Here is a 72,089-nt window from a genome sequence, read left to right on the forward strand (position 1 = left end):
TTACCGGCAGGACCTGCGGTCATGTGACCATGAGGATCTGTGGTCACGTGACCATGGGCAGGAAATAGAACAGCGGCGGCCTGGCGCTGTAGCCAGGGCCTGAACATGGCCGCAAGAACCAGGGATCAGCGTTGGACGCAGCGGGGGAAAGTCATAGCCCCTCCATAGCCTCTATCATGCACTGGGTGCGTCATCTGCACACCTAGCCCCCTACATTTCCCTGCGTAGCCCTTACCATTTTGGGCATGATCCAACATCCCTCCTCTGTATTATACACAGGGTCCTTTGGCCCCATCATTGACCACCTTGCCTTCTACTCGCATGCAGATCTTTGCAGCCCCCGCTGCACCCCACCTACCTGCTAGCCACTCTCTGTACCTTAGACCTCCCCAGGGCCTGCCTAGCATGTTTGCCACCAGGGAGTGTGCTCCTCCTTTCCCCCTCAACCTCGGCAAGAGATGCTGTCACCGCATCAGGAACACCAGGACAGACAACACCACGCGACTGGGAAGGATGACTGGATGCGGGATTTCCGGCCGGTGTGGTGGGACAGCCAACGCGGCCGGGTGAGTATGACTCTTGGTCGTGTCCATCTCAACCTATATTAATGCCACAGGGCATGGGGCTAAGTCAGAGGTCAGGAGAGGTAGATTGGGTAGTAAGGGGAGTGGGGAACCCAGAAGGGGCGGGTATACACGATATGCTGACTGTCCTAAAAATTGCATAGCCTCACAGGAGGCTCACAACTAGTGTTGAGCCACCCCCGTAGTGTTCGAGTTCGGTTCGGTTCGTCGAACACCCGTGTGTTCGCCGAACTGTTCGTCGAACTGTTCGTCGAACACCTTCGAACACCGTTAAAACCAATGGCAGGCAAACAAAAACACATAGAAACACATAGAAAACACCTTCAAAGGTGTCCAAAAGCTGACAAACTGCTCAGAAGACACAACTAACACATGGAAAAGTGACAAGTACATATAGTCATGCGAAAAGAAAAGAGGTGGAGGAGTAAAAGGAGGGGGAGACACAGATATAGGCATGTCATGCCCTTCTAAAATCCAAAAAGTGAGAAGCCGAGACGGCCAGTCCGCTCCTGCCCGTGCCACCTCCGTGTCGCCGGGTTTGTGCCAGAGCCGCGGTGAACCCTGACGGCCAGCCCCCCTCTCCCAATACTGGTGCCTGTCCGCTGGTGGGTCGAGAGAGCCCCCCTGTGGTGGAGGCAGCTCTAAGCTTTTTAATTTAAATTGTCCCTCTAATTTGCATGAATACACTTTAAATCCATTTACAAGGATCTATTGGAGGGCAAGTCTCATGCCAGCAGCCGCGTAATTCCAGCTCCAGTAGCGTCCACTAAAGCTGCTGCAGTTAAAAAGCTTTTATAAGGATCGAGCTCGGCTGTCCACCGCAAGGCATCCTAGTGCCAGTCCCAGCCCCTATGCCTTGGGGTGCCTCCTGATGCTCTTCACTAAGTATCCTGTGGTCCCGAAGCATTTCCTTTGAAAAAATTAAGTGTCCAAACTACAGGTGGTGTAGCTTGCTTAACAGCCGGGATAATCCGCTGACTAGCAGACACTGCTACTAGGCACAAAGTATTTCCTGGGCTAGATGCAGTTAAAAATTTGTAAGTAGATACTCTCGTTGGATGCTGAGAAAGCATTCCATAGAGTCTCCTGGCACGCCATATATGATTCTCTTAAAAAGCTTGGGGTAGGGGTCTAGGGGACCCTTTTATAGCCAAAATCACGGCCCTGTATCACAATACGTCACCTAGGCTGAAGATAAATGGAACTGTAGCACCGAGGGCTCGGTTGCTACAGACGTATTGCACCTCACCCAGAGGTGTGATATCTCACTCTCAGATAAGGATGGAGTGTGGATCAGGACCCGACACCTGCATGCATTACACCACATTGCCGTGGGGCAGGGCGACCAATATGCCCCTGAGATGGGCACGACAGTCCCTGTCCCTGGCTGGAGTGGGGGGAGGGAACACTGAGGAAGGGGAACCCTGCAGTGCAGGAGCAGGGAGGAAGCAGTTCCTGGGTGCATTGAGAAGGGAGTATAAAAGGTGGGCACCATCTTAGTTCAGTGCAGAGAAGTCTGAGCAGAAGTGGCAGGGAGCAGGGGCTCTGCATGAGCTCTGCTCCGGAGGCGGGCCTAGTAACAGAGGCCCAGGCCTGCAAGAGGGAGAAGGAAGGAAGAGGAGCGGAGAAGGCTCCAGGAACGAGGAATGAAGGGATCCCAGGGGTGCGGACGGGCGAGTCGCCACCGCACGCCAGAATCCACCTGCGTGGAGGGGTCAGGCCAAAGGGGGAGACCGGTCCCCGAACTAGTGGAGGCAGGAAACGACCCTCAGCTAGAAACCGGAGGCTCTGACATTTTATGTGGCGCAGCCCCTTGCTCCACCCGCTAGGAAGGCACCACATAGGGTCAGGGAAACTGGCGCCAAGTTTACCAAGAGGAGGCCCGAGGCAGCCGGACAGAAGTGTTGGTAAGAAAGGCCAGACAAAGGACACACAAAGGGGGTCCTGTGAAGCGCTCCAAAGTTATCTGGGAGTTGTCTGAGCCCCTCACCTGGTGAGCACAGTACGACGTGGGCAGCCGTTACCTGCAGACGTGGTCTGGATAATAAGAACTGTGAGTAAAGGCCCTGAACTGCATCACTGACTCCGTGTCGTTACTGTTGCTGCCCTGCACCATCACCCCCATCCTCCGCATACACTGCCCTGAGGCTATACTCCTCCCGTGGGGAGTTATGCTACACTCTGCTGCACCCACAACACCAGCCTTAGCGGTCTGCCCTGTAGCGGCGGTTCACTCTGACCGCAATCCACGGGTGGCGTAGTCGGACATTTAAACATCAAAACCACATAAATAGTTCCGCCACTGGTTTGACCGCCCTGAGCCACGGAACCGGATCGCCGCCACGAAGACTACAACCACCAGCATCCACCAAAAAGGGTCCGGCTCCGGGTGTCCCAAGGCCCAGGGGGTGCGTCAGAACATTTTCATCACCTTTCACAATCACCAATGGGACAAGGCAGGGATGTCCTCTGTCCCCTCTCTTATACATCCTAGTGACGGAGCACCTGCTCTCATCAATTCGCCATAACCCCAATATTAGGTGGATTGAGGTGGGAGGCACCGAGTACAAGTGCTCTCTATTTGCTGATGATGTCCTAGTATATATCACTCAATCACATATATCCATCCCTGCTGTTATGGCTGAAATAGATCACTTTGTTACATGGTAAAATTTTAAAATCAATGCAGCGAAGTCTGAGGCCCTCGATGTCTCCCTCCCTAAATCCATATAGGATTCCATCCAGTCCAACTTTCCCTTTGCCTGGCCCTCACAGGGTATCAAATACTTAGGAATTCCTATTCATAGAGACCTCTCCCATCTATGTTATCTTAATTTTGGGCCCTTTATTGAACAATTCCATACAGACCACGGTTGGCAAGTTGGAACTGTGAGATTCACTACGTGCACCACTGGTATTTTGTGGAAAAGCACATGTAAGATTCTGCAACAGTCTCTGCTGATACTCCTGCATGCGTGCATCCCTTTCTATGGCAGGAATAATTTCTGCAAATTTACTTTTGTACCGGGGATCTAACAGTGTGGCAACCCAGTAGTCAGGATTATTTCTAATTCTCACAATTCGAGGGTCATGTTGCAGGTAGTGCAGCAAGAAGGCACTCATGTGTGTTGCGCATCCAGGAGCACCAAGTCCCTGTTGTGTTGGTGGCGAGGTAACAATCATGCTTCCTTCCTCTGTCCTCTCCCCCCAACCTCGCACAACAGAAATGTGATCAAGGTCTCCCTCATCTGATGAGTCTTCCATCAGTTCGTCCTCCACTTCTTCCTGGGCTCCTGCACCTTCCTCACTAGTTTGGCTGCTACCATGCACCCTGGTAAAATCATCTCCCCCACCCTCACATGCCTGCCGCCCTGGTGCTGCCGACCGTCTGGACCTTGCAGATGTTAGCCCTTCCGCATACAACTCCTCCTCCTCTACTTCCTCCACCTCCTCTTGTGCCACCACCTGACTCCGAATTCTGTTTAACATGTGCTCCAGCATGTAAATCACCGGAATAGTCATGCTGATAATGGCATCGTCAGCACTAAACATCTTCGTCGCCATTTCAAAACTGTGCGGAAGGGTGCATAGGTCCCTGATCTGAGACCACTCCTCCAGCGTGATTTGCCCCACCTCTGAATCTCGTTGGCCCAGGCTATACGTCAGAACGTATTGCACCAGGGCTTGTCGGTGCTGCCACAGTCGCTGCAACATGTGCAGAGTTGAATTCCACCGGGTAGGCACATCGCATTTTAGCCGGTGAAGTGGCAGGCCCAACGACTTCTGTAGAGATGTAAGTCGCTGAGCTGCGGGATGCGAACGGCGGAAGTGAGCACACAGCGACCGTGCCCTCTGCAGAAGGCCATCTAGTCTGGGATAGTGGGCTAAAAATTGCTGGACAACCAGGTTCAACACGTGAGCCATACAAGGCACGTGTGTGACATTGCCCCGGCGAAGGGCCGCACCCAGGTTTGCAGCATTGTCGCACACGGCCTTCCCTGGTTTCAGGTCCAGTGGAGACAACCATTCATGAAATTGGTTCTCCAGAGCTGACCACAACTCCTCAGCTGTGTGACTCACATTTCCCAGACATTTCAATGTAAAAACCGCCTGATGACGTTGAGCCCTACTGCCAGCATAGTAAGGAGGTGTGCAGGATCCCTTCTGCGCAGTTAGAAAGCTTGTGGCATGACCAGACAGGCTTTGGGTGCAGGTGGAAGACCGAGAGGAGGTTGAGGAGGCAGAAGCAGTGGAGGAAAAATGACATAAAGAGGATTGACGCACAACTCGTGGGGACGGCAAGACTTGGACAGCAGCCCCTTGTCCTGCTGTCACCATAGTTACCCAGTGCCCAGTCAGCGACATGTAACGCCCCTGTCCATGCCTACTCGTCCAAGTGTCTGTGGTGAAATGCACCCTGTCACACACAGAGTTTCTCAAAGAAGCGGTGATGTTGTGTGCGACATGCTGGTGGAGCGCAGGCACACCTTTCTTTGAGAAGTAGTGCCGACTGGGCATCTGGTACTGGGGCACTGCGACGGACATAAGGTCTCGAAAATCCTCTGTGTCCACCAGGCGGAAAGGCAGCATTTCTGTAGCCAAGAGCTTGCAGATGGTGAAATTCAACCTCTTAGCTTTCTCATGGCTAGGAGGAAATGGTCTTTTACTTGTCCACATCTGAGGGACCGAGGGCTGGCTATTGTGCTTAGACGGGGTTGATAAGGGTGTCCCCGGCAAACTGCCGGTCTGTGAGGAAGATGCAGGCGGACATGTTAGGTTGCCTTGATCCAAAGGTGGTGCTATCGATGTCGGACAGCGCTCAAGACCAGCTGGTGTTACCACCTCCAAAGAAAATGATGACCTGCCAATCACGCTGGCTGTTGCGGGTAAAGAGGTGGCAGGTCTGCGCCCCAAAACAGGTGTGACTGCTGTCCCCCCAGTCACAGAGGATGAAGAGGCCGCGGATGCACAAGATATGGCAGACGGTGGTTGGCCCGGCCGGCTAGACCGCATTGTAGCACACTGAGCTTCCCACTGCAACTTATGCTTCATGTCCATGTGCCGGTTCATGCATGAAGTACTCAAACTATGTATTTTTTGGCCTCTACTTAGCTTTTGCTGACAAATGTTACAGATAACACGAGTTGGGTCATCTTTATCGATCTGAAAAAATGCCCAGGCTATGCAAGGCTTAGCACCCATGCGACCTGAAGAGCCACCACGACTTGTGGTGAGAGGCAGAGTTGTGTTTGAGGATGCAGTTGTTGACGTGCTTCCAGTACTACGTCTCTGTCCAGGAAGGCGCAACCTGACCTCGTCGTCACTAGCATCTTCCTCCACCTCCTCTGCTGACCTCATCTCTTGGCTGACTGTGGGTTGACAGTAAGTGGGATCTCCGACCTCATCATCATCACCCTGTGCGTTATCACACCCGTCGTCCTCAGAGCCAACCTGTTCCTGCCCTGACAAAAAACTAAAGTTGTCGCTCTAATCAGGTATTTGAGTCTTATCATCGTCTTCCTCATTGTCTCCACCAACAGGAGTTACAGTTTGGGAATGAGGGTCTACATTATGGTCAGAACCTTCTGCGTCTGGTCCTGGATCCGACTCATAAAGATTCTGGGCATCAGTGCAGATCATTTCCTCGTCTGGATTCACAGAAGCGCTGGAGTCGACCTCTGATTCCCAGGCTATAGTATGAGTAAACAGCTCTGCAGACTCAACCATCTGTTCTACCTCATACTCAGACGGGCAGCTGGAGATTTGGGAGCTGTGAGGAAGCAAGTGCGATTTGGGTGACACCTTTGAGGACTGGAGTATTTGTGATGTTGAAGTTGATGTGGAGGAGAGCCCACTTAAAGGAGCACTTGATATCCGTTGAAGCACCTGCTGTTTTTGTGCCTCATCTGGAATTTGTAGCGATTGGCGTGGCCGTAAGAAAGGGATCTTATCACATTGTCCGCTAAAAGAAGTAGACATTTTAGTTTGGCTGGAAGATGGTCTTTCTTCTGCACCTACCCCACGGACACAACCTTTTTTCCCCTTCCCAACACGCCTATTCCCCTTTCCACCAGCAGCAGGCCTTTTTCCACTCATTTTGGTGGTTAACTAATTCACAACTCTGGAGTTGTTTGCACAAAAAAACAATGGATGGTAACCGAGCAGAGCTGAGTGGCCAAACTGTGGTATTAGGCCAAAACTATTGGCTGGGTTAGATGCAGAAAAAAATTATTTTTAATTTGCAACCTGATGGAGGTCAGTATAGATGGACTAATAGACCAAGTCCCACACACCGCTAGAAGCCCAAATATTTTTTCAGAGCTAGATGCAGAAAATTTTTTTATTCAATTTGCAACCTGATGGAGGTCAGTATAGATGGACTAATAGACCAAGTCCCACACACTGCTAGAAGCCCAAATATTTTTTCAGAGCTAGATGCAGAAAAAAAATATTTTTAATTTGCAACCTGATGGAGGTCAGTTTAGATGGACTAATAGAACAAGTCCCACACGCTGCTAGAAGCCCAAATATTTTTTCAGAGATAAATGAAGAAAAAAATTATTTTTAATTTGCAACCTGATGGAGGTCAGTATAGATGGACTAATAGACCAAGTCCCACACACTGCTAGAAGCCCAAATATTTTTTCAGAGCTAGATGCAGAAAAAAATTATTTTTAATTTGCAACCTGATGGAGGTCAGTATAGATGGACTAATAGACCAAGTCCCACACACCGCTAGAAGCCCAAATATTTTTTCAGAGCTAGATGCAGAAAAAAATTATATTCAATTTGCAACCTGCTGGAGGTCAGTATAGAAGGACTAATAGAACAAGTCCCACACACTGCTAGAAGCCCAAATATTTTTTCAGAGCTAAATGAAGAAAAAAATTATTTTTAATTTGCAACCTGATGGAGGTCAGTATAGATGGACTAATAGACCAAGTCCCACACACTGCTAGAAGCCCAAATATTTTTTCAGAGCTAGATGCAGAAAAAAATTATATTCAGTTTGCAACCTGATGGAGGTCAGTATAGATGGACTAATAGAATGATGCTATGCCCAAAAGATTTTACTTCACTAGGTGCAGTAAAAAAATTGGTATTCTATACACAGGTGGTATATCTTGCAACACAGATAGGCTACTCCACTGACTAACACACTCTGCAATAGGCCAAAAAGGATTAGCTTTGCTAGATTCAGCCAAATGCTGTGAAAAAAACTTGCACAGCACTGGCACAGACCTGCCTGGCAAAAACTGATAGGAACTCATGTAACCTAGTCCTGAAAAGGACTCCAATTACAATTAGTCTTTGCTCCCACAATCTATCTATTTAAGAGCACAGACCTGCCTGATAAAAGTCGTAGGAAATGCTGTAACCTAGTCCTTAAAAGGACTGCAATCACAACTATTCCCTACTCCCAAGCTATCTGTATATTTGTGCGAAAATTGGCTTGAAATTAACAAGGTATAGCGCACACAGCAACAGCGGTGCCGTCTAACACGCAGCTGCAGCAGTGAGAAAATGGTGGCGACGGGGAAAATGGCTTGGTCTTATAGGGCAAGGACATGTGACATACACTGCCAATCACACATGCCCTTGCTTGTGTGAAAAAAAGCACTTCGCTCCGTGTGTGCGCTGCTGATAGGCTGACAGATTGCACCTCCCCACTGCAAATGCGGGAAAGAGAAAAAAAAATGGAGATCTTCATTGTTCCTGCAGAGATCCATCCCCTGCCCCTCCCCCCGCCCCGCTGTACACTCAAACTGCGTATTAACATTAATTTTCATCATTACTGAGAAAAAATCCAGTTATGATTTTGGTGCACGAACAGTTATCGAACATAACCTCGAACAGCCGAATTTTTCTCAAATTGTTCGTGTTCGCCGACCGGCTCGAACACCGCCCAAAACAGCTCGAATTTGAGATTGGCGAACAGTTCGAGTAGAACAAAGCTCATCTCTACTCACAACCTACCACGGGCTCCAGTGTCAGCCTGGGTCCCATTAGGGGGCGAGGTAGGGAGGAACGAGGGGGTAGAGCAAGGGGAAAGGGATCCACAGCCATTAGCGGCGACAAGTCCGGCGCCTGCATCGGAGCAAACCCCAGAAGGAGAAAGGGGATAAGGTTCACCTGGACGATAAGACAAGGGGCGAGGTGTACGTCTGCTACGAGGGTCCCCTGGGGGCACATTTAAAGAAGGAGGTAAAAGAGCAAATTTGGAAGGATGAGTATGTCAAAATATTTTCCCTTCTGCTGTTAGAAAAGTTTAATTTAGACAAAAATAAGAATGACAATAATAAAAAGGAGGATGAAAAGAAACGGAGGTAGTGGTTAATCCCACAAACCTTCACAAAATGGTTGCAGGCTTTCTCTATCCTAGCAAATGTCATAGACGAGAGGGCACAGGAGAACTGCTCGGCCCTATTTTGCTATCTAGACGCCATTAGGGAGGCGTATAAACGAACAATTTTGTCAAAGAAAGGCAGTTCAACCATCAAAAAGATGAGACCAAAAAGATATAGGGCTGTGATTGAGGGTAATGGCCCCAGCGAGGTTTGGGCAACCCTTTCCAGGTGGGGCGGGGTCATCCAGCCACCACGGAAGCAGAGGAAGAGATAAGGGACAGGGAAATCAAGCGAGCGGGCAGAGGTCAGGACTAGTGTTGAGCCACCCCCGTAGTGTTCGGGTTCGGTTCGGTTCGTCGAACACCGGGATGTTCGAGGAACTGTTCGACGAACTGTTCGTCGAACACCTTAGAACACCGTCGAACACCGTTAAAACCAATGGCAGGCAAACAAAAACACATAGAAACACATAGAAAACACCTGCAAAGGTGTCCAAAAGCTGACAAACTGCTCAGAAGACACTCTCTTTATAAAAGCCGGCCGGCAAATTCAGCAGCGGCATACACCGGTACCCGACAATTTAGACAAGAAGGAATAGAGCATCACACATAGATTAGATAGATAGAAACATGTCAGTCACACATATAAGAAGCACAGTGACAGTGTTGGTTACTGTACTTGTCATTTAGTGTAAAGGATTTATTAAAAAAAATATTAGTGTTTTCATGCACCGTCTCTTTAAAAAAGCCGGCCGGCAATTCAGCATCTGTACCCGACAATTTAGAACAGAAAGAATAGAGCTTCACACATAGATTAGATAGATAGAAACATGTCAGTCACATATATAATAAGTACAGTGATAGTGTTGCTTACTATACTTGTCATTTAGTGTAAAGGATTTATTTAAAAAAATAATAGTGTTTTCATGCACTGTCTCTTTAAAAAAGCCGGCCGGCAATTCAGCAGCGGTACCCGACAATTTAGAACAGAAAGATAGAGCATCACACATAGATTAGATAGATAGAAACATGTCAGTCACATATATATGAAGTACAGTGATAGTGTTGGTTACTGTACTTGTCATTTAGTATTAAAATAAAGGATTTATTATTAAAAAAATTGGCGTGGGGTTCCCCTTAATTTTAGTCTCTAGCGGAGGTTAAGCAGACGGCTGGGGCAGATGTTTGAAGCCTGGGAAGGGGGTAATACCCACGGAGCTTCCCAGGCTACTAATATCAGCCCCCAGCTGAATACATAGCCTTTACTAGCTATTAAAATGGGGGACCCCCCAAAAAAAATGACGTGGGGTCCCCCCTAATTTAATAGCTAGCAAAGGCTAGGCAGACAGCTGGGGGCTGATATTAATAGCCCAGGAAGGGAGCCATGAATATTGGCCCCCTCCCAGGCTAGAAACACCAGCCGTCAGCCGCCCCAGAAATGGCGCATTCATAGGATGCGCCAATTCTGGCACTTAGCCTCGCTCTTCCACGCTGCCCTGGTGCGGTGGCAGGGGGTAATAGGGTTGGGGTTGATGTCAGCTTATAATGCCAGCTGACATCAAGCCCAGGTTAGTAATGGAGAGGCGTCTATAAGACACCCCCATTACTAACCCCATAGTCAAAGTTAAAAAAAACACAAACACCCAGAATAAAGTCCTTTAATTGAAATAAAGACACAATCCTTTATTGTTCTAAATTAAACTCTACTTACCATCACACCCATTCCAGCTGAAGCCAACGATCTCCTGCAATAAAAGAAAAATAATAAAGCAACCTCATCCTTACCTTTCCAAGGTTCCCACGACAGCTTCAGCTCTGCTACATCGAGATGACAGGCTGGACCGCAGCAGAACGCTGCCATCCAGCCTGTCATCCCGCAGACACTGAGAAGCGCAGGCTTGCTTGCGCTGCTCAGCGTCTCTCTGTGACGACATCCAGATGAGCCGAGTCCATGTCCAATGAACTCGGCTCACCTCATGCACGTCACTGACAGCGTGGGAAAATTCTCACGCTGAAGCGCTGATTCGAGGAGAATTTTCCCACGCTGTCAGTGACGTGCAGGAGGTGAGCTGAGTTCATTGGACATGAGCTCACCTCATGCACATCACTGACAGCGTGGGAGAATTCTCCTGCACTCAGCACTTCAGCGTGAGAATTTTCCCACGCTGTCAGTGACGTGCATGAGGTGAGCCGAGTTCATTGGACATGACCTCGGCTCATCTGGATGCCGTCACAGCGAGACAGTGAGGAGCGCAAGCATGCCTGCGCTTCTCAGTGTCTGCGGGATGACAGACTGGATGGCAGCGTTCTGCTGCGGTCCAGCCAGTCATCTCGATGTAGCAGAGCTGAAGCTGTCGTGGGAACCATGGAAAGGTAAGGATGAGGTTGGTTTATTATTTTTCTTTTATTGCAGGAGATCGTTGGCTTCAGCTGGAATGGGTGTGATGGTAAGTATGGTTTAATTTAGAACAATAAAGAATTGTGTCTTTATTTCAATTAAAGGACTTTATTCTGGGTGTTGTGTTTTTTTTAAATACTTTACTAGAAATTCATGGCGGTCATGTCTAATACTGGCGTGACCCCATGAATTTTGGGCTTGGGGCCAGCTGATAATACCAAGCTGGCCCTAACCCCTTTATTACCCAGTGAGCCACCGCACCAGGGCCCTGGATGAGTTGGGTACAGCGCCAGAAGATGGCGCTTCTATGAACGCGCCATTTTCCGGGGTGGCTGCGGACTGCAATTTGTAGCGGGGGGGGGCCCAGAAAGCTTGGGCCTCCCTGCGCTGCAGATTCCAGCCCCCAGCTGCCTAGTTGTACCTGGCTGGACACAAAAATAGGGCGAAGCCCCACGTACTTTTTTTTTAATTATTTCATGAAATTCATGAAATAATTAAGAAAAAAAGGCCTTCCCTATATTGTTGTGTCCGGCCAGGTACAAATAGGCAGCTGGTGGATGGGGGCAGCCCGTTCCTGCCTGCTGTACCTGGCTGGACACAAATATAGTGCGAAGCCCCACTTCAATTTTTTTAAATTATTTCAGGAAATTCATGAAATAATTTAAAAAAAATTGACGTGGGGCTTCGCACTATATTTGTGTCCAGCCAGGTACAGCAGGCAGGAACGGGCTGCCCCCAACCACCAGCTGCCTATTTGTACCTGGCCGGACACAACAATATAGGGAAGCCCTTTTTTTCTTAATTATTTCATGAAATAATTTAAAGAAAATTGACGTGGGGCTTCGCCCTGTTTTTGTGTCCAGCCAGGTACAACTAGGCAGCTGGGGGCTGGAATCCGCAGCGCAGGGAGGCCCAAGCTTTCTGGGCCACCCCCGCTGCAAATTGCAGTCCGCAGCCACCCCGGAAAATGGCGCGTTCATAGAAGCGCCATCTTCTGGCGCTGTACCCAACTCATCCAGGGCCCTGATGCGGTGGCTCACTGGGTAATAAAGGGGTTAGGGCCAGCTTGGCATTATCAGCTGGCCCTAAGCCCGAAATTCATGGGGTCACGCCAATATTAGACATGACCACCATGAATTTCTAGTAAAGTATTTAAAAAAAACACAACACCCAGAAAAAGTCCTTTAATTGAAATAAACACACAATTCTTTATTGTTCTAAATTAAACCATACTTACCATCACGCCCATTCCAGCTGAAGCCAACGATCTCCTGAAATAAAAGAAAAATAATAAAGCAACATCATCCTTACCTTTCCATGGTTCCCATGACAGCTTCAGCTCTGCTACATCGAGATGACAGGCTGGACCGCAGCAGAACGCTGCCATCCAGCCTGTCATCCCGCAGACACTGAGAAGCGCACGCTTGCTTGCGCTCCACAGTGTCTCTCTGTGAGGGCATCCAGATGAGCCGAGTTAATGTCCAATGAACTCGGCTCACCTCACGCACGTCACTGACAGCGTGGGAAAATTCTCCTGCACTCAGCGCTTCAGCGTGGGAGAATTCTCACACTGAAGCGCTGAGTGCAGGAGAATTCTCCCACGCTGTCAGTGACGTGCAGGAGGTGAGCTGAGCTCATTGGACATGAGCTCACCTTATGCACGTCACTGACAGCGTGGGAGAATTCTCCTGCACTCACCGCTTCAGCGTGAGAATTTTCCCACGCTGTCAGTAACGTGCATGAGGTGAGCCGAGTTCATTGGACATGAACTCGGCTCATCTGGATGCCGTCACAGCGAGACAGTGAGGAGCGCAAGCATGCCTGCGCTTCTCAGTGTCTGCGGGATGACAGACTGGATGGCAGCATTCTGCTGCGGTCCAGCCTGTCATCTCGATGTAGCAGAGCTGAAGCTGTCGTGGGAACCATGGAAAGGTAAGGATGAGTTTGCTTTCTTATTTTTCTTTTATTGCAGGAGATCGTTGGCTTCAGCTGGAATGGGCGTGATGGTAAGTATGGTTTAATTTAGAACAATAAAGGATTGTGTCTTTATTTCAATTAAAGGACTTTATTCTGGGTGTTTGTGTTTTTTTTAACTTTGACTATGGGGTTAGTAATGGGGGTGTCTTATAGACGCCTCTCCATTACTAACCTGGGCTTGATGTCAGCTGGCATTATAAGCTGACATCAACCCCAACCCTATTACCCCCTGCCACCGCACCAGGGCAGCGTGGAAGAGCGAGGCTAAGTGCCAGAATTGGCGCATCCTATGAATGCGCCATTTCTGGGGCGGCTGACGGCTGGTGTTTCTAGCCTGGGAGGGGGCCAATATTCATGGCTCCCTTCCTGGGCTATTAATATCAGCCCCCAGCTGTCTGCCTAGCCTTTGCTAGCTATTAAATTAGGGGGGACCCCACGTCATTTTTTGGGGGGGGTCCCCCATTTTAATAGCTAGTAAAGGCTATGTATTCAGCTGGGGGCTGATATTAGTAGCCTGGGAAGCTCCGTGGGTATTACCCCCTTCCCAGGCTTCAAACATCTGCCCCAGCCGTCTGCTTAACCTCCGCTAGAGACTAAAATTAAGGGGAACCCCACGCCAATTTTTTTAATAATAAATCCTTTATTTTAATACTAAATGACAAGTACAGTAACCAACACTATCACTGTACTTCATATATATGTGACTGACATGTTTCTATCTATCTAATCTATGTGTGAAGCTCTATTCTGTCTGTTATAAATTGTCGGGTACCGCTGCTGAATTGCCGGCCGGCTTTTTTAAAGAGACAGTGCATGAAAACACTATTATTTTTTTTGATAAATCCTTTACGCTAAATGACAAGTACAGTAAGCAGCACTGTCACTGTACTTCGTATATATGTGGCTGACATGTTTCTATCTATCTAATCTATGTGTGAAGCTCTATTCTGTCTGTTATAAATTGTCGGGTACCGCTGCTGAATTGCCGGCCGGCTTTTTTAAAGAGACGGTGCATGAAAACACTATTATTTTTTTTGATAAATCCTTTACGCTAAATGACAAGTACAGTAAGCAGCACTTTCACTGTACTTCGTATATATGTGGCTGACATGTTTATATCTATCTAATCTATGTGTGAAGCTCTATTCTTTCGGTTCTAAATTGTCGGGTACAGGTGTATGCCGCTGCTGAATTGCCGGCTTTTCATGTTTCACTGTTGGCACTGTTCCCATCGATTTGGGCAATCACTGTAATGCCACAACCACCATGGCTGTGGCATTACAGTGAGTGGCAGACAATCCCTGCATGATTGGTGCTCTAAATAGCGCCAGACATGTAGGACACGCTTTTGGTGCACGAACAGTTATCGAACATAACCTCGAACAGCCGAATTTTTTGCAAATCGTTCGGGTTCGTCGAACAACTCGAACACCGCCCAAAACAGCTCGAATTTGAGATTGGCGAACAGTTCTAGTCGAACACCGCTCATCTCTAGTCAGGACTAGTGCAATGAGGAACACGAGGAACCACTTCGGGGAGTAAATGCGAAAAAAGAGAAGTTCCAGCTCAGGAATAGGCCAAAAGTTCTTCTTTATTAAAGATAAAACCAGATGCCAAAACACATTTCCAAAAGAGAAACGCGCTCGCGAATGTTGCGTTCTTTATCCAAGCAGGAGATCAGGACTATGCTGGCAATTCAATGACAGCCAGTGCAAATTCCCCGCCGACTGAAAGCATGCCTGCTCCTTCTGTAACGGGTCATCACATGGAGCGGATAAATGTTTTAAGAAACAAGAAGGGGGGCAACTCCCGGCAATTCCCAAAGGAGTGACGCCAGAGAAACTAGCAAAAATGTTTCCCTTTCTAAATAGGTTCCTGGATAGGGAAATAGCTGAGCTGCTGGCGGCAGGCTTTGAGGTGGGTTTCATGATCCCCTCCGTCGCTGTTGAGGTCCCCATTACCAACAGAAACCTAAAATCTGCCTACCAGTAGTCACAGAAAAATTAAAAAAGGAAGTGTCGTTGGGCAGAATGGCATGACCATTCAAGGAGTTACCATTAGAAAACATAGCTGTGTCCCCACTCAGGGTCGTCCCCAAAAGAGAATCCAATAAATTTAGATTAATCCACCATTTATCGTATCCAAGGGGTAGTTCAGTTAACGACGGCATCGCCGCAGAATTAAGCTCGGTGGTCTATACCTCCTTTGACAAAGCAATCAGGTGGGTCACAAAATTAGGGAAGGGTACCCAGATGGCCAAGACAGATATTGAAGTGGCGTTCTGGTTACTACCGGTACACCCAGATAGTGTTCGACAACTAGGTTGCTTTTGGGAGAGAGCATATTATATAGATCGCTGTTTGCCCATGGGTTGTTCCATTTCCTGCTCCCTATTCGAGGTGTTCGGTTGCTTCCTTGAATGGGTTGTCAAGGACGTGTCTGGGGGGGCAGCAATTATCTATTACCTAGACGATTTTTTGTGCTTTGGCCCCAAAGGCTCACCGCGATGTGAATCCACATTGCACACCATGGAGTGGGTGGCGTAGTTATTAGGGGTCCCCTTAGCAACCGGGAAAACGGAAGGCCCAGCTGCGCATATTTGTTTCTTTGAGATAGTCATCGACTCTGAGAAGTGAGAACTTCGGTTACCAGAGGAAAAGGTGGTGGCATTGAGGGCCGAAGTGGCAAGGACTAGGTGACTAAAAAAGATGACGCTGAGGGAGACACAATCGTTATTAGGCAAGTTGAACTTTGCATGTAGGGTGATACCGATGGGACGCATCTTCTCCCGAAGGTTGGCAGGGGCGACGGCCGGAGTAAGGGCCCCACATCACTACATCAGATTGTCAAAAGAACATTGAGAGGTCTTGGCGGTGTGGGCTCCATTCCTCGAAGGGTATAATGGCCGTTCATTGATAATGGAGGAGGTGACGAACAATGTCGATTTAGAACTGTTCACGGATGCGGCAGGCAGCACAGGGTTCGGCGTTTATTTCAAGGGCCAATGGTGTGCTGGGAAGTGGCCCTACAATTGGAAGAAAGCAGGGTTGGTAAAAAAGATAGCATTGCTCGAAATTTTCCCAATTATGGTAGCGGTAATACTGTGGGGCCCGCAGCTGCGCAACAAACGGATTCGTTTCCACTGCGATAACAAGGGGATGTTAATGGCAATTAATAATTTGTCAGCATCGACCCCACCAGTAAAAAGGTTATTAAGGCAACTGGCATTTGAATGTTTATTAATAAACGCCTATACACTGTGTTCCAAATTATTATGCAAATAATATTTTCTCAGATTTTCCCAAATTACCTATATGAATTGCAGTCATTGTAATTTTCTAGTCAAATAACTATTAGAGTACAATTGAAAGGTTTTTGTACAAACTGCCTATGATAACAGGATATTTTTAAAAAAATAAAAAACTCAAACTGCACTCAAAATGCATGTTCCAAATTATTATGCACAGCAGAGTTTTCAACCTTTTCATTTTAATAAAGAACAAAAAAATTTCATTTTTGAAATTATAAGCATTAGCAGGTTATTACAAACTGAAATCAAACAGTTTTCAACTCAAAACTTTATTCTAGGTGATGTTACATTTGCACATAGGACCACTTGTTCGAAAGGAGCTTCTGAACTCTCTCGGCCATTGAATTTGTCAGGTTTTGGATGGTTTCTGCTTCAATTGTTTTTCATGAGGACAGAATACCCTCCCAGAGCTGTTGCTTAGATGTGAACTGCCTCCCGCCATCATAGACACTCCTTTTGATGATGCTCCAGAGGTTCTCAATGGGGTTGAGGTCAGGGGAGCATGGGTGCCACACCATAAGTTTGTCCCCTTTTATGCCCATAGCAGCCAGAGATGATGGCGGGAGGCAGTTCACATCTAAGCAACAGCTCTGGGAGGGTATTCTGTCCTCATGAAAAACAATTGAAGCAGAAACAGTATTTTTAGAACAGTCTGAGTCTGAGTAAGGTGGGGTTGGATCCACGCAGCTCTGCCCCTCACTCCTTCCAGATACGGGCCGTTATAGAGCCAGCGGTGTGCGATTTAAGGGCGAAAACCGTAAACGCATTGGGAGGTGGGAATCTAAACATTTTTTTATCATGCGTGAGACCAGATGCGGTAGTTAACTAGTAAAAATCTGTATGGGTGTGTTCTAACCATATATTGTCTTCTGCTTAGGTCCCCCTTTACTTGTCTGGATAATGGGCCACTCCTACGTCAACTGGGGTGCGTTGTGAGCAGACGTGAGGCGAGATGGAAGGCAACTCGGCATCCCAAGGTACGCAGCCACTATAGGTGGCTGGGGTTTAGGGGGATGGGGTGGAACAGGGTATTACAGGAGGTAAATAAACTCGTGCGTTTACATCACCCTCCCAACATACTGCTGTTAAACTTAGGACTTAGGAGTTCGGCCATGTAGAAAACTAGTTAGAGATGTCAGGCACGATTTTTCAACATCTTTTCCGGGGATGTTAACAGTCTGGTCACAGATTGTTCCCCGTAAGAGTTGGCGAAACACCAGATCGATAGAAAGTCTTAACAAGGTACGGAAGAAAGTGAATAGGGCAGTTTCAAAATTTGGCGAGGGGATTGGAAAATGGCTTGGATGATTTTTGGAGGAGTGACGGAGTTCATTTGAACAATGAAGAGATTGATGTCTGGTCATCAGCATTGCAGAGAGGCATCGAACAGGCGACTTTTATAAAAAAAAGGGAGGGTCTCGAGTACTTAAGGTATCGAGTACTCTCGTGGTGGCGTGCATAGGGTCCTTGAAGTTGGTTATAAATTGGTATGGGAGTGTCCATAGGACATGGATCCCTCGGTTATATGTATGGTATTGGGGTCTGGTGAGTTGTGGGACTTACAGCAAAGGATGGGGGACCCGGGTGTGGCGGTTTCAAACCATTTTGAACCCCCCGGTTCGAGGAGTTCGTTGTGCTCCTTAGCTGGTAGTGCGTGGCTGGGAGCAAGTGGAGTTGTGTAATTGGGATCACCAGACCCTTCTTAGCTTCAAGGACCTTAATGCGTCTTTATGTATATATATACAGAGAGGGTTAGAAGTAAGATTCGGGGTGGGGGGTGGCCAACCCACCTGGAATTGACAATACTAACGTCATGGTACTTGGACTGTTGGACTTGGAAAGTTGGGTGATCCTGATCAGTGTTACACTTCCCCACCAGTTGATGCCAAATTCATGGGCGTTTGCTGTATACATGGAGATGCCAAGGACTACCCTGTGGCCAGAGTAACTGTGGGAACAGACTGCGATGCCCAGTACCATGAAGTCGGGGTAGTCAAGAACTTGATATATCTGTTCATATTGGGGCGAGACTTTTCCTTGTTTTGGGATTTGTGGCAAAAGGGGGCCATACTGAGTGTCTCAAGCAAAAGCCAGATCCCTTGGGAAGAAACTCCATCGAAAACAAAAATGGAGGAGTTTCCCCTGTGTGTCCTAGTAAGTAAGGAGGACGAAACGGTGACCAAGGAGCCCAACTTCCTTGAGTTGAAAGTGTCTGGAGAGAACTGGGGTTGCTCAAGAGCTGAGGGCAGACACCAGATTCCCACACTTTGCAGTTAATGGGAAGTTATTGTATCAGGTAACCAAACTGAGAGGAGGTGAGATAGTGGAGCAGCTGTTGGTTCCAGGACCCTACCGGTTTTTAGAGTTTTAGACATGGCCCATTCTCATGTTTTGGGGGGACATCTGGGTGTAGACAAAACTCAAGAGAGGATAATGTAGAGGTTCTATTGGCCCGGATGTTACCGGGAGATCTTAAATTATTGTAGAACCTGCCCCACCTGCCAGATAACCGCTCCCTCTTCTCACTTCCACAGTCCCCTAGTCCCGTTACCTGTGATAGAGGTCCCATTTGAAAGAATTGCCATGAATCTAGTAGGTCCCTTCGTCAAATCGGCAAGGGGACATCAATACATCCTAGTGGTCGTGAACTATGCAACCCGGTACCCAAAAGCGATACTACTAAGGAACTCTTTGGTCAAAAGTATAGCCCGGGAACTTGTCCATATTTTTGCCAGGACGGGCCTGCCAAAGGAGATCTTGATGGACCAGGGAACTCTCTTCATGAGCAAGGTGATGAAGGAGCTGTATAAGGCCCTCCAGATTGCCCAGCTGCGAACTTCAGTCTACCATCTGCAAACAGAAGGCCTAGTAGAGCTTTTCAATAAGACCTTGAAGGCCATGCTCAAGAAGGTCATTGAGAAGGACAGTCGAGACTGGGACTACCTGCTTCCGTTTCTGCTCATCTTTGTTAGAGAAGTTCCTCAAGCCTCCACTGGCTTCTCTCCTTTCAAGCTCCTGTATGGTCGACACCTGCAAGGGCTCCTAGGCATCGCCAAGGAAACCTGGGAAGCTGAGGTCACGCCCAACCGGAGCATTATAGAGCATGTCGCTCAGCTGCAGGAAAGAATGGCGAAAGTGATGCCTATTGTGAAAGGCGCATCTTATCCAGGCACAGGAGGCATAAGCAAGGGTGTATAACCAATCAGTTAGGCTGAGGCAGTTTCAGCCTGGGGACAGCGTGCTGGTGCTTATCCCCATGGTTGAGAGCAAATCCATGTCAAGTGGCAAGACCCATACGAGGTGGTGGAAAAACTGGAAGGGGTTAATTATAAGATCTACCAGTCAGGACGAAGAAAGCCTCACCAAGTATTCCAGGTGAACTTGCTCAAGACATGGTGAGATTGGGAATTGCTGGAAGCTCCTTGCCTGGGAGCCCATCCCGAAGCCAAAGTGGAGGATGTCACGATTCCAGAGACTCTATTGCCGGCCCAGAAGCAACAGTGTTGAGAACTGCTGCAGAGGAACAGTGACCTGTTCTTGGAGTTGTTGGGGCATATGCAGGTAGTGGAGAATGACGTACTGACAGAGCAGCACATAAGGGTGAACCTTAAGCCATACAGGATTCCCGAAGCATGCCATAAGGTAATCTCAAACGAGGTAAAGAGAATGGTAGACCTTGGAATGATAGAGGAGTCAAAAAGTGGGTGGTCGAGTCCCATCGTCTTCGTGCCAAAGCCCGATGGGGAGTGACGGTTTTGCAATGACTACCGCAGGCTGAATGAAGTGTCCAAGTTTGACACGTACCCAATGCCCCACGTTGATGAACTCATTGAGAGGCTTGGACTTGCGAGGTATATTACCACCCTCGACCTGATGAAGGGCTACTGTCAGATCCCCATGTCGCAGAGTGCCAAGGAGAAAACTGCCTTCTTGACATCTGATGGGTGCTTTCAATACACCAGAATGCCTTTCGGACTGCAGGGGGCCCCAGCCACCTTCCAGAGGGCCATGGATCGGATCCTAGCTCCGCATAAGAAGTATGCCATAGCCTAACTCAATGACATTGTGGTCTTCAGTCCAGACTGGGGTAGCCATTTACCAAAGGTACAGGCAATTCTTAATGCTCTGAGAAAAGAGGGGTTTACTATCAATCCAAAAAAATTTGCTATAGGGAAGTAAGAGGCCAAGTACTAAGGCCATATCGTAGGGAGAGGCGAAATTAAGCCACAAGTAAACAAGGTCGAGGCAATACAGAAGTGATCGCAACTGCTTTCCAAGAAGCAGGTGAGGGCTTTTCTTGGAATTGTGGGATATTACCAGCGGTTTATCCCAAATTTCCCTATAATTGCCACACCACTGACAGATCTCCTTAAAGGCACCAGATCGATGATGGCCAAATGGACTGCTGAGACAGAGATGGCATTCCAAGAGCTGAAGCTGGCTATTTAAACAGCCGGTCCTGGTCGCACCAGACTTTAGTAAAGAATTCATGGTCCAGACAGATGCTTCAGAAGTCGGATTGGGAGCCGTGCTATCTCAAGAGATAAATGGTGAAGAGCATCCCATCCGGTATCTGAGCCGGAAGCTCTCTTCCTGCGAGAAAAACGATGCCATTGTTGAGAAAGAGTGCTTAGCCATTAAATTGGTTGTTGATACGCTGAAGTATTACCTACTAGGCCGTAGGTTTAAACAAGTGTCAGACAATGCACCTCTGAGATGGTTAAGGGAAAAGTAGGGTAACAATGCCCAGGTGACGAGATGGTTCTTAGGCCTCAAGAACTTTAGTTTCCACGTAGAGCATAGACCCGGGAAGTTTCACGGTAACGCAGATGCCCTCTCCAGTATTCCCTGTTTGGTGTCTGAAGGTGCCAAAACCCCTGGCTTTGGGCAGAGGGGTGGGATATGTGACAGGATCACTGGCGATGTATGTGAGTGGAGATATGTATCACGAAGATTGATATCTTCCGTGATGTGAAACCCAGAAGTTTCTCTCCAGCATGTTATGTGCTGAAAGGGGTTAATCAGCCATGACAGGGTTGGGTTTTTTGTGAGTGGCTGTAAGAGATGGGTAAGACATCATATATGGGTAAGACTCATCATATCTCCATCTCAAGGGTGTGGTTGGGAAAGTTAAATATCCAACTACTGACTTTTTTTTCTCTGTTGTGTGTTTGGAGACAAGGAAGTCTCTAGTCTGTGTGTTGAGGCCAGAGAGCTCCACAGAAGTGTTTAGGTGAACTTTGTTGTTGTACTCTGAACGGGCAGAACCCCGCTTGCCTAAGGACTGTGCTATTCATTATCTTTGGTTTCTCGTTATGCCAGAAAGCCCATGTTTATTTTGCTGAACCCTGCATTGGTTTAAACAAGCAGGAGATTAACCCAAGAAGCGATCCTGTGTCTACCTCTGTGAGAGCTGAGAAAGTCGTATTATCACTATATATATGTATATATATATATATATATATATATATATTGTGACTCGCCCCCAGGGCCGTGGGGTACTCGGCAGCTGGGCCTTATGGCTGCTTCTGGGGGAGATCACGGTGGCTGGCCCGGTCCGTGACCCGGGGCGGTCAGTGAAAAAAGGGGATATTTATAGGGTATTTGTCGTGACGCCACCTGTGGTGTCTGGTGAGGATCACCAGCGCTGCGACAGTCCTCTGAGGCAGGTGTTAGGGCAGCTTGAGATGGAATGGCTCCCCACAGGTGGAGCAGGCCTCAGGGCAGTGAAAACGATGCAGATTGCGCTGGGCGTTGTGGTGCATGGGGAGCGATGGCGCAGCAGAAGTAACGGACAGAGACAGGGGATTTGATTCTTTACCTTTACTGGTGCTGTTGTTAGGTACGGTCCAGGGTACTCCAGGTGAAGGGCGCACTTTTGGACTTCACCCCAGTGAGCGGGTATAGGGCCTCCTGATCCATGTCTGTCTCTGTGTATGTTCCTGGCCAGCCTGCAACTGAGCCTCAACTATGTGTCCTGCTTTGACTTCACCTGTTGCTCTGAAGTCGGACCTCTGGTTGGTAACCACTTTCCCTGGACGTCGGGGCCTTCGTGGTTCCTGGTCCTGTAGTTGTCTAGCTTCAGGTTTGCCAGGGACTTGTAGTCCTCCTGGGATTCCGGTTATCCCTACTGGGTGTAAAGGGTCCCTGTAGGCTCGGACCCGGTGTCCGGTTTGTATAACGGGGTGAGCTTACTTTGCTCCTCTGCCCCCTTAGCTCCACTCTCCTTTTCTCTTCGCCGTCGACCACACTCGGGGCCCTCACTACTCGGCAGCTGGCGTGCTGCGTCTTCACCGCTCTCTGAGTGTCGGCACGCTCTCTGCTCAACTCTGAGCTGTGTTCCTCTCTCTCTGAACACTGAACTGAAACTAATCTGAGCTGCCTGGCTCCACCCTCCCTATATATATCCCTATCAGGGCTCTCTCTGCTGGTCTGAGGTGGTAGGGTGGAGGTGTGCGAATGTGTGAGGGCCTCTTGTGGAGAAGTCCATCCATGCACCCTTCTGGGTTCTGTGGCACCAATGCACAGCAGGACGCCACATTCCTCCCTAGTAAAACTCAGTACTCCTGGACTGAAGCATTTTTTTTCAAAAACAGGTTAACAATAATAATAACAATTACAATAATAACAATATGGTTACAGCAAGTCCGGTAACCTGGTGTCCTTTTCACCGAAAGTGGATGAGTAGCATGAGGGACCCGTTCGAAAACCCTCAACGTAGGCCCTGGGCGTGGCTGCAGGGCATAGGTGATCCGGAGTTGGACCACGTCTTCCGCCACACCAAACAGGTTTTTGTTCAGTGGTTAGTACAATTATGTACATGAACAGTTTTTGGGCTGCTCACAGTCCTCAGCCACAGAGTCTTTTAATAGATATATACCCTTACGGGTAACTAAATGCAATGCTAATTGTCCATGTCACCTAAATTGCCCATTGTAAGGCAAAACACATCAATACATACATGAAAATTACACAAGAACAACATACCCCAGGGGCAACTATTTATAATATCAGAGTTTCACTTTTTACTCTCTGTATCTGACAGGGGTCTGACCTTGGGTGCTACGTGTTGACCTACGTAGTACTGGTATGCGTGTGGTACTGGTGTTTGTACTACCTCCCAATCTGTCAGTTCTAGGTGTGGAGGAACCGCAAGGCTGCCTTAACCTCTCTACGGGACTGGCAAGTGTACCATTGGCTGGGCCTTCTTGCTCTGCTCCAACCGGGGATCCTTCTTCCAGGGATTCTTCCTGAGCAGGCTCTTCTGGGGCACTTACAGGTTCTACTTGCAGTGGAGGGTCTTCTGGCTGTTGGTAAAAGTGGATCACAGGTATTATCACTGCTCCTCCTAGTTGGGGCCAATCTGCCAGGAAATCTCCTAATTCAGTATGTATCACTGCTTCTTTAGGCTCCTCCGGTACAATGAGAGGCACTTCTTCTTGGGGCTTTAGCAGACCTGGACACAACTTCAGATGGTCTCTAGATACCGTTGCAGTCGTTCTTCCTCCGTCCTTGGTAATTAAACAGGTCTTCCTGTTATCAAATAATGAATTTAACACAGTGTAGGGTTCCCTCTCCCACTGGTCATCAAGTTTGTGGTTTCTTCTTTTTCTCTTTAACACGACTTCTCCAGGTGAAAAGGGTTCTGCTGGTGCACTCTTGTTGCACTGTGCTTCCTGCTTGTCTCTTACCCTATTCAGACTGTCTTCGACACAGTCATATTCATTCATATTTGATCAATACTTTTATTAAGTCACAGCAGACAGAAAAGTGATAAAAAAATCTTCATTATGCCCATAAAAACATTTAAAACCCTTTCGGGCAATGTGGTATACATATATAGCCTAAGGCACATAGATTAGACCATTAACATCACATATTGACAATATTTAAACACAAAATCTTTCTAATGTTGTAGATTAGATTGTGTACACCATAATGTTCTGTGCACTATTAAGTCAATAAATATATATCATGGTAATCTTTACCATGATATATATTTATTGACTTAATAGTGCACAGAACATTATGGTGTACACAATCTAATCTACAACATTAGAAAGATTTTGTGTTTAAATATTGTCAATATGTGATGTTAATGGTCTAATCTATGTGCCTTAGGCTATATATGTATACCACATTGCCCGAAAGGGTTTTAAATGTTTTTATGGGCATAATGAAGATTTTTTTATCACTTTTCTGTCTGCTGTGACTTAATAAAAGTATTGATCAAATATGAATGAATATGACTATTTTATATAATATTTGAAACTAATGAAGGAGATACATTAATGGGTATTGATTCTTGTGGGTAACTCCTTATAATATATTCAATGGACCTATATATCCATATTTTTCTAATTGTCTTCGACACAGGCCTGTACTCTCCTGTACTGCTCCTGTCGAGTCGTATCCCAGTCCTCAGTGGACATATCTGCTTCGGGTTCTACTCCACCAAGCTCCAGGTCCACGGGCAACTTTCCGGGTCTTGCTCGCATGAGATATGCTGGAGTACAATTGGTGGAACTCACAGGTATGTGGTTGTACAGATCTACCAGGTCAGGTAGCTTGTCTGGCCACTGGTTCCTTTCTTCTAGCGGTAAGGTCATCAACAGGTCGATGACGATGTTATTCATCTTTTCGCATAACCCATTGGTTTGGGGGTGGTACGGTGTAGTCCGGATTTTCTTACACCCGTACAGATGGCAGAACTCCTTGAACAATTCGGCTTCAAAGGCAGGGCCTTGATTTGTCAGCACCTGCTCCGGGTTTCCATGGGGCCTGCAGAAGTACGCCTGAAACGTCTTCGCCACAGTTTCTGCTGTCAGATCCTTGACGGGGTCGACCACCAGGAACCGGGAGTAGTGATCCACCATGGCCAGGGCATAGGAATATCCTGACCTGCTGGGTGACAGCTTGACATGATCCAGGGCCACGATCTCCAAGGGTCGAGTTGTCTTGATGGGTTGCAGGGGTGCCTTCTGGCTGCTGTAGTCTTTTCTTCTGAGGCTACAGGGTCCACAATCCCGGCACCATCTCTCTATGGAACTGCACATTCCAACCCAATAAAACCGACCTTTCAGCAGGGTTTCTAGCTTCTTCCTGCCAAAGTGCCCCGCTTGATCGTAGTAGGCCTCCAACACCATCTGGATGTCCGTCCTGGGCACTACGATCTGCCATACCATCTCATGGGTCCTCGGGTTGACGTACCTTCGGCACAGCTTCTCTCTATAGACAAACAGCCGGCTTCTCTCATTCCACAGTTGCTTGGCTTGTGGAGACGCGTCCTTCTCCAGGGAGGAACCTTCCTGGGTTATCAGTTCTTTGAAACGGATGACAAGCGGATCGCTGTCCTGGGTCTCCTTCCAGCTGTGGTGAGGCAAAGGGTTTAACGTCTTACTGCGATGCCTCCTGGAGGCTCGTTGCTCGTGGACCATTCCATTATGGTGGAAGGCAGGTAGCTCAATCTCCTCCAGGTCATCCACTTCTTCAGTGTCCGACTGGTGAGGCATACTGGACAGGGCATCGGCATTGGCATTCTAGCGGCCTGCCCGGTACTTAATGGTGAACTGGTAGTTTGACAGCCGAGCCATCCATCATTGTTCCATGGCTCCTAACTTGGCTGTTTCCAGATGAGTCAAGGGGTTATTATCAGTGTAGGCAGTGAACTTACTGGAGGCTAGGTAGTGCTTGAACCGCTCGGTGATGGCCCAGACCAGGGCCAGGAACTCCAACTTGAAGCTGCTATAGTTCTCTGGGTTCCTCTCGGTCGGGCGGAGCTTCCTGCTTGCATGGGCGATCACCTTCTCTCGGCCATTCTGCTTCTGACTTAACACAGCTCCTAATCCCTCGTTGCTGGCATCAGTGTACAGCAGGAACGGTTGGCTGTAGTCAGGGTAGGCTAGGATCTCTTCGCCGGTCAGGATCCCCTTCATCACCTCAAAGGATTCAGCTTGCTCCTTACCCCACTGGAATGGGGGGTTTCTGCCTCTCCCGGACTGTCCTACCAGGAGATCTTGCAAAGGCGCCGCTTTCTTGGTATAGTCCTTCACAAACCTCCGTTAATATCCGACTAGTCCCAGGAACTGACGTACCTCCTTGAGGCTCTTCGGCTCCGGCCATTTCTGGATGGCAGTGACCTTCTCCGGGTCCGGTGCTACTCCTTCTGGACTGACGATGTGCCCCAGGTACTGTACCTTTCGCTTGAGCAGGTGGCACTTGGAGGGCTTCAGCTTCATCCCATACCGGGACAGCGACTCAAATACCTCTGCCAGGTGCTTAAAATGGTCATCGTACGTTTTGGAGTACACTATCACGTCATCCAGGTATAGCAGTACAGTCTCGAAGTTGCGGTGTCCCAGGCAGCACTCCATCAATCTCTGGAACGTTCTGGGGGCGTTGCAGAGTCCGAACGGCATACTGTTGAACTCGCAGCGTCCCATCGGGGTAGTAAAGGCCGTCTTCTCCCGATCCTCCTCAGCAACAGCTACTTGCCAGTACCCACTAGTGAGGTCAAGGATGGAGAAGTAATTTGCAGACTTTAATGCAGCCAGGGATTCCTCTATACGGGGCAAAGGGTATGCATCTTTGTGTGTTATGCGATTTACCTGTCTGTAATCTACACACATTCTCATGCTTCCATCCTTTTTCCTGACTAGGACCAGGGGAGCTGCCCAGGGACAACTGCTATCCCTTACTACCCCTGCCTTCTTCATGTCGCGCAACATCTCCTTCGCCTTCTGGTAGTGTGCTGGTGGTATGGGCCTGTAACGTTCTTTGATGGGTGGATGGTCACCTGTGGGTATATGGTGTTGTACCCCTTTATTCCTCCCAAAGTCAAGTGGGTGTTTACTCAATACCTGCTCGTTTTCCTGAACCATCCGGTGTACACCCTGCTTCTGATGGGCAGGAGTGGTGTCTGTCCCAAGATGGAGCTGTTGACACCAATCCTCCACCTGGGTTCTCGGGTCATTATCCTTCACTTCGTCTGGAGAGGTTAAGGACTCCGCCGTGTGTATGGAGTTGTCATCTACTGTGTACAGTTTGACAACAGTGGCGTAGCGTGGTAATCTAACCTTGTCCTCCCCATAGTTTAAGAGGCGTATGGGCACCCTCCCATTGCGTACATCCACTACCCCTCTGGCAGTCAAGAGTGTAGGTCTATGCTCCGAGCTAAGGGGCTCTACTACCGCCTGGTAGCTCCGTCCTTTGAGACCTATTGTTGCTCTACACCAAATCAGCATCTCACTCATCGGGGGGATCACAATGGGTATCGGGTCTGTCACCCGTACATTACCAATTTCACCACCTGTTAGCTTTACCTGTTGCTGGTACATAAGGGTTCAGATCTCTTTCTGGAGCACCCTCCTCTGCCCTGGTCTGGCGGTGTCAGCCATCTGTTGGAGCAAGAACAACACTTCTCCCAAACAGTTACTAACAATATTTGTGCCAAGTACCATATACAAGTCTGTATCATCAGGATTAGTCTCTGCTACAATTAGTGGTCCTTCAGTTCCACTCTTCCCACCTAGGTTAAGGGGGAGGCCATTAAAGGCATACACGGAAAGGTTTGGATCTGGCGGGTGAAGTTCGTCTATGGACCAGAACCTTTTGTAGAGGACATCAGGCATGATGGTTACCTGAGATCCTGTGTCCAGCAGGGCAGGTGTCGCGATACCGTCCAGCACAATGGACAGGAAAGGTCTTCCTCCCACGAACCGGCGGTACCAGTTTGATGTGCCTGGTTGGTCTACTCCTGGGTGTCGACCCTCGGCCCCAGGGTTTCCTCATTTAAAGGGCAGGTCCGCGTGGTGTGGCCTGCCTTCTGGCAGCGATAGCATATGAACTCTCCTGGAGGGCGACGTTGGTTGTGGGTCCTCCCACGGGGTGGCGTTGTCCTCCTACGGGGTGGCGTTGTCCTCCTTCTTCTTCTCATCTAGGGGACATCCTCAGGGCTGTCGGCTAGCAGGATCCTTCCTTCCGGCTCAGGCTCAGTCTGTAGCTGCAGGGTGCTCATGACAGTGGCCAGGGTTTTACTTAGCTGGCGCACTTCAGAGCGTAGGCTGTCCAGCTCGCTAGGGGGCACTGTTTGCATTCTTGTTTCGGCCATTAGTGAAGGAGCGGCGGGTGCTGCAGGCACTGGGGTGGCCCCAACCTGGTAACGCTGGATAGCAGTATCTGTGGTCTCCAGGTGCTGCAGGCCCTTTATAGCCATGTCCTTAAGGGTGTCAAAGGTGGCATCTGGATGGTCTAAGGCCCACCACCGTACAGTTCTGCTCTCCTCCCGGGACTTCAACCCCCGGATGAACTGTTCCGTCAGCATTTTATTTTCCTCATGGATGCTGGCTGGACTAACCTGTTTCAGGGCCTGCAGGGCCTCCTGCAAACGCCAGGCATAGTCCCGGATACTGTCCTCAGGTTTCTGGACACACTGGTAGAACCTCATCCGGAGATCTGTCTCAGTGCGGTTTTCAAACGCTATTTGCAATCTTTTAAAGATGAAGGATACTGATTCTTCGTCGGCGGCTGGCCAGGTTTCAACTTCTCGCTCAGCGGCACCAGTCAATTGTCCTAACACTACAGCGGCTCTCTGCTTGCCAGTCATAGAATACATATCCAGAATGCCGCATATTTTCCTCTTGAATCCGGACAGTGTGTCCGGTTTACCATTATACTGGGGGAACCACTTCACTCCAGGGATATACGAAAGGGCCATAGGTATCAACGGAGTTACGACCCCAGCTGGTGGAGCGGCCGCTCCGGCCTGTGCGGCGCCGGGCGCAGGTTGGGCCTCACGAGTGCTAACCAGCGCTCCGGCGGCTTGCTGGTCATCGGCCATGGTTGCGCTCCCCTAGCCCCTAGTGAACCGGAGCCTACCTTCTTCACTTTATTTTCAGGTATGCCGCAGCTCCGCGGGCGACGGTCTTCTTTCAGGACCTTGCGTCGCTCGCGTCTGACGTCAGAGCGTCCTCTGGCTCCTTCCAGGACCTGGCGCTTCCTGGTACGACGTCAGGGGCGGGGCGTGTCCTAGGCTTTGCGCGCTTCCAGCGGTTACGCCCCTCTTCTTCCCGTGCGGCAACAGTAAAAATGGCAGATATGGCGGGAAAACCTCAGGAATGGCGGGAAAATTTCACCACAGTAAGGGTTACAGTCTCTTAAGGCGCACAGTACCCGGTGGCAACGGGCACGCAATCCTGTTCGTGACGCCAAGATCTGACTCGCCCCCAGAGCCGTGGGGTACTCGGCAGCCGGGCCTTATGGCTGCTTCTGGGGGAGATCATCACGGTGGCTGGCCCGGTCCGTGACCCAGGGTGGTCAGTGCAAAAAGGGAATATTTATAGGGGATTTGTCGTGACGCCACCTGTGGTGTCTGGTGAGGATCACCAGCGCTGCGAAATTCCTCTGAGGCAGGTGTTAGGGCAGCTTGAGATGGAACAGCTCCCCACAGGTGGAGCAAGCCTCAGGGCAGTGAAAACGATGCAGGTTGCGCTGGGCGTTGTGGTGCAGGGGAAGCGATGGCGCAGCAGAAGTAACGGACAGAGACAGGGGATTTGCTTCATTACCTTTACTGGTGCTGTTGTTAGGTACGGTCCAGGGTACTCCAGGTGAAGGGCGCACTTTTAGACTTCACCCCAGTGAGCGGGTATAGGGCCTCCTGATCCGTGTCTGTCTCTGTGTATGCTCCTGGCCAGCCTGCAACTGAGCCTCGACTATGTGTCCTGCTTTTATTTCACCTGTTGCTCTGAAGTAGGACCTCTGGTTGGTAACCACTTTCCCTGGACGTCGGGGCCTTCATGGTTCCTGGTCCTGTAGTTGTCTAGCTTCAGGTTTGCCAGGGACTTGTAGTCCTCCTGGGATTCCAGTTATCCCTACTGGGTGTAAAGGGTCCCTGTAGGCTCGGACCCGGTGTCCGGTTTGTATAATGGGGTGAGCTTACTATGCTCCTCTGCCCCCTTAGCTCCACTCTCCTTTTCTCTTCACCTTCGACCACACTCAGGGCCCTCACTACTCGGCAGCTGGCGTGCTGCGTCTTCACCGCTCTCTGAGCATCGGCACGCTCTCTGCTCAACTCTGAGCTGTGTTCCTCTCTCTCTGAACACTGAACTGAAACTAATCTGAGCTGCCTGGCTCCACCCTCCCTATATATATCCCTATCAGGGCTCCCTCTGCTGGTCTGAGGTGGTAGGGTGGAGGTGTGTGAATGTGTGAGGGCCTCTTGTGGAGAAGTCCATCCATGCACCCTTTTGGGTTCTGTGGCACCAATGCGCAGCAGGGCGCCACATTTGTATGGTGCCTGTTAGACATATAGTGGATGGGAGATAGACCTGAAGTAATGCTTTAGTGCATATAGGACTATAAGGGGTTAATTGGCCATGACAGGTTGATTATGAACAGCTTAACGGCTGCTCACCATATCTCTACCCTTGGGTGTAATTCACTGGGTAAAATGAGACCAGTTTTGTCTCATAGATGGTGTGTGTATGGAGGTGTGCAGATCACCTGGATTGAATGCTCTGCTAAACGACATGATTACTGGGTGTAACTATCAGTTTCTGTATTATTTTGTATATATACACTGCACAGCACCAACTCTACTGTATATATACACTGCACAGCACCACTCTTCCTGTCCTGTATATATACACTGCACAGTACCACTTCTCCTGTCCTGTATATATATACTGCACAGTACCACTCCTCCTGTCCTGTATATATACACTGTACAGTAACACTTCTCCTGTCCTGTATATATACACTGCACAGTACCACTCCTCCTGTCCTGTATATATACACTGCACAGTACCACTCCTCCTGTCCTGTATATATACACTGCACAGCACCACTGCTCCTACCCTGTATATATACTGCACAGCACCACTGCTCCTACCCTGTATATACACTGCACAGTACCACTCCTCCTGTTCTGTATATACACTGCACAGTACCACTCCTCCTGTCCTGTATATATACACTGCATAGTACCACTCCTCCTGTCCTGTATATATACACTGCACAGTACCACTTCTCCTGTCCTGTATATATACACTGCACGGTACTACTCCTCCTCTCCTGTATATATACACTGCACAGTACCACTCCTCCTGTCCTGTATATATACCATGCACAGTACCAATCCTCCTGTATATATACACTGCACAGTACCACTCCTCCTGTATATATACACTGCACAGTACCACTTCTCCTGTCCTGTATATATACACTGCACAGTACCACTCCTCCTGTCCTGTCCTGACGGAGCGGAGTCGCCACCTGTATTCTTCACTCTGGCTTAGCCAGAGGGATTCCTGCTGCAAGAGGGGTGACCGGCCCCCGATATCTGACTGTGTACTTCACGTCACTGTTGGAAAATCCCGGCGGCTTAGTGGATCCCAGGGAGGAACACAAGCGGGAGGAGAGAAAAAGGAGAGGAACACACCAGCGGGGTCTTGGCAGATGTTCTTGATCTGCCTGGGAAGTGCTGAACCCCCTACCCGGTGGCCCCAGTACGTCGTGTGTAGCAGAGAGAAGCTTTGTGGCTGAAAGTTCATCTAAAGTGAGTAAAGACCCGGATGACTTCATGCACCGCCTCCGCTTGTTTATTCCTGCGCGGCACTGCACCCACCAAACCTCCACACCATTCGTCAATCACTGCCCTGAGGCCTACTCCGCCTCTGGGGAGTAGCACCAACCAAGCTGCCAGGACATCAGCCTCAGAGGACTGTTGCAGCTGTGGTGGCCTTCACCAGAAACCACAGGTGGCGTAGTCGAACAACCACTCATCCCAAAAAGCCCATTTTTCAGGTGACAGCCCTGGGCACGGAACGGGCCAAGGCCACAACTGCATCCCCACGACATCTGCAAGGCCCAGCTCTGAGTACCCCACCGCTCAGGGTGGGCGAGTCACTTAACTGGCGTAGTCGGCAGGATAGCGTGCCCGCAGCAATGGAAGAAGTTATCCCCATTGCCGCCGGGTACTGTGCGCCTTTCACAAAAGACTGTCGTTACACACTTAATTTGGCGCCCGTCCAAGAAGAACGGACGCCATTATGTGCAAAAACAACAGCAACCCAAGACCTCCCATTGTGGGCATGGCTCCCCAATGGCGCCAAAAGTGCAGACCACCCACTCCAGCAGAGACTGTCCGCATAGTAGTGTCCGTCAAGACGGATGGGACGTCCCAAGGAGTGCCCGTCAGCCAGCTGCCCTGGAGCCGCCCCAAAAGAAGGAGGAGAAACAGACCGCACCCAGCAGCAGAGATGAACGCAGCCAAGGAGAAGCTCTCCATCACTGGCCCACCAGCTGCTACCTCCCTCACTATGGAGGGAATCCACTTGACCGCGGAGGAGGCCGACTTCCTCCGCGGTGAAACGCAGGATCTGACCCGGAGGGTCGAAGAGGCCCAATTACTGGCCGCTGCAGAATGGAGGGAAGAGGTACTGCGGAAGATCAAGGCTCGCCGCCAGAGCTCATTGCGCATGACCATTGCGGCCTCAGCCCCGGCGGAGGAAGCCCAGGAGGCCCTGTGCAGCCCAAGAGCGGGTAAGGCTGAAATCTCTATCCCGGGCGTGAGACGCACCGAAGCCCTCTTAGATCTCCTGCCGTCACCCCCGTCGCCGGGCGCCATTGTTTGGGAGCAGCTCCTAGCTCCGGAGGCTGAGGCCCAAGCCACCGCCACCCCCGGGAGCCTGCTATGCCTCCCGACTCCCGATACAGAAGACCCTGCAATTTCTTGGGTGTACACCTGCCCCAACCCGGACTGGTCCGCACCAATAGAAGGCCCGCAACAGCCCCTGTTATTGCCACTGCCCGCACCTCTGGTCACCTGCCCGGCGGCCGAAGAGTTTGCCTGGGACAACCGGGGGGGCGACCTGATGGGCTTCCCCCGGGAGACCCGGTCCGAAGCGCGGAGGCGGGAGGAGACTTGCCGTAAGGAGCTCCTCCAGCTCAAGAGGGAGCGGCGAGAGAGGAGGATTCGCTGTGAGCGCCTGGAGGTGCGCGCCATGGCTGCCAAAACACAGGCCCGTCAGGTGGAGGCCACCCGTCTAAGCCCCAGGGAAGAAGGCCTAATCGTGCGCTTCCACCAGGAGGCAGGATGGGGCTTTATCCGTAGCCCACAGTTCAACCGGAACGTCTTTGTCAACCGGCGGGACGTCGAGCCGCAGCTGGAGCAGGGCCACCCTGGCCGGAACCTCTACCCGGGCGATCTGGTATCCTACACCCGCCACCATGGGGAGCGTGGGTGGTATGCCCTGGATGGCCACAGGGTATTCAAGGAGGATCCCCCCACGCACCTAGTTACAGAGGACGGGTCAGGCTCCGTTGGAATGGATAAGCCATTTCCCCGGTGGGGATACTGCTGTTGAGCAGCCCCGGGAGATGCATCTTCCAGTTATTGGAACTGTTAGTTGTTTTTCAAGTTTTTGTTGCACCCGGATTCAGTTGAAACAAACATTTGTCCCTGCGGACGCTGAGCAAGAGACAGAATAATTTTGTAAATAGTTTGCACCTATTTAGGTGCTCCCTATTGGTTTTATGCAAAACAATCTCTACCTCAGACCTCAGAAGCAAAACGTGTCTGGTGTGGCTCTGCTGGAGGTCCAACTCGGCATCCACATGCCCTGCAGCCACCCCAGGGCCTACGTTGAGGGTTTTGGGCAGGTCCCTCATGCTGCTGAACTGACACTTTTCTACAATGTTTTCTACCGTGATATCTACATGCATAATGTCTCTTTGATGTTTTATATATTTATACTATATATATATATCATGTAACCTTAAAGTATCTGAGCCTCCCATGAAGGGAAGATTGTTTCTTGTTTACAAAAGCATTTAAAAATTTTGAATGTCTGTACCAATACTTTACTCTATTGCAGCCCGCAGATGTGCTGTGTTTCACCGGGGGGGAATGTGGATCCCCTGAGGGTTCAGTCGCCACAGGGGTACTGCACCTCAGATAAAGGTGTGGTATCTCCTCTTCCGGGTAGGGATGGAGCATCACTCAGAACCCCACTTCACACTCAACACTACACCACTCCTGTGCTGTAGGGGGCCTAAATGCACCAGGGGGCTGCCCGGGCCAAGGATAGAGGAGATGGGGGGAACCAAAGATAGGGGGAACCAAGTAGTGGGTGAGGGTGGAGGAAACACTTACAGGAAACACTTATAGAATCATATATAATATATGGCCATCTTTAGTTCAAGGTCTTTTGATTGTGGTCTTCTGTCAGGGTCCAGCAAGAGTCTGTAGCTGGCTGAAGGTTCATGGTTCTCGTTCTCTGGCCTTAAGGCGAGGAGCGGGACAGAGTTAACCAGTGTCTCTGCCCGGTCAGGGTCCTGTTCTAACAAGGCCTTGGAGGGGAGCAGGGGAGTTAGGCTCCACAGGCAAAAGGATCCCAGGGGGATACGGACGGAGCGGAGTGTGGGGAGCAGCACCAACCAAGCTGCCAGAACATCAGCCTCAGAGGACTGTTGAAGCGCTGGTGGCCTTCACCAGAAACCACAGGTGGCGTAGTCGAACAACCACTCATCCCAAAAAGCCCATTTTTCAGGTGACAGCCCTGGGCACGGAACGGGCCAAGGGCACGACTGCATCCCCGAGACATCTGCAAGGCCTCTCCTCCTATCTATATACACTGCACAGTACCACTCCTCCTGTCCTGTATATATACACTGCACAGTACCACTCCTCCTGTCCTGTATATATACACTTCACAGTACCACTCCTCCTGTATATATACACTATACAGTACCACTCCTCCTGTCCTGTATATACACTGCACAGTACCACTCCTCCTGTCCTGTATATATATAAACTGTACAGTACCACTCCTCCTGTATATATACACTGTACAGTACCACTCCTCCTGTCCTGTATATACACTGCACAGTACCACTCCTCCTGTCCTGTATATATACACTGCACAGCACCACTCCTTCTGTCCTGTATATATACACTGCACAGTACCACTCCTCCTGTCCTGTATATATACACTGCACAGCACCACTCCTCCTATCCTGTATATATACACTGCACAGTACTACTCCTCCTGTCCTGTATATATACACTGCACAGCACCACTCCTCCTGTCCTGTATATATACACTGCACAGCACCACTCCTCCTATCCTGTATATATACACTGCACAGTACCACTCTTCCTGTCCTGTATATATACACTGCACAGTACCACTCCTCCTGTCCTGTATATATACACTGCACAGTACCTCTCCTCCTGTCCTGTATATATACACTGCACAGTACCACTCCTCCTGTCCTGTATATATACACTGCACAGTACCACTCTTCCTGTCCTGTATATATACACTGCACAGTACCACTCCTCCTGTCCTGTATATATACACTGCACAGTACCACTCCTCCTGTCCTGTATATATACACTGCACAGTACCACTCCTCCTGTCCTGTATATATACACTGCACAGTACCACTCCTCCTGTCCTGTATATATACACTGCACAGTACCACTCCTCCTGTCCTGTATATATACACTGCACAGTACCACTCCTCCTGTCCTGTATATATACACTGCACAGTACCACTCCTCCTGTATATATACACTGCACAGTACCACTCCTCCTGTCCTGTATATATACACTGCACAGTACCACTCCTCCTGTCCTGTATATATACACTGCACAGTACCCCTCCTCCTGTCCTGTATATATGCACTGCACAGTACCACTCCTCCTGTCCTGTATATATACACTGCACAGTACCACTCCTCCTGTCCTGTATATATACACTGCACAGTACCACTCCTCCTGTCCTGTATATATACACTGCACAGTACCACTCCTCCTGTCCTGTATATATGCACTGCACAGTACTACTCCTCCTGTCCTGTATATATACACTGCACAGTACCACTCCTCCTGTCCTGTATATATACACTGCACAGTACCTCTCCTCCTGTCCTGTATATATACACTGCACAGTACCACTCCTCCTGTCCTGTATATATACACTGCACAGTACCTCTCCTCCTGTTCTGTATATATACACTGCACAGTACCACTCCTCCTGTCCTGTATATATACACTGCACAGTACCACTCCTCCTGTCCTGTATATATGCACTGCACAGTACCACTCCTCCTGTCCTGTATATATACACTGCACAGTACTACTCCTCCTGTCCTGTATATATGACGCGCCCCCTGGGCCATATTCTTTAGGGGAATACCCGGAGCCGGATCAGATGGGGGTTGTAGTCTCCGAGTGGCTGTGACCCGGTCCGTGCCCAGGGTGTCAAGCTCAGAGTATGTGGCAGTCCTACAGATGTTATAAAGTTCTTTATGTCGACTACGCCACCCGTTGTATTGCGGTCACTACGGCCGCCGCTGCAGCAGGGTCCGCTGAGGCTGATGGTGTTGGTGCAGCTTTTGATAGTATAACCCCCAACGGGTGGGGTATAGCCTCAGGGGGTCAGGTGCAGAGGATGGGGGTTGTGGTCGTGCAGCATAGATGGTAATTAAAGACAGAGTCGGGTTGTGCAGTTTAGGGTATTTACTTACTGCTGATGTTCCGGTCACTCCAGCTTCAAGTGACCACCCGAGCCGTGCTGCGTCCACCAGGTCCTGGATTCAGCCAACCCCCAAGCAAGTCCGGAGCGTGACCCTGAGCCCTCCTTCCTGTCCTGTCTTCTGGCCGTCCCCACCAGGGATCCACCTAGGTCCAGCTCCCTCGGGCCTTCTGTTGGGAAACCCTTGGCCTTGGGTTCCCTGACCCTACACGTGGTTTGCCTTCAGGGTGGATGTGGTGGGTGGCCGTGGCAGATCCTGCCCACGGCCTCCGGTCTCTGGCTGAGGTGTGCTTGAGCCCCCACCAGTTTGGGATCCGGTACCCTTTTGCCAACTCTTCACCCTAGGTTTGTATATGGGTTCTCAGAGTTCCTGCTTGTTTTCTCTGGGTCCTTCTGACTCTCCTCTCTCACTCTCTCTGGGCCTGGGGCTGCTCTGCTCCTCTTCCTCTGGCTTCTCTGCAAAAGGCTGACTGACTCCTCACAGACTGACCGACTGTGGCAAACTGACTCCTCTGCAAAGACTGACTGACTCCTCTGCAAAGACTGACCCTGATCTTAGATGGTGCCCACCTTAAATACTCCCTCTATGTGTGAGCTCAGGTGACCAGCACCCAATGAGCTCCTATCTTTACCCAGGCTGCTCCCCCTATCTGCCCCTACACTACTTGGGATGTACCACCCCCCTCCCACTCCAGCCAGGAACAGACTCGGTCGTACCTGCACATTTCTAAGTGGGAGTACCGTTGGTCTGTTCCTCGGAAATGGGATGTGTGTAGTGCATGCAGCTTTCTGGGCTCAGTCCCACACTCCATCCTTACCCGGGAGTGGAATATCACACCTCTGGCTGAGGTGCAATACCCCTGTAGCAGCCGAATCCTCAGGGTGCTACATATACACTGCACAGTACCACTCCTCCTGTCCTGTATATACACTGCACAGTACCACCCCTCCTGTCCTGTATATATACACTGCACAGTACCACTCCTCCTGTATATATACACTGCACAGTACCACTCCTCCTGTATATATACACTGCACAGTACCACTCCTCCTGTATATATACACTGCACAGTACCACTCCTCCTGTATATATACACTGCACAGTACCACTCCTCCTGTATATATACACTGCACTGTACCACTCCTCCTGTATATATACACTGCACAGTACCACTCCTCCTGTATATATACACTGCACAGCACCACTCCTCCTGTATATATACACTACACAGTACCACTCCTCCTGTATATATACACTGCACAGCACCACTCCTCCTGTATATATACACTACACAGTACCACTCCTCCTGTCCTGTATATATACACTGCACAGTACCACTCCTCCTGTCCTGTATATACACTGCACAGCACCACTCCTCCTGTATATATACACTACACAGTACCACTCCTCCTGTCCTGTATATATACACTGCACAGTACCACTCCTCCTGTCCTGTATATATACACTGCACAGCACCACTCCTCCTGTCCTGTATATATACACTGCACAGTGCCACTCCTCCTGTCCTGTATATATACACTGCACAGCACCACTCCTCCTGTCCTGTATATATACACTGCACAGTACCACTCCTCCTGTCCTGTATATATACACTGCACAGTACCACTCCTCCTGTCCTGTATATATACACTGAGAGTGTTATACTATGGGGGCTGGATTGGTTTGGTGCCAAGGCTGTTTTTTTTGCCCCAGTCCTGCCCTGTCTGGGTGTGTTTATTCCTATTTGGATATCACATTATTATTATTATTATTATCCCTATTGGAGATGTCATTCCTGTGCTTTGCTCACAGGCTTGATATTCTTTCTCTCTTCCTCTGTTGTATCTTGGTTTTATTTACTGTTTGTTTGAGAAACTTTGCACAACTTAGAAGTCTTGGGTTGAATGCTGTTATTGTCATCTCTCCCATTTCTTCTGCGATTTCAGCACATGATATCACCATGTGACTGGTAATACAGACCGTGGGCAGTTTTTAATTACTTTTTATTATGTAATTATTTATATTTGTGATTTTTTCACACCTAATCGAACGTCTCCTTTTGTTATGTTTGGTAAATGTTTATGTCTTTGGTCTCCATATACAAGTGTAGCACCCTACGATATTTTCATTAATGGCTTTATTATTTTGTCTGAGACCAGACGAGCCGACTTATCACATCAAACAGAACGGACAGAGGGAAACAGAAAGAAGAGAATTAAAGGGGTTGTTCATGACTCCGATATTAATGACTTATCCAATGTATAAACAAGGACATGACAAGTGGTCAGAAGAGTTTTATTATTGCATGATCCTCTATATATAAAACACAGTTTATATCACTCATTTGAAGCAATGAGCGGAGTAATGTATACATAAGTGTCTATACAAGGAGGACCATAAGGAGGTCTCCTCACTGCTCTTTAGGACCTCTTATGCCATTGATTGCACAATAGGTTGCCCATGGCTGTGACTAGATTCGATTTTGCACTTGTAGAGATTAGTGATGTCAGATGTTATGGCGGATGACGTCTGGACGCCATTGTCTTAGAAGCAGGACTGTGTCTGGGTCTTGCAGGTGAAGAAAGATCCTGAGGCTTCACAGGTGCCGGACGCCGGGCAGCGCTCCTCCGCACAGGACACCTTACCACCCTGACACCTGCACTTAGTGCTGCACGAGGCCTCGCTCCAGAAATCATCACCTTCCTTAGCAAACTTTGCTGTGATAAAGAAATAATGTAAAGTAACATCACAAGTGTGATCAATACAGAGATAGATAGATAGATAGATAGATAGATAATAGATAATAGATAGATGATAGATAGATAATAGATAGATAATAGATAATAGATAGATAGATAGATAATAGATAGATAATAGATAGATAATAGATAGATAGATGATAGATAATAGATAGATAATAGATATATGATAGATAATAGATAGATAATAGATGATAGATAGATAATAGTTCGATGATAGATAGATAGATAATAGATAGATAATAGATAGATAGATGATAGATAATAGATAGATAATAGATATATGATAGATAATAGATAGATGATAGATACTAGATAGATAATAGTTAGATGATAGATAGATAGATAATAGATAGATAATAGTTAGATGATAGATAGATAATAGATACTAGATAGACAATAGATAGATAATAGATAGATAATAGATAGATGATAGATAATAGATAGATAATAGTTAGATGATAGATAGATAATAGATAGATAATAGATAGATAATAGATAGATGATAGATAGATAATAGATAGATAATAGATAGACAATAGATAACAGATAGATGATAGATAGATAATAGATAGATAATAGATAATAGATAGATAATAGATAGATAACAGATAGATGATAGATGATAGATAATAGATAGATAATAGATAATAGATAGATAATAGATAGATAGATGACAGATAGATGACAGATAGATAATAGATAGACAATAGACAGATCATGAGCTCCTGAACTTTCATCACTTTATATCTTGTAATGAGTAAACTGTAAGACATAACCTGGAAAAATTCAACTCCGCGGATGAGAAAAGCGAGCCGGACTAAGCTGGACTAAAGATTTTTATGGAAAAGGAGAAATTATAAGATTTAAAGGACTAAACAAGAATCTTCTGGAGGAGAGACAGCAAACAGGCAGCACCAGGTCTGACATCCAGAGGACTGAGCATCCACAGGTAGGACCATCCTGCAGCCCCACCACAACCCATAGTCTTTCTAGAACTTACACCTCACAGAAATAAGAATTAGAATTATTACAGAAATGGAAAATTTTAATTTAGTACAAGACATTCAGAAGTAAGTAAATGATGTTTGCACTGATCTGGAGACACAAGCCAGCAGGGGGTCAGAGATCCTGGAGACCACATTCTCTGAAGGGCAGAAGAGCAATAAAACCATAAAACATGCCATAATTAGAGATAACTCAGAGACCCTCTATGTGGACTTTACTTCTATAGAAGAAGTAAGAAGAAAAACCAATGTGTTATTCTTCACATACCACCCAATGGCCTGGCACACAGCCCTGTGCAAGCAATATAAATATATAACCAAGTCTGATAACAGTAAGGGTCGGCAGATCAGAATTAGAGACCATGAAGATGACGAGTGCCACTCACTTACCATCAGCCTGTACAACACCGGCACTGTCCTGGTACAACGGACTGAGGACAATCTACAGCAATTTGAAGACAGTTTCCCTCATATTAAACTCCAGGCCCAAACTCATAAGGAACAACAAGCCCCAGCCACCTCTGATATCCACCCCCCAACAGACACATCCAGGAACACCACTGCTGCCCCCAATGCTTCACACCCCTCACCCCAGACCCTCAGAGACCTAGAAAGAGACTTTGTACAATTTAAGCAAGAGCTTCAAAGAAACCCTGGTGACAGAAATGCAAATGACCAAGTAATCAATGAAATACACAAACTGAAACGTGAGCACAGGTCTGAACTGCAGGAAAAAGAACAGCAATGTGTGAACTGAAGCAAGAAAATGCCAGGCTGAGACAGGAGGTGGAAAAGCTAAAGCTAAAACCACAGATACCTGGACATCTGAACCAAGAGGGGACCATGGGAACCAGAATGGGTGCAGACAACGTGACCTCCACTGACCAGGAAACCGAGATGCCAAATAAACCCAACAATACGAACAAACCAGAAACCAGACCCATAGAAGAGAGAAGAGAAACTGCCACCAGCATAGTCTCCAGCACAGACCCCCATCAGCAGTCACATAACCCACCAGTGACATTACAAAGTCCTGATATCGTCCTAATAATGGACTCAAATGGGAAGTAGCTAAACACACGGCGTCTATTCCCAGGAAGAAGAGTCAATCAAATCCGCTGTGCATCCATTGAACAGGTGACAACAGTCATCAATAATCCACGATTTAACAACCCAAATCATATTATAATACACACAGGTACAAACAACCTGCCAGACCAGCACCAGCAGATCGCAGGACAATTGGCCCAACTAGCAAGGACAACACAACTAAAATTCCCGGAAAGCAAAATCATTCTGTCATCTCTGCTCCCAAGAACGGATATAACCAGCCAAACTATCCAGGACATCAACATGGACCTAACGACTAGAATGAAATCTGTGCCAGGCGTGACTCTGGCACAACACCCCTCCATAAATCACCATCACCTGTATGACAGCAAGCACCTCAACAAACAAGGGGTCAGCCTCCTGGCCAAGGAGCTGAAGGACATCATACTAAACAGAGACCCTTAGCCTGGACCTAACACCAGCCAAAATTCTGTGAAAAGACCCCCGGCAATGAAAAGACAGGAAACCACAATTATCTCACAAAAAACTGGAAACAAACACCCGCATTCAAAACTGGACCATCAGAGTATACCAACATGAAGGAGACCACCAGCCTCACACAGAGATATACAAAACAGAGACATCCAGAGAAGACAAATGCAGAGCAGAGACATGGAGGAGATAAAGACCCTGCTCCGCACATTGTGCAAAAAATTAATGTGACTGGATGAAACGAACGTCATTAATAAACCAGTCAGAAATCCGGTGTGTCCTACACAACCACACTCATTACAAGGTACAGTACAGACCAAAAGTTTGGACACACTTTCTCATTTAAAGATTTTTCTGTATTTTCATGACTTTGAAAATTGTACATTCACACTGAAGGCATCAAAACTATGAATTACCACATGTGGAATTATATACTTAACAAAAAAGTGTGAAACAACTGAAAATATGTCTTATATTCTAGGTTCTTTAAAGTAGCCACCTTTTGCTTTGATGACTGCTTTGCAGACTCTTGGCATTCTCTTGATAAGCTTCAAGAGTTAGTCACCGGAAATGGTCTTCCAACAATCTGTGGTGTGTCCAAACTTTTGGTCTGTGCTGTATATGCACACAAGTTATATAGAAAAAATTACCTTACTTACTATTAGCAATTGGAACATCAAGGCCTGACCACCTCGGCCTTTGGACGTAAAACATATGACCCCGACTTTACACAAAGACTGAAAAATATAGACATCCAGATCCTCCTGGAAACATGGACAAGAGCTGAAAACGAATCCCTGGTGCCCACTGGATTCAGGGAAATCTCTGTCCCTGCTCTGAAAAATGAAAACACCAAACAGGGCCGCTGCTCAGGAGGAATATTGGTCTGGTATAAAGAGGAGCTCCAACCGTACATCAAACTGATGAAGAGAGGAGACAGCCACATATGGATCAAAATCAGCAGCTCCATCCTCACCTCTCAGTCTGATGTCTACCTCTGCGCTACCTACATACCCCCGCCAGAGTCAACCTACTTTAATCCACACAGCTTTGAGACCTTACAAAGAGAAGCTGCCCAGGCCCTGAGCAAAGTTCTCATCTTTGGAGACCTCAATGCCAGAACAGGGAGAGAAAAAGACTTTCTGACCACGGACGGAAACAGCTACATATTTGGAGCAGAATCTGACGTCTACGGCTCAGTACACACAGAGAGAAACAGCTATGACAGTACAGTCAACAAAAGTGGCAAAAAGCTCCTGAACCTATGCAGAAGTTTAGGACTTCATATACTCAATGGCTGTACTAAAGGAGACTCTCTAGGAAGATTTACATTAAACTCACATGTAACAAGTAGTGATGTTGACTATGCCATTACAGACATGGACCCGGCAAATATCAGCGCCTTTATTGTCACCCCACAATTGCACCTGACAGATCACAGCCAACTTCTTCTATACATGAAATCTTCAAAGAACTCATCAACAGAAAAGCCCCAGCTGAACGGCCTCTTCAACCTGCCTCCATCCTATAAATGGTCTAAGGCGTCAGCAACAAAATATAAAGAGGTTCCAAGCAACCCCAAAATACAGGAGATGCTGCACCACTTCTACAACTACGAGTACAAGTCAAACCCAGAAGGTGTGAATCAAGCTGCTAAAGATCTCATTGATATACTCCACACCATGGCCGAATTGTCCGACCTTAAAAAAGTCAACTACAAGAGATCAAAAGAAAAACAGATCTACGGTTGGTTTGACAGAGAATGTAAAGTCGTTCGGAAGAGCCTGAGAACACCCTCAAACAAGAAACACAGAGAACCCAACCACCCGGACCTCAGAGATGCCTACAACACCATACAAAGGCAATACAAAACCATTCTCAGGAGGAAGAAGCAGAGTTACGTCTCCACTAAACTTAACCAACTCCAAGACGCCCTCCAAGACAACTCCTTCTGGAAGCTATGGAACCACATGGGCACAAAAAGCAAGAAAAGCAACATACATATCCAAAACAGCAACATCTGGCTCCAGTACTTCAGTGACCTATACAAAGACAGGTCACGTCCACAACACAAAGCACGGGAAGATATACGCTTGTTTTGTAGACTTTAAAAAAGCCTTTGACTCAATATGGCACCCGGGTCTGTTTCTGAAACTGCTGGACAGCGGAATAGGAGGAAAGACCTATGATGTCATCAAAAGCTCCCACACTGAAAACCGCTGCAGCGTGAGGGTGAACGGGAAAAGAACGGCTGATTTCCAGCAGTGCCGAGGAGTCAGACAGGGCTGCAGCCTAAGTCCAACGCTCTTCAATATCTACATCAATGAGCTGGCCACTGCCCTAGAATCCTCAGCGGCACCAGGTCTCAGACTCCATGACGTCCAGGTGAAATTCCTGCTGCATGCAGATGACCTACTGCTGCTATCACCAGCCGAGAAGGGTCTTCAAGACCATCTAAAAACCTTGGAGAAATTCAGCTCCACATGGGCGTTACCTATCAACCCAAACAAAACCAACATCATGGTGTTCCAGAAGAGAAAAACAAGATTGGACCAGCACCCATTTGTGCTAAACAACTGCACTCTTACAGAAACGGACAAGTACACCTATCTGGGCCTGGAAATTCATCGATCAAGGAGCTTCAAACACGCCATAGAGACCCTAAAGGACAAGGCCTGCAAAACCTTCTATGCCATCCGTAGGAAACTCTACCATCTGAAGCCACCAGTGAGGGTCTGGCTAAAAATCTTCGATGCCATCATCACCCCAATCCTCCTGTACGGCAGCGAAGTCTGGGGTCCTCACACATACCCTGACTGGTCAAGGTGGGATTCCAGCCCAACAGAAATATTCCACCTGGAATTCTGTAAGCACCTTCTCCAGGTCCATTGGAGCACCACCAACAGTGCATGTCGGGCTGAGCTGGGCAGATTCCCACTGCACCTAGCAGTCCTGAAGAGGACGCTGTCCTTCCAGGCTCACCTACATAGTAGCAATCCAAGCTCCTATCACTATAAAGCCCTGCTACATTTAAGGGGGTCAAACAAACCAGGACCCACGGAACAGCTCACCCAAACCCAACCTGACCAAAAGAACAACCACAGCAGCCTGACAAAAGCCAGAATCAGGAAGATGGTAGATGAGGCCCAGGAGAGATACGTCAGTGACTGGAGGAACGATATCAACGCCTCACAGAAACTGACCATGTACCGGAGCCTACAGAGAGATACAGACTGGCTCTATATCTGGAGAAACTCCCGGACACCAGAGACCGCCAGATCCTGAGCCGCTATAGACTCAGTGTCCACAATCTGGCCATCAAGGTCGACCGGCACAGGCAAAGCTACAAGCCCAGAGAGGACAGACTGTGCCCACACTGGGACATGGAGGCACTGGAGGATGAGACCCACTTCCTGCTACATTGCACCAAATACTCAGCAGTGAGGGACACTCACTTCAGGAGACTCTGTGATCCCTTCCCGAACTTCATATCCATGAAGGAGGAAGAGAATTCATATATCCTGCTGGGGGAAGAAGAGCGCGCGGTGGAGATAGCAGCACAATATGTGAATGCATGCCATAGGCTGCGAGAAAGAGGACTATGATATGCCATGGACTTCCATAGCCCCCACTCTGAATATGCCCCCACCCGTCGTTTCCCACAGTCCCCATCATCCCCACAGTCCCCATCCCTATCCCCTACTGTTCACTTGCTTTGGCAAAACTAATGTCTATTTGGTCCTGCTAATAAAGCTTCTTTGTATTGTATTGTATTGTATTTATAGATGATAGATAAATGATTGATAGATAATAGATATATGATAGATAATAGAAAAATAATAGATAATTGATAGATAATATATAGATGATAGATAGATAATAGTTAGATGATAGATAGATAATAGATAGATAGATAGATAGATAGATAATAGTTAGATGATAGATAATAGATAATAGATAATAGTTAAATGATAGATAGATAATAGATAGACAATACACAATATATAGATAATAGATAATATATAAAAGATAGATAATAGATAGATAATAGATAGATAATAGATAGATAATAGATAGATACAGTTAGGTCCATATATATTTGGACAGAGACAACATTTTTCTAATTTTGGTTCTAGACATTACCACAATGAATTTTAAACAAAACAATTCAGATGCAGTTGAAGTTCAGACTTTCAGCTTTCATTTGAGGGTATCCACATTAAAATTGGATGAAGGGTTTAGGAGTTTCAGCTCCTTAACATGTGCCACCCTGTTTTTAAAGGGACCAAAAGTAATTGGACAATTGACTCCAAGGCTATTTCATGGACAGGTGTGGGCAATCCCTTCGTTATGTCATTCTCAGTTAAGCAGATAAAAGGCCTGGAGTTGATTTGAGGTGTGGTGCTTGCATTTGGAAGGTTTTGCTGTGAAGTAAACATGCGGTCAAAGGAGTTCTCCATGCAGGTGAAACAAGCCATCCTTAAGCTGCAAAAACAGAAAAAAACATCCGAGAAATTGCTACAATATTAGGAGTGGCAAAATCTACAGTTTGGTACTTCCTGAGAAAGAAAGAAAGCACTGGTGAACTCATCAATGCAAAAAGACCTGGGCATCCACGGAAGACAACAGTGGTGGATAATCGCAGAATAATCTCCATGGTGAAGAGAAACCCCTTCACAACAGCCAACCAAGTGAACAACACTCTCCAGGAGGTAGGCGTATCAATATCCAAATCTACCATAAAGAGAAGACTGCATAAGAGTAAATACAGAGGGTTCACTGCACGGTGCATGCCACTCATAAGCATCAAGAATAAAAAGGCTAGACTGGACTTTGCTAAAAAACATCTAAAAAAGCCAGCACAGTTCTGGAAGAAAATTCTTTGGACAGATGAAACCAAGATCAACCTCTACCAGAATGATGGAAAGAGAAAAGTATGGTGAAGGCGTGGTACAGCTCATGATCCAAAGCATACCACATCATCTATAAAACACGGCGGAGGCAGTGTGATGGGTTGGGCATTCATGGCTGCCAGTGGCACTGGGTCACTAGTGTTTATTGATGATGTGACACAGGACAGAAGCAGCCGAATGAATTCTGATGTATTCAGAGCCATATTGTCTGCTCAGATCCAGCCAAATGCAGCCAAACTGATTGGTCGTCGTTTCATACTACAGATGGACAATGACCCAGAACATAAAGCCAAAGCAACCCAGGAATTTATTAAAGCAAAGAAGTGGAATATTCTTGAATGGCCAAGTCAGTCACCTGATCTCAACCCAATTGAGCATGCATTTCACTTGTTAAAGACTAAACTTCAGACAGAAAGGCCCACAAACAAACAGCAACTGAAAACCACCACAGTGAAGGCCTGGCAGAGCATCAAAAAGGAGGAAACACAGCGTCTGGTGATGTCCATGAGTTCAAGACTTCAGGCAGTCATTGCCAACAAAGGGTTTTCAACCAAGTACTAGAAATGAACATTTTATTTACAATTATTTAATCTGTCCAATTTCTTTTGGTCCCTTTAAAAACAGGGTGGCACATGTTAAGGAGCTGAAACTCCTAAACCCTTCATCCAATTTTAATGTGGATACCCTCAAATTAAAGCTGAATGTCTGAACTTCAACTGCATCTGAATTGTTTTGTTTAAAATTCATTGTGGTAATGTCTAGAACCAAAATTAGAAAAATGTTGTCTCTGTCCAAATATATATGGACCTAACTGTAGATAGATAGATAATAGATATATGATAGATAATAGTTAGATAATAGATAGATGATAGATAATAGATAGATAATAGATAATAGATAGATAGATAATAGATGATAGATAAATGATAGATAATAGATAGATGATAGATAGATAATAGATAGATAATAGTTAGATGATAGATAGATAATAGATAATAGATAATAGATAGACAATAGACAATAAATTGATAATAGATAATATATAAAAGATAGATAATAGATAGATAATAGATAATAGATAGATAGATGATAGATAGATAATAGACAATAGATAGATAGATAATAGATAGATAGATAATAGATAGATAATAGATAGATAATAGATAGATGATAGATAGATAATAGATAGATGATAGATAGATAATAGATAGATAATAGATAGATGATAGATAGATAATAGATAATAGATAGATAGATAGATAATAGATAGATAGATGATAGATAATAGATAGATAGATGATAGATAGACAATAGATAGATAGATAGATAGATGATAGATAATAGATGATATATATAGATAGATAATAGATAGATGACAGATAATAGATAATAGATGATAGATAGATGATAGATAGATAATAGATGATAGATAGATAGATAATAGATAGATAATAGATAATAGATAGATGATAGATAGATAATAGATAATAGATAGATAATAGATAGATAATAGATAGATAGATAATAGATAGATAATAGATAGATGATAGATAGATAATAGATAGATAATAGATAATAGATAGATAGACAATAGATAGATAATAGATAGATAGATGATAGATAATAGATAGATAGATGATAGATACTAGATAGACAATAGATAGAGGGAGTGACAGAGAGATAGGGGGAGAGAGGGAGGGACTGACGGACAGAGGAATGAACAGAAGGAGGAACGGATAGACAAAGAGATGGATGAATAGATATATAATTTTAATTGTTTTTCTTATCTTGTGCCTTGTAATAAATAAAGAATTACCTTGGAAGATGCAGCCTCCAGGAACCTTAAAGTCATCGACCTGGAACACCCATCGTCCAGGGTAATTGACGTTAGATGTGGACTGGATTTTCAGCACCTCATTAGTTCTGGATCCGGGAATATTGAAGTAATGAGTGTCATCTCCGCTGTTAAATCCAGCCTGTGATATATATATATATACAGTATTACAATGTATCCGGGGAACTTCCTAAAATGCAGATATCTGCTGACATACCAGAGATCACCAGCAGGTGGCGGTGTGAGATATGTGTCAGTTCACCAGAGTAATATAATTGTGTAAACCTGTCTGAGGAAATTCCTGTCTGAAACCCTGTCCAGAGATGATAACAAGCCATGACCTACAGTGAAGACGTGCTAGACACCGCGAGGAATTAAGCCACAAGCATCAATGATACCGCTCACCTGTTGAAAGGGCCCCCGCAATGAGTAACTGTTCACACATAACATATTGCAGCCAAAATAGTCAAGGCTAAGATATAGCCTGAAGTTAGTTGCATTACCTACTTCACACAACGTTTGTTGCTAACACCAGCGTTCAGAACTTTCGGATTTGCTGCCATGGTTTATGCTGGTTTAATAACTAATAAAATCCCAATCCACTTTGAGGTGCCGATACAGCCCACAACAGACTTCGGACCTTACTTGAACTCCATTTTGTTACAGGAGAAAGTTTCTCCACAGTATTTTAGTACTGGACAGTTATTCAACTGCTGTCACGCACAGTGTAGGAAAGACAAAGTGTGACATGAAGGGATGAGAGGAAGGGAGCCCAGACACTAGGGAAAGGGGGAAGTGGAGACCTCCTAGGCTGGTCTGATATTACCCTGTCTCCCCTACGCTCCCTATATTGATTTCTCACAAATCGCCGCACCGGAACCTATCCCTATATTTCCTTAGCGCTTGGCCCTATATAGGGAAGGGTGGTGAGCGCTAGTCAATCCCCACTGATAACTAAAGACAGCAAGGGGAGACAGACACGGGGGAAGTAGCTTAGCTTGAGTCGACTTCAGAGAGATGGCACACATGTCCTCTTAGCACCAGAGAGGCAGTAAGAACGGCACTTGCTCTAAGCCTTCACAAGAGGTCATGTGAATATCACCGGCGCCTCTCTACTGCAAAGTGAAAGTATTTATACACCCAGGCCAGGGTGTTAATTAGCAAGGGGAAGGTAGCCGCTGGGTCCTAGAGTGAGACAGATCTAAGAAGATGCCTGTAATGCCAAACGAAGAGATCTTCTGCAGCCAACTGCAGGGCGACTGTCTGTCACATCTGACACACCCGTGACAACTGTGTAAGACTTTATTTACGGCTAAAGTGCCGTCACCATAGGTGTTTTTTTTTGTATTTTCAATGCAGTTGAGGACGGACTGTTCCTCGGAGTTTACTGTAGACACTATGGGAAGGAAGAGGGAAATTTGGTTGGGGAAAAGAGGAATTATTTGTAAGATTGTAAACTTCAGTGCTACACCGTAGGCTAGCCTTTACATTACACTCATACATTTAATCCAATTCTTAGGGTGTAAAACGGTAATAGGCAGCCGGTTTAGACAGGCACGTCAGCAGGCAAATCTATACAAAAGTAGTAAATACAGATTGCTTAGGTGCCATGCTGTATAGCACTGAGGTTCCAGCCGTTGGCTAATGTCGGCATAATGTTTAAACATTTCTATTGTCCGAGTAAAAATATTCACTTAAATAAGTAAAATAGTTATTTTGGGAACGAACTGTGTAAGCGTTGGTTTTCTCCACCATGGCTCCGCCGTCTCCTGAAGAACCCTCCCGGTACACGACTTACAGCGGTATTACACAATATTTATTCTTGTTTTTCCTTACCTGAGCCGGGATCCCACCCAGTCCAGTGTAGGGGTCTCCATCGCTGGCGGTCCCAGTCGTCCACTGGATGTCACCATAATTTAAGATGGCAATGTAATTATAACCGTCGCTGGTGAGGACGGCCTGGAAAGTGTTCACCTAATAGAGGAAATGTCATATTTATGTTTAGAAACTTTGTTATTAGGAAAAAAGTTCTTATTACAGGTGGCACCAAAATTGGCAAAACTGGAGATTGTCATCATCTACCGCCATTGATAGCAATATATTAATGGTCATATGTATATCTGACCTTGTTAGATTTTGAACCATAATATGCTACTTTGTCCCAGGTGGCCACGAATGCCCATGTTGCCTTATAGTGCAGATCTGGCAGGTACTTCTTCATGTCCTCTGATATCTTCTGGAGAAGATTAGGGTCTGTGCTTTCCCGGTAGTACACGGTGCCCCCCAAGTCATTGTTCACATCTCCCCAGAAGGGGGTGACAAAAGTTTCTCCATTAGTGAGGGGGAAAGCATCTGGGGTGTACTGGGAAACTGTCATATTGAATGAAATCACTCCATTATTATTTACCTGCAACATAGAAAGTTATGATTCAGATTGTGCCTGAAATACCACATGTCACCTGCAGGGGGCGATAACAATAAACTTTAGATTAAAGGGAAACTAATAAAAAAATTAAAAATGGGCAAATGGGATATTGGGCAGTCTACTTCTTTAAATCATGTAACTTTGGGATTGCCACAATGAAATGACCACCAGCAAGTCTTATCCCAGAGGCAAGGAAGAAGAAGATTGAAGCCTGAATTATGATTTTTTTTTTTTTTTTTCAAAAAACATCACAATCGACACCGTTTCATCTGATATATTGCAGCTTTGCACCACTGAAGTCAACGGAACTGAAGAGCAATATCACAGACAACTTACAAAAAAAAAGCAAAAATAAAAATGCTGCAAAATTAATTCTAGCTATAGAATAACTTGACCCCATCACGGGTGTACAAAATCACATTCCCAAATCTGTTTCCCTAGAGCAACCAATATGTCTCTCATTTGGCTGCTAATCCTGATAATTGCCCATTAAATGGCTGGACATGGACTTACTGGGTAATCACCAACAGGTGGCGCTAGAGACACAGTTATCTTTCTTCCAAGAGGAGGTCTATTTTGCATACAAAACATTGCACTTAAGTCTTAATCTGCATGATTACAGGTCGGGACCTTGACACTACCGTGACAATGCCAAATGTAATATAGATACAGGTGGCCAAAAGTCTAATTTTTCATTATTTTTAAAAAAAAAATATTTGACAAGGACAGTAGATAACAATTAATAAAAGTTCCTAAAATTTTTGTAAAATCTTGAAAAATAACACAAAAGATATTATAAAGAATTGAAGAAATATTCTTACGTAAAGAGATTTATATTTTTTGCCAAAAAATGTAAACTCAATGGAGAGCTGCACTTCGTCGGAAGTCCCATCATCATTCGTTGGGGTCACTTTGTCCCCCTGATCAAGTCCATATGGATAAATAACATCATCTAGATCATGGGGGTGGGGGGGGGAAACAAATAAGTTTACTGTGGGAGAGAGGAAGGAGAGAGATTTCAGTGTTTTTGAGCCTTTGAAGACCTGCCCTCATCCTTCACACTTTTCTGAGCATGTTCTGGCTGCGAAGAGGGAATAAAAAGTTTGGTTTTATCAGTAACTTTCGGAGATTCCATGTTATACATGTATAAAGGAGCTATGGTTATTTGTCTCTTTCCAGAAGGTGCGTTAAGATTGAGTATGGCTTATTTCTGTATTTCCTCGTTAAGGCTCGCTGTGTGGTCAGGTAAAATCAATAGTTTAAGGATTTTCTGGAAATAAAAAATAAGAAAAAACAACAATCTTGCTGTCAATGCAGTGAGCTCGCAAACCTCAATGTTTCCTTTATTACCCTATTTTAGCTGACCTTTAGCTTCCTGCATTCATACTTAGTTTATGTTATTGTTTACATTCTGAACTTTCTGCCAGTCTTCCCTTTGTGCCTCCAGACTACATTTACTTTCCCAGGTGCTCTGATCCACCCTTCAGTGCCCGCCCTCTCCACCTACAAAGCACCATCCTGAGACTCCCATACAGTCTCAAGGCGGATAAATCATGAGCACCAAATAGTCTCAGTGTTCAATAGAGGCACAATGAGTCAAATACTCTAGAGCAGTAGTCCTCAACCTTTTTAACCCTGAGAGCCATATTCTGCTCTGAGATATGATTACAAGCCACAATCTGTGCGAATAAATCATAGAAGCCATATTGCGACCAATGATGGATAGCCAGTCATTAAAGGGTTATCACTAGTGATAAGCAAGCACTAAAATGCTCGGGTGCTCATTACTCGAGTCAAGCAAATTGCAGTGCTCGGGTGCTTTCCCCGAGTAACGAGTATAATGGAAGTCAATGGGAAAATGGGAAACTCAAGCAATTTTCTGTTGGGCCCCCTCCCCGGAGGTTTGGAGGGGGTCTAAAACTTGCTCAAATCAATGGAAACAGTGCTGAAATGACATGGGAACAACATGGGGAAGACCCCTTGAAGCATGTCTGATGCCCAGTTCGCTGCTGAGAACAATGGTGTCAGAGTATTACGCCACTTTTACGGACTGACAATAAAACATACAAAACCGAAGATAAAATAGATTTTACTGGAAAAAAATGTTAATAAACATTCTTTCCAGGATAATGAGTTGTATACAAGGCAAAATAAATAAGAGAAAAAAATGCTCCTCCACAACTTGGGCTATGTTTATACGTAGTGTTTTTGCTGCATTTTTGCATGTTTGCATTGCTTTCAATGGTGAAAAAATAGATTCGCCAGTAAATGTAATTTTAACATTATGCTACCTAAGTTGGCCATGTGGTGTGTAAGACATGATCAGACACATCCTGTTTCAATTGTGAAGGAGGGACTTTGAGAGTCAGAAAACCTATTTTTGCAGGGCCATCATACGGCCCTCACTATTTGTTGAGGGCCATCAGGTGGCCCCTACTATTGCTAGAGGGTTAGCAGTCGGCCCTTACTATTGTTAAAGGGGCCAGCAGTCGGCCCTCATTATTGTTAGAGGGCTGGCAACTAGCTATGCTTTGTATAACCGTATATTACTAATGCAATATAATTTATCCATCTGAGGGGGTTACATTTTCTTTTTCATTTTAAAACTGTAAAGTTTGAAACTTGGAGAGCCAGCAGGTGGCCCTCACAATTTATAGAGGGCCAGCATGTGGCCCCAACTATTTTTAGAGTGTCAGCAGGCTTCTTGTGGACAGATGAGATCAAGATAGAGCTTTTTGGTGAAGCACATCATTCTACTGTTTACTGTAAATGGAATGAGGCCCAAAAATAAAAGAACACAGTACTTACAGTCAAATAAGGTGGAGGTTCAAAGATATTTAGGGGTTGTTTTGCTTCCTCTGGCACTGGGTTCCTTGACTGTGTGCAAGGCATCATGAAATGAGAAGATTAACAAAGAATTTTGGGTCGCAATGTAGTGCCCAGTGTCAGAAAGCTGAGTTTGCATCCTAGGTTATGGTTCTTCCAACAGGACAATGACCCCAAACATACTTCAATAAGCACCCAGAAAAAGTTGTAAACAAAGCACTGGACAGTTCTGAAGTGGTAAATCCAGATCCAGTAGCGTCAAGTCTCCCACCAATACCTCTTACATACAGAAGCTGCAGAGAAACTGTGAATGACACATTAAATCAGTAAATTTTGTCTGCTTTGATGTATTTTAGATCACTGTAAAAAACAAGAATGTGACAATGGGAGTATGGAAAAAAGCAATCAAGTTATGGACTGTAGAAGAGATGTATGTTACCAGAATGAACACTTATTTCCAGATTTCCAGCAGGTGATACCTAGCACTTGTCCCTACACTAAACACAGCTAACAGCGGTATTAATAGGGAATACAATAGATGTTACATTGATATATATTTTTTAGGTTGCAGCAGCAAGGACTATAAGGCAATAATCCCTGTCTAGATGCCATTAATACGCTATTCCCTACTGCGACAGCTCATCCTACACGAATTGCAGATAAGAGCCTTATTATTAGTGAATAGAATCTATTTGAATTAGCCCTGAAAAAAACTGTTAGTTTAACATAGCAGCACCAAGGACTGTTATTACATCAACCGTGCTGGGGAATATAGTGGAGCGTTTCGCATCTACTCAGCCTCATTTGGAGGAGACCAGGACCTTCTGTACTTACTGTACAAAGTCTCCTGTCCCAGCTGTGAAATTCTGTATGCAGTGTAAGAACTCCCTATATGATGACCATCTGACAGCCCACAATAAGGCACTGGATCATATACTAATAGAACCCACTGGCTCTTTTGGTTTCCAAAAATGTTCCCTCAACAAGAAGGTGGTGCCTCAGAAAAAAAAATTCCCATTATTAAGGAGTGGGTCTCCTAGACTGGTAATGCGTATGCACTAAGCAAGGGTTGCCAACAATTAGGAAGCACTCCAATACCCCTTTGAAGAGACGTAGTTTAGGACCTCAGCAAAAACAATTTTCCCATGAGACATAGTAGAGGGCCTCTTAAAACTTTTTTTCCCATTATTAAGGAGTGAGTCTCCTAGACTGGTAATGCGCATGCACTAAGTTCATGAGCTGAAAAACATTTACCCCTAGGGGTATACATATATATCAGAGAATGTTAGAGGCGGGCCTCTCAAAATTCTTAATGCATAACTAGGCGGCACTAAAAACCTGCTCTGACAAAACGCTAGTGCCAGGGTAATAATGGGAACATTTTTTCATGAGGCCCTCTACGTTTCCTCCAAGGGACAATGGAGTACCTCCGAATTTTTGGCAGCTTTTGCATTCACTGCATAGGCAAAAACTATAAGAGACCCACTTCCTAATAATGGGAACATTGTTTTTAGGAGGCTCTCTGACCTCTACGTCTCTTGCAAGGGGCATTGGAGTTCCTCTGATTTTTTGGCAGCCCTTGCATTCACTGCATAGGCAAACAGTATGGGAGACCCTCTCCTTTCTAATGGGAATTTGTCATTACTGTGGCCCTGCTCTATGTGTCTTTAAATTGTTAGTGGGATTTTTCCTAAATTTTGTCATCTGTTGGACTCACTGCATACCCTATAACTGTACAGTACACCCGCTCCTTTGTAATGGAAACATGTCATTACTGTGGCCCTGCTCTATGTGTCTTTAAATTGTTAGTGGGGTTTTTCCCAAATTTTGGCAGCCCTTGCAGTCACAGCATGGGCATTACCACTATAGGAGACCCGCTCCTTTATAATGGAAACATTTTTTTTACTGAGACCCTCCTCTATGGCTCTTCAAAGGGGTATTGGGTTGCATCAGAAATTTTGGCAGCCCTTGCAGTCACTGCATATGAAATAACAGTATAGGAGACCCACTCGTTAATAATGGGAACAACAAAGCATAGCCGGCTGATGGCTCTCTAACAATAGCGAGGGCCGACTGCTGGCCTTTTAAGAATAGTAAGGGCCGTCTGATGGCCCTATAAAAATAGGCTTTGTGACTTTTAGAGTCCCACCATCATAAATAAAACAGGATGTGTCTGATGATATCTCACACACCACATGACCAGATAAGGTTGTAAAATGTTAAAATGACATTTTGCAGTGAATGCATTTGTCTTAAAAAATAACGTAATAAAAAACCAGTAGGATCTTTCTTTAGTATAAAAAACAGAGATGCCAATGTAACCTCAATGTAATCACATTGTTCAGCTCCTGCACCTCCTCCTCCATCTAAGAAATGACCACATCAGTCACAATCTGAAAGCACTGCTGCACTGCCTTGGCCAAGCGGCAACAGGCTGTACTGAAGATAACATGCTTAATGATTAGGTGACAAACCGCCCAGCGCTGCAGAGTTGTTGAAAGCTGTAACACAGCAGCCTGATCTGTGGCTCTCACCGCTGAATATACAGCCAGGCATGGTCATGTGTGACAATGGGCGGAACCTGGTAACGGAGAGATGACAGCTGGAGTAGATACAGTTTCCGTCTATGCCAGTCCTTTCACCGAGCTAAAGAATATGGCTGTGGTGAAATACAACTCCCACTGAGAAGCTGTTTCAGATTGAAAAACATTGGGCCCACCACAGGATTTGATTCTGAGGGCTCACCTTTCTCCTCCACTCAAGAGCCCCATAGCAGCTGCAAAGTTAGCGCTATCATGAACTTTCCTGATGTAGAAGCCAGGGCACACCAGAGGATTCTCTGGGGGGACCGTGCAACTCTGCCAAGAAGCAGTCCTGGCTAAGAAAAGTGTGTGGGAAGGTTCTCGGACACTCTATGGTTGCTTTTTTACTGAGGTGGAAACACCCGCAAACTCAGGGAGAACATACAAAATCCTTGCAGATGTTGTCCTTGCTGGGATTTGAACTAAGGATCCCAGCGCTGCAAGGCTTCAGTGCTAACCACTGATCCAATGTGCTGCTGTTCACCCTCTGATATCTAACAGGCTGGAGAAACTTGCACATACTGCCACTCTATCTTCAGCTCCTTTGTGAGAAACTAATGTATTTGGGCAGCCACTCAGTCTACCAAATAAAATTCTTGAGAAGGAAATTGGGCATGGCTTCGCTACTGGTACTGGGGGCAGTGCTAATACCATGGCCTCATACCATAGTATACTGGAAATATTCCAGGCTGGTAGGAGGCAAGCAGATTCCCACAGAAAAGTGCCATCAGTAATGTTCAGGGACCCGTGCTTGTAGAAGGTGGAGACAATACCGGGAGAAATAGTGGCGGCTGGGGACTGAGTATGGACACCTGGCCGCCGCCATGAGGTTGTGGACAGCTTCCACCTCCATGAGCCTAAAAGGCTTCATTTCAAGTGCAAAAAGCTGCCCAGAAATATGGCAGTTTAGTGTTGTGGCCTGTGGTTGGGTTGGTGGCTGGCTGCATACTTGCACTTGCATTCCAAGCAACAGAAAACTAAGCAGATGGTGGCCTCATCATCATGGCCTCACCTCAGCACTATGAACTCTCCTGAAGGAGAAGACAGGGCCCACCGAAGGAGTCTCCGGTTCTCTGGTGGGCCCGTCCAACCCTGCAGAGAAGCAGCCCTGGCTAAGAAAAGTGTGTGGGAAGGTTCCTGGACACTCTATGGCTGCATTTTTAATGTGGACTGGTTCCTTACCATCACTGGCCACATTCACCTGTCCACGTGTTTGTGGTTAGGCAGTCCTTCCCAGTAAGTGCACTGGGGAGGGCAAGGGTAATGTTGTGGGACCCGTGCTTGTGGAAGGCGGAGACGATACCGGGAGAAATAGTGGCGGCTGAAGAGCGAGTATGGACACCCGGCCACCGCCGGCATGAGGTTGTGAAAAGCTTCCGCCTCCACGAGCCTAAAAGGCCACATTTCACGTGAAAGCAGCTTTAGAGGACTTCCTGGGAGAAATGACAGCTGGGGTAGATATGGTTTTCCAAGTCCTTTCACTAAGCTAAAGAATATGGCTGTGGTGAAATACAACTCAGCTAAAAAAGCTGTGGACTGGCTCCGTACCGTCCCTGGCCACATTCACTTGACCACATGTTTGTGGGTAGGCGGTCCTTCCCAGTAAGCTAACTGGGGAGGGCACAGGTAATGTTGTAGGACCCATGCTTGTGGAAGGCAGAGATGACACCAGGACAAATAGTGGCGGCTGGGGACAGAGTATGGACACCAGGTCGCCGCCGCCATAAGGTTGTGGACAGCTTCTGCCTCCACGATCCTAAAAGGCCACATTTCAAGTGCAAGCAGCTGTCAAAAATTTGGCAGAATAGTATTGCAGCCTGTGGGTGGGTGGGTGGCTGGCTGCATACTTGCGCTTGCATTCTAAGGAATGGGGTAGGGACAACTGAACGCTGCACTGGGACAAGGACGTGGACGGTGATTGTTGCAAGTCTGCAATGACATGTGCATGGCGGGAGGCATCTTCGCATGCGCCAAGGATCACTTATGATGGGCACACTTTTAGGCAGTGACCTGGGAGTCAGAGATGCTTCCAGAGGTCTTCCCCATGCTGTTCCCATGTCTTTTCAACACTGTATGCATGCGTCTGATGATGTCTCACACACCACATGGCCAGATAAAGTTGTAAAATGTTAAAATGACATTTCCCAGTGAATTAATTTGTCACAGTTGAAAGCAATGTAAAAGTGCAAAAACGCTACGTGTGAACATAGCTCAAGGTGTGTAGGAGTATTTTTGGTTTTGGTTATTTATTTTGCCTTATATACAAGTCATTACCCTGGAAAGGATGTTCCTTAACATATTTCCCAGGAAATTCCATTTTGGTTTTATTTTTGTATGTTTTATTGTGAGTCCGTAAAAGTGGCGTAATACCTCTGATAACATTGTTGACAGCAGTGACCTGGGAGTCAGAAATGCTTCCAGGTGTCTTCCCCATGCTGTCCCCATGTCATTTGAGCACTATTCCCATTGTTATAGCAGAAGATGGAGTCCCTCAACTTTAAAGGCCCCATCTATGCTATATAAGTCTGACAGTTATTTTAGGTAAAAAAACAGCAAGCTGAAATGTTCCTTCTTGTATCAATAGCGTGTCCTTGCTAAAAAGATAACGTGTCGTCCTCCCTGGCCAGATGTTTCTTTTTGTAGCAATAATGTGTTCTTGCAAGAAAATAGTGTGGCCTTGGTAACCAGATAAGTCTAATTAAATATTTTAAAGCATACAGAAACTAGCTTTTTTCGCTTGTTCAGCTAAACTGTATAATCGAGCCATATATGGCAAATCCGTTTCCTGCCTTCAGGGTGTATATTAGCCCTGTGTTTTGTAATAAAGGTTAGAGTATGTTTAGACACAAACATCCTGTCCTGTGTCTTCATCTCTCCGATATCGTAATCCAAAGGATAGAAGACCAAGAATGCAGTGACGACAGCTGGCGCCTCGAACAGGGACCTTGAGTTAATCTACCCAGGGGTGCTCGACCGGTCCGAGACGTGGGACGAGTGAAGCTCTCTGTTGGTGATATATACAGCGCTGAGGTAAGAATAACTGTTATATTCTACCTAATTATATCACTGCATAGAAGAGACTCCCTCACCCCCGAGCGGTCGGCTCCCCAGGTAATTCACAGATTGTTGTCTGGCTCAGGTCCCTTTGAACCAGTAGAATCCCCTCAGATCAGTCCTGCCTTCTATCCTTTGGAGAATTTAAGAATGAAAGTATGGATCCGATGATTGTGTTGTGGATGTGTCCCGGGATTGATGTTTTTGGTCTGTTTTTCTGGTTGGCGTATAAGTCCTAGAGAGGCTAGTAGTGGAATGGTTCAGAAACCTTTGTGGCCCATTGTCTAAGTGACCATTGTCTAAGTGACTGAGGAGTCTCTTCTAGGTGAGGAGAACCGAAAAAAAATGGGGAACCAAAATGCCAAGGAAGGCATTATAGCCAAAGACTTAGTGGTACGCAGAGAAGGGAAACAGGCACTGATTGGAATTGACAAAATATTGTGTAAAGCGGGAATGAATGAGAATGGAGAGATGAATGGAGAGAAATGGAAATCCTTCTTTAACTCCTATCATGGATGGCTGAAAGATAAGGGTCTGTTAGGGACAGTAGATGTATGGATGAATGCATGCGCTTATTTTGAAGGAAAGATTGAAGAATTAGGAGACGGACGTTACAGACTGACAAAAACCGGAATGACAGATTTTCCTCCCTGTCCACTCCCGACGTCACCCCCACCCCAGTATCAGAATTCCCAGGAACTTAAATGTTGGGTTTGCCCCAGATGTGGACAGCAGAACCCCTTGACAGTAGACATCTGTGTGGCATGTGGAGGACCGAGACCCCACCCAGCTAGACTATTCCCAATGAGGACGGTAGTTGTGCCAGGAGCACCAGCAGCAGCAGCAGCAGCAGGGGGGATGCAGTGGTTCCAGGTAAGGAAGCTCGCACAATGTTAATGTATAGACCATGGAGTCCTTCAGAGCAATTGGCACTGATCTCCCAGCTGCCAGACCCATCCCAGTCCCCTATGGGTTTCGCTAGAATGATCACCACCATACAGGATACGTACCATGCCACTAGAATAGATCTGCAGGGGGTAATTAAGGGAAAATTGGCAGATGAAGCCCGCTATGATAGGTTGATAGATGAGACAAAAAAACAGTATGCCAATAGGACCGGACCCGTAGATGCAGAATCTAATGATGCAGCAGCTGGAGTCCTATTCGCAGCAGCGTTGGTAAAAGCATGTCAAGACAGGCAAGCAGAAAAGCAAGTTACACTAGAAGACCGGGTTCAAGGTAAGGAAGAAGACACCAAAGATTACTTTTGGGCACTAAGGAGAACTTGGTCAGAAAGTGCTTTCATGAATGGACTAAAGAAAGAGATTGCAGAGAAGGTAAAAGCAAGTAGACCGGACTGGAGATCAGTGAAGGCAGAAGATTTAGCTAGAATAGCTCAGGGGGCACAGCATGACATAGCGCAGGCAAAAAGAGCTGCCAGAGTACATATAGTAGAGACGACCCCCAGAAATAACAGAGGCAGAGGACGGACTGAAGGAGGAGGACAGAAACTGTGTTACGGATATAAAAAGCCAGGACATTTTTGTTAGAACCTTGCTCTTAGGTCTTTTTTCCTTTGCTGGTCACATGACCTTGTTGGCCTATTTAATCCTGCTCCGCCCTTCTGGCTTTGCTGGACTTCATTGTATATCTACTTTCTAGCTAGCCTGTGCTCTGTGTCTTGCTCTGTTAGTTTGCTTGGTCTACTGACCTCTATGTTCTATATATTTTGTTTGTTCGTCTGTCTGCTACTATTTCTGTTAGGAGGTGTCCCATATTCCTCCCAGTCCTTAGTACTTGTAGGGATTCCTTCCCCACATCTATAGGTCTCCGTACAGACTAGCTTAGGACTTTAGCAGGTCTGATCGCAGGATCAGGTCCCCTGTTACATCGTAGGGATTAAGCTGAGTTCTATCGTAGGGACAGATCTCCTCTCTTTCCTTAGCTCTGGTAGCAGAACATAACAGTAAGTCCAGCCAGCAAATTCTCTAAGGAAAGATTTTTCTGTTCCATCATGGTGTCGGTTCAGGATTTGGCTCATCGCCTGCAGGGACTCTCTCTGGAGGTGGCCGAGCTCCGTCAGCACGTGAGTAACTGTCCTGGAGCACATTTCTTGGAACCTAAGGTATGTTTGCCGGATTTATTTTTTGGTGAACACCGAGAATTTTTTTCATTTAAAAATGCTTGCTTATTGTATTTTCGTTTGAGACCTAAGTCCTCTGGGGATGAATCCCAGCGCGTAGGGTTCATAATGTCACTTTTGCGCAAAGAGCCTCAGGAGTGGGCCTTTTCTTTGCAACCTAGTGATTCATGCTTCAGATCAGTGGATAGTTTTTTTTCTGCTTTGGGACTATTATATGATGATCCTGACCGTGTCGCATCAGCTGAGACTGAGTTGAGACGTTTAAAACAAGGATCAGGTAATGTGGAAAAATATTGTACTCATTTCCGTCGTTGGTCTACTCAAACAGGGTGGAACGATTCTGCTCTGAAAAGTCTATTTCTTGCTGGGCTCAGTGAAAGGGTTAAAGACCTGCTAATTGCTTATCCTACACCTGAAGATTTGCAACAGGCTATGCAATTAGCTATACGGGTGGATAGAAGACTGCGTGCAAGGGTTAATGAGAGCAAATCCTCTGCTATGTCAGTTTCTGGTTATGAGAATGTGTGTACTAACAGTGGTGAACCGATGGAGATTGGATCGGTGGCACCTCGCTCTCAAGAAAAAGATCGTCGATTTTCTGAAGGCTTGTGTTTCTATTGCGGAAAATCTGGTCATTTGATTAAAGGCTGTGAGCTTCGTATGAAGAAAGAAAAAAAAATGGTCAGTCACGCCCGTATTGCCTGTTTAAATTCCAAGGGTATATTTTTAGCTGCTTCCACGATTGCTCAGAAAAAATTAATGGAATTTCGGGTGTTTGTTGATTGCGGGTCTACTCTGAATGTAATTGATGGGGGATTCGTGGAAAGACTCAATTTAAAACCTGAACTTTTATCATCCCCCATTGCTGTGGTTTCTGTGGATGGTTCCCCTTTGAAGAATATTACTCTCAAGGTCTGTGAATTTCCTCTCACTATTAATGGTGTTCACCATGAGAAATTGGATTTGGTAGTGTTGAATAACTTGCCTTCTCCAGTAATATTGGGATTGCCCTGGTTAAAATTTCACAATCCTGTACTGGATTGGTCTACCAGTGAAATTAAATCCTGGAGCCATAAATGTTATGACAAGTGTTGTAACGGGCGTATTGCAGCTTTGGATAGGGGAGAATTGCCTGTTCCTATTCAGGATTTTTGGAGAGTTTTTTCTGAGAAGGAATCGCAGGTTTTGCCTCCCCATAGAGACTATGATTGTTCTATTGAATTTGTCCCTGGAGCGACTCTTCCTAAAAGTCGTTTATTTAACCTTACTATTCCTGAGAGGAAGGCTTTGGAGGAATACATACAGACAAGTTTGGCCGCCGGTCACATTAGGCCCTCTAAGTCTCCTGTGGTGGTTGGATTTTTTTTTGTAAAAAAAAGGACGGCGGTTTACGTCCTTGTCTGGATTTTCGTGAGATTAACAAAATTACTGTACGCAATCCTTACCCACTGCCATTGATTCCTGATCTGTTTAACCAGTTAATGGGGGCCAAGTGGTTCTCTAAAATTGACCTTAAGGGGGCATACAATCTGTTGCGCATGAAGGAGGGTGATGAATGGAAGACTGCTTTTAACACTCCTGTGGGTCATTTTGAGAATCTGGTTATGCCTTTTGGTCTTACTAATGCTCCTGCATTTTTTCAGAATCTGATTAATGACATCCTTAGACCTTTGATCGGTAAAAATGTGGTTGTGTATTTGGATGACATTTTGATTTATTCGCCAGATCTGGAGTCTCATTGGCGGAGCGTGCGTGAGGTATTACAGTTATTAATGGACAATTCGCTTTTTGCTAAGCTGGAGAAATGTGAGTTCGCTGTACAGAGAATTAGTTTTTTGGGCTACATTATCTCCAGCAAAGGTTTTGAGATGGATCCGGTTAAGGTTCAGGCTGTGCAGGAATGGCCTAGGCCTATTGGTTTGAAATCGATACAGAGGTTTTTGGGTTTCGCCAATTACTACAGAAAATTCATAAAAAATTTTTCTAGTATTGTCAAACCTCTGACTGATCTCACCAGGAAAGGTGCTGATGCGGTTCAGTGGTCTTCTGAGGCCATTGAAGCTTTTGTGTATCTCAAGGAGAGGTCCACCTCTGCTCCCATCCTTATGCAGCCTGATGTTACTAGGCCGTTTTTGGTTGAGGTTGATGCTTCCTCTGTGGGGGTTGGCACAGTATTGTCTCAGGATAACGGGGATGGATTACATCCCTGTGCCTTTTTTTAAAAAAAAATTTCGGAGACTGAACTGAATTACGATATTGGTAATCGGGAATTATTGGCTATTAAACTCGCATTTGAACACTGGCGCCACTTCTTGGAAGGTGCGGAATTTCCCGTTCAGGTTCTTACGGATCATAAAAATCTGATATATCTTGATGCTGCCAAGCGCCTGAATGCCCGTCAGGCTAGGTGGGCACTGTTTTTCTCGCGGTTTAATTTCTCCGTTACTTACATCCCTGGTACTAAGAATGTTAAGGCGGATGCCTTGTCTCGCAGTTTTTCTCCCATAGTCGGTGCTGAGAAAGAGGAGAACATTTTACAAGAAGGTGTTGTGATAGCTGCTTTGGACTCCGTTTTGGAAAATGAGATTCTTAAAGCACAGGAGAATGCCCCTTCTAACACTCCTCATGGGAGGTTGTTTGTGCCTGGGACCTTTAGGAGAGATTTGTTTGTTGAGTGTCACGAATCTCGGTTGGCAGGTCATCCCGGAATCTCTGAGACCAAGAGACTGGTGGGTCGCAGTTTTTGGTGGCCTGGATGGCAGAAGGAAGTCATTAAGTGGGTGCGTCAATGTACTATATGTGCTAGATCTAAGTCCTCACATACTCCTGCTGCGGGGTTGCTTTGTCCTTTGGAGGTTCCCAGTGCTCCTTGGACACATTTGGCTATGGACTTTATAACTGACCTTCCCCCCTCTGAGGGTTTTACTGTCATCTGGGTGGTCGTGGACTGTTTTAGCAAGATGTGTCACTTGGTTCCTTTCGTCAAACTGCCCTGCGCTAAAACTCTCGCTAAGGCCTTTGTCAAGGAAATTGTCAGACTTCATGGTGTTCCTACTGACATTGTTTCTGATAGGGGTCTTCAGTTCGTGGCTCGTTTTTGGCGTGCCTTTTGTGATAGGTTGGGAGTTCATTTGTCGTTCTCGTCCGGATATCATCCTGAATCTAATGGCCAGACAGAAAGGAAAAACCAGGATGTTGAGCAGTTCTTGCGTTGTTTTGTGGCAGACAATCAAGAGGGGTGGTCTGAGTTTCTGCCACTTGCTGAATTTGCTCTGAACAATCATACATCTTCTTCTGCTGGTTGTTCGCCTTTTTTTTGTTGTTCTGGGAGACATCCGTCGTTTGGGTCGTTCTCCAAGTTGGGATCTGCCGTGCCTGAGGAGGAGAATTTTTCCGGTGATTTGGAGAGAGTTTGGACGGATGTGCGTGGTAATCTTCAGGAGGCCAACAGAAAATCTAAAGACTACTTTGATAGGAAACGACAGGAGGTTTTGTTCGCTGTTGGTGACATGGTTTGGTTGTCCTCTAGGAATCTGCGGTTGAGGATTCCTTCAAAGAAATTGGGTCCCAAGTTTGTAGGGCCCTTTAAGGTGCTTCAGGTTGTCAACCAATCTGCTGTTAGGTTGGAGGTTCCTACCTCCTGGAGAATTAATCCGGTATTTCATGTCTCTCTGTTGAAAAAAGCTGTTGTATCGGATTGTGACGCCTCTGCCTCTGTTCCTCCGGTGGTGGAGGACGGGGAATATGAAATTTCTCGCATCCTTAACTCTAGACGGTATAGAGGTAGTTTGCAGTATCTTGTGGCCTGGAAAGGTTTCGGTCCCGAGGATAACTCTTGGGTGAGGTCGGATGATGTTTCCGCGTCCAGACTTATCAGAGCGTTTCACAGGAGATTTCCTGATAAGCCTGGTCCTAGGGGATCCGGAGGATCCTCTTAGAAGGGGGGGTACTGTTAGAACCTTGCTCTTAGGTCTTTTTTCCTTTGCTGGTCACATGACCTTGTTGGCCTATTTAATCCTGCTCCGCCCTTCTGGCTTTGCTGGACTTCATTGTATATCTACTTTCTAGCTAGCCTGTGCTCTGTGTCTTGCTCTGTTAGTTTGCTTGGTCTACTGACCTCTATGTTCTATATATTTTGTTTGTTCGTCTGTCTGCTACTATTTCTGTTAGGAGGTGTCCCATATTCCTCCCAGTCCTTAGTACTTGTAGGGATTCCTTCCCCACATCTATAGGTCTCCGTACAGACTAGCTTAGGACTTTAGCAGGTCTGATCGCAGGATCAGGTCCCCTGTTACATCGTAGGGATTAAGCTGAGTTCTATCGTAGGGACAGATCTCCTCTCTTTCCTTAGCTCTGGTAGCAGAACATAACAATTTTAGAAAGAACTGTAGGACCAACCCGTATCCAAATCCTCAGAGTACGGGTCCTCCAGCCGACCAAACAACGCCCCCATAGGATGAGGGTAGCTTGCACATGAACCCCCTCATCTCCTTACCCCCAACTCCCAGTTGTATAGTGCAGGTGAACCTACCAGGGGGACATGAAATCGATTTCCAAGTAGATACGGGGGCCGACAATTCAGTAATTACGCAAGGTGATTGGCCATATGTAGCACCCCGAGGACTCGGCTGCTACAGGGGTATTGCACCTCGAACCAGAGGTGTGATATTCCACTCCCGGGTAAGGATGGAGTGTGGACCAGGACTCAGTAAGCTGCATGCACCACACACACCCCATTTCTGAGGAACAGACCAACGGTGCTCCCACTAGACAGAGCGCAGGCATGACAGCTTCTGTTCCTGGCTGGAGTGGGGAGGGGAAAGTACACCCAGTGGTGTAGGAGCAGATAGGGGTGGGTCTCTGGGCATAGATAGGAGCCCATTGGTTGCTAGTCACCTGGGCTCGGGTGTCAGAAGGAGGTATAAAAGGTGGGCACCATCTTAGATCAGAGTTCAGTCCAGTTCAGTTCAGTGGAGACAGTCTGAGGAGAAGACAGGAAGCAGAGCCCCTGCATGGGCTCTGCTCTGCAGGCAGGCCTTGTCAGGAGGCTGGAGCCTGAGAGAGAGAGAGAAAAGAAGGAACAGAAAGGAAAGTAAGAAAGGAACTGGAACAGAGGAGAAAGGAAGCAAGGAACACAGAGAAAGGCCCAGAGACACGAGGACAGAAGGAACCCCATATGCCCAGGAGATACAGGGTGAAGGGTTGGCAGAGCAGGGTACCGGAACCCGAATTGGTGGAGGCGACTAATCCTCAGCCAAAACCGGAGGTTGTGACCACATCTTGGTGCGACCCCTCACTACATCCACCAGAAAGGCATACCGCATAGGGTCAGGGAAACCGGGAGAGGTTTCGCCAACAGAAGGCCCGAGGAAGCTGGACAAAGGTGGGTCACTGGTGGGGACGGCCAGTAGAAAGGAAGAGAGGGGAGCTCTGAACCACACTCTGGAATTGCCTGGGAGTTGACCGAGTCCCTTGCCTGGTGAACGCAGCACGGCTCAGGCGGTCCCTCATGTGCACAAGTGACCAGAATAACAACCGTGAGTAAAGCTTTGAAAACTGCAACTGCACGTCTCTGTGATTCCTCGCCGCACCAGCACCATTAGTACTGGGACCCTCACACCATCACTCTCATTATCCACACTAGCTGCCCTGAGGCAATACTCCTCCCGTGGGGAGTTATCCCATACTCGGCTGCGCAACCAACATCAGCCTCAGCGGTCGGCAGCGCAGCGGCGGTCCTCACTGACCGCAATCCACGGGTGGCGTAGTCGGACACTTATTACAACATTTAGACTGCCACTGGTTTGACCACCCTGGGCACGGACCGGGTCACCGCCACGGAGAACTACAACCCCCCAGCGATCCGGCTCCGGGTATTTCCCCTGCACAGCAGCAGCAGCACAGGCCCAGGGGGCGCGTCACATACACTGACACTGATTTTTCACATCATGTCATTGCCACCCCCTTCAATTCCCCGTCTGTCCTGCTCCCTGTCACTAAAAGAATTCCCCTGCAAATTCAAGGAGCTACTGTACATAGCCAGCTCATGGTATCGCCCCGAGGCCAATGTAATCTATTGGGAAATGATGTGTTGTCCCAATTACAAGCACATATTGAGTATCATCCTGATGGCACTGTCACCATGACCCCAGGTTTAAAACCAAGTACCCTTTGCAAAATTATGTCACTAGATATTGCCAGCATAGAAGAGACAAATGAGTTTCCCCCGATATTAGAGCAGGCCACATGATTTTTGGGCCTCAGACAAAACAGATGTTGGTAGGCTAAGAGTTCAACCAGTAATGGTGAAATTAAAACCAGGAGCAATCTTACCTCAACAGAAGCAGTATCCCCTTAGCTCGGCTCAGGAGAATGCCATAGCCCAGCAAGTCCAAAAATTACTACAGAGAGGAGTCCTAGTCAAAACCCAGTCCCCTTGCAACACTCCCCTGTTCCCAGTAAAGAAAAAGAGCGTGCCAGGACAACCAGCCGCATATAGAATGGTCCATGACCTCCGGTTGGTTAACAAAGCCACAGAACTTCTAACACCAGTTGTGCCCAACCCGCATACTCTTCTGTCACAGATACCTTCTAACTCTCTTTGTTTTTCAGTGATCGATTTGGCAAATGCATTTTTCAGTGTACCATTACATCCTGACTGCCAGTACCTGTTTGCTTTCACATTCCAGGGCAGTCAATATACATGGACAGTGTTGCCACAGGGTGCCCAGAATTCACCCACAATGTACACTGCAAGTCTGCAGGAAATACTGGAGGGATGGTCTGAACCACATATCGTTGTTTTGCAATATGTCGATGGCCTGCTCATTTGTGCCCCCTCTAGGAAACAATGTCATAGTGCAACTATATCGCTTATGTTGTTTCTCTATCGCGCTGGCTGCAAGGCATCGAAAGATAAGCTTCAGTTTTGTAAATCTTCAGTCACCTTTTTGGGACATTGCATTACACCAGGAGCTCGTCATTTAACAAATGCACGCAAACAAGCAGTACAGGCATTCACCATCCCCATTAATGTTGCAGCCCTCAGAACTTTTCTTGGACTTGTTTCCTATTGCAGACAGTGGATTCATGCCGTCTCTGTTTTAATGCAGCCCCTCTATGACTGTCTTACTCCAACACCTTTTGTACTAACACCAGAGGCAATAGACTGTTTTTATTCTCTCAAAAACCGTATTTTGGCCGCTCCAGCTTTGGGTAACCCTAATTATGAGCTCCCATTTACTCTGTACCTTCATGAGCAAGCTGGACATGCAGCAGGAGTTTTAACTCAAACACATGGTGATAATCAGAGACCTGTTGCCTATTTTAGTGGCAGATTAGATGCGGTAGCCAGAGGTGCACCATCCTGCGTACGTGCTCTGCATGCTGTTGGACTATTGTAGCACCCTGAGGATTCGGCTGCTACAGGGGTATTACACCTCAACCCAGAGGTGTGATATTCCACTCCCGGGTAAGGATGGAGTGTGGAACTGAGCTCGGTAGGCTGCATGCACTACACACATCCCATTTCCGAGGAGCAGACCGACGGTACTCCCACTTAGAAATGTGCAGGTACGACCGAGTCTGTTCCTGGCTGGAGTGGGAGGGGGGTGGTACATCCCAAGTAGTGTAGGGGCAGATAGGGGGAGCAGCCTGGGTAAAGTTAGGAGCTCATTGGGTGCTGGTCACCTGAGCTCACACATAGAGGGTGTATATAAGGTGGGCACCAACTAAGAACAGGGTCAGATGCAGAGAGAAAGTCAGGAGCAGAGGAGAAGAAAGACCCAGAGTGAGAGAGGAGAAGAGAGAGACCCAGAGAGGGAAACAGCAGAAAAGGACTCCAAGATCCCAACTTAAATCCCCGGGTGAAGAGTCGGCATCAGGGTACCGGAACCCAAGCTGGTGGGGGTAAAAACATTCCCCAGCCAGAGACCGGAGACCGTGGGCAGCGTTTGCCACGGTCACCCACCACATCCACCCCGAAGGCACACCACATGAAGGGTCAGGGAACCCAAGGCCAAGGGTGTCCCAACAGAAGGCCCGAGGGAGCTGGACCTAGGTGGATCACTGGTGGGGACGGCCAGAGAACGGGACAGAAGGAGAGCTCAGGGTCACGCTCCGGACTTATTTGGGAGTTGGCTGGATCCAGGACCTGGTGGACGCAGCACGGCTCGGGTGGTCACTTGAAGCTGGAGTGACCAGTACAACATCTGCAGTAAGTAAACACCCTTAACTGCACAACCCGACTCTGTCTTCACTGCCGTCTGCACTGCACCACCACAACCCCCATCCTCTGCACCTGTCCCCTCTGAGGCTATACCCCTCCCGTTGGGGGTTATCCCACCAAGCTGCGCACCCATCATCAGCCTCAGCGGACCCTGCTGCAGCGGCGGCCACAGTGACCGCATCACAACGGGTGGCGTAGTCGACACAAAAGAACTCTTAATAACATCTGTAGGACTGCCACATAACACTGAGTTTGACGCCCTGGGCACGGGCCGGGTCACAGCCGCTCGGAGACTACAACCCCCCATCTGATCCGGTGCCGGGTATTCCCCTCAAAAAGGAATATGTCCCAGGGGGCGCGTCAACTTTGGCGTAGTCGGCAGGATTACGTGCCCGCAACACCCGGGTACTGCGTGCCTGAAGAAAAGTGCAAGTTTACCTCAGAAAGAAGTCTCCCGCCGGTTCCGGAGGGTCCACGCCATCGGACCCCATCACAGGTCGTTTCCCGCCGATTGTCCGCCATTTCCAGCTTGTTCCCGCCATCTGCAGAGTTTCCCGCCACTGGGCGACGCTTCCCGCCAAATCCGAAGATTTCCCGCCTTGGAAGAGCAGCGGACGCCATTATGGGCGTGCCAAAGGAGGGCAAGAGGCCGCCTCCCATCGTGGGCCGGGACAGAAAATGGCGCCAAAAGTGGAAACCGCCCCCACCAACAGAGACTGTGATGCTGGAGGTGTCTGTCAGCGTGAAAGAACTACCCCTGGAGCTGACAGTCACCGAGTTGCCCCGGGACCGCCCTCGAAGTGGGAGGAGACGAAAGAAAAGAACGAAGATGGGTGCCGCCTGGAGCAGTCTGGAGCGAGCGCACCCGGAGGCAAGAAGCCTGGAGAGGAGTAGCGGAGGAGCTTACCCGGAGATGGAGAGAAAGCAGAACAGCACCTGCCCGCTGGCCAGGAGTCTGCTAGAGACCGAGGAAGGAGAGCGGAGCAGCACCGGCCCGCTGGCCAGGAGCCTGCTGGAAGAAGAGCAGAGCAGCACCGACCCGTTGGTCAGGAGCCTGCTAGACACCACGACCCCACTAGGCCTAGTGGAGGTCCTTGCACAGCTCCCCCGAGACCGGGAGTGTGCACAAACTGCCCTGGAGGGCCTCGCACGGAGGATGGCCCGGGTACAGCGAGAGACATTGGCGGAGTGGAGCCGTGAGATGGCCCAGCAAACCAAGACCCGGAGCACGCCAGCCAAGATGAGGAAGCAGACCGCCTTTGAGGATGGCGCGGGAGGACCCAAGGTCGGAGACGGCGCCGAGAAGGGAGCCGAACGCATGGAGGCAGGTAAAGGGGACGTCTATACCCCAAGCCGGGAAACCGCCCACCTGCCCCAGCTCCCCGTCGCAGAGCCCGAAAGTCCCCCTGCTGTGCCCGTAGCCGCCATGTCACCGCTATGGACTAGGCCCCGACCGGAAGCCGCCGCAGCGACCCCTGTGACGTCACGCGCCTCGACCCGGAACGTGACAAAGCAGGAAATACCACCAGCCTGGTCGCAAGGCCTAGTACCCCCGGGCGCCGCATCACCAACAGCGCCCCCTACCTCCGCGGAGCCTCCGGCCTGGTCGCAAGGCCAGG

The 72,089-nt window shown here is 47.2% G+C and overlaps 1 protein-coding gene across 1 annotated transcript; it reads right to left on the reverse strand.

The window, feature by feature from the left end:
- Positions 1–39,436: 39,436 nt before the first annotated feature.
- Positions 39,437–52,773, reverse strand: LOC141171640 (alpha-tectorin-like). The gene is made up of 6 exons (XM_073655307.1): positions 52,701–52,773; positions 52,460–52,629; positions 51,339–51,620; positions 51,050–51,187; positions 49,196–49,355; positions 39,437–39,875 (listed from the first exon to the last, which is right to left on the reverse strand). Exons 1-6 carry the CDS (start codon positions 52,771–52,773, stop codon positions 39,703–39,705), a joined length of 996 nt encoding a protein of 331 aa, XP_073511408.1. The 3' UTR covers positions 39,437–39,702.
- Positions 52,774–72,089: the final 19,316 nt, after the last annotated feature.

This window comes from Phyllobates terribilis, unplaced genomic scaffold (genome assembly GCF_046119375.1).
Source record: "Phyllobates terribilis strain yellow unplaced genomic scaffold, ASM4611937v1 Scaffold_12__6_contigs__length_324123572, whole genome shotgun sequence".
NCBI classification, from domain to species: domain Eukaryota; kingdom Metazoa; phylum Chordata; class Amphibia; order Anura; family Dendrobatidae; genus Phyllobates; species Phyllobates terribilis.

Bases quoted from the DNA above. Each gene is read 5' to 3' on its own strand.
- LOC141171640 (XM_073655307.1), bottom strand. From the start codon at position 52,773: ATGGAATCTCCGAAAGTTACTGATAAAACCAAACTTTTTATTCCCTCT. The intron at 51,621-52,459 runs GTAAGAATATTT...TCTATGTTGCAG, and splicing joins AAAAATATAAATCTCTTTAC to GTAAATAATAATGGAGTGAT. The intron at 39,876-49,195 runs GTAATTCTTTAT...TCTTTATCACAG, and splicing joins TGGAGGCTGCATCTTCCAAG to CAAAGTTTGCTAAGGAAGGT.